Here is a 72,089-nt window from a genome sequence, read left to right on the forward strand (position 1 = left end):
GACGGGAAGGTCCCTCATACAAAATAGGCGATTATGTATGGCTATCAACCAAGAACATCAGGTTTAAAAGATACAGTATCTTTAACCCCCGCTACATTGGCCCATATAGAGTAACGAAGCTAATCAATCCTGTGGTAGTGAGGCTAAGTCTGCCCTCTTCCCTACGTATACATCCGGCTTTTCACATTTCCCTACTTAAACCAGCTAAATCAGGGGCGCGTAAAATCCCAGCCCCCGTTCTGGTGGATGGGGAGGTTGAGCATGAAGTGCGAGGCATACTAGATTCAAAGATCCACCGCACCCGGTTGTGGTATCTGGTCGCTTGGAAAGGCTATGGTGAAGAAGAAAATTCATGGGAACCTGCTAGGGCCGTCCACGCTCCTAGATATGTGCGGATGTTTCACAATCGTTTCCCTCACAAACCTTGCCTCTGTCAGTGTTCTTCAGGAGAGGGATGTACTGTCAGGAGCCACGTCGGAAGACACTGAAGAGGCGCCACAGGAGGTTCCCGTTCCGACCGGCCTCAGGACTACAATTCCCATGAGCCCCGGCCGAGGCGCGTCGATGACGTCAGCGCGACGCGCAAGGAAGGTATTTCCGGGGCTGAACACTCCATGCCGGTGCCGGTTACTCCAGACGCTGAGGAGCACTCGCTGCCAACGGTCCGGTAAGGGTGCAGATGCACCAAATCTTGAGGTCTCTCGTGTTCTAGTGTGGCAGTGCTTCGCAGTGGAAGCGGCAAAAGTCTTGGTGACGCTTACGCTCCCGTTGGCGGAATCCTTGTCCGGATTCTTGCGGGAGGTTGGCTTGTGTGATTACTCCTGGGAAGCCCCGACTGGGGAATCCTTCCCCGGAGCAGATAGTGGACCGCGCAGTGGCATTTGCCCCGTGGGTCACTTACTACCTACCTGTGATTTACTGGAGTGTGTGACATTATCCATTGCCAGTGTGAATAGCGCCCGGAGAGGCGTATGGTGTGACATTATCGTTTACCAGTGTGAATAACGCCCGGAGTGGCGTATTGTGTGACATTATCATTTACCATTGTGAATAACGCCCGGAGTGGCGTATTGTGTGACATTATCATTTACCATTGTGAATAACGCCCGGAGTGGCGTATTGTGTGACATTATCATTTACCATTGTGAATAACGCCCGGAGTGGCCTATGGGGTGATCTAACAGTATCCTGTGAATGTTCCACAATTGAAAACTGGTTCTTCCAACTGCTGACGAAACAAGCAGACGCCCTTTTTTTCCTTTGCAGGTATAATCATATGTCAAGGGTGCCTTCACAGTATAAGGGTAGACAAGATTGTACAAGCCTGATGTTATGTGTGTTCGTTATACCTAAGTGTTTGTACTTTTGGTTTACAGGTCTCCCTCCCCGCTGTCCCCATCCTTTCCTTCCCCCGCTTGACCACTCCATGGAGTCTGTGACTACAAACCAGACCGTGGTGGTGTCGAGAGGTGGACCATAAAAGCAACGTACGATTCCGAGGATTCAAGGCTGCGACACTGCCATGGCAAACCTCCTCCTCCCATCTGCCAAACCACTCGCTGTGTTAAAAATCGCTCCTGGACTGAAGCAATTTGGGAGGCAGTGCTCAGAAAAACATTTCACACTAAAGCTGAAAATTCCTGCAATGATGCATTTTTTCTAGTTCTGATACTTGTGCATGTGTTTTAGGTGGTGTCATGTAACACTTAATGATTTCCTTCCAGGGGCATGCTTATGGAACGCTACAGACATATTGGCCCCATTTTGAATTAGGTGTCACCAGAACTCCAGGTATCCCTTGCTTTTCTTGTAGGGTAACTCAGTGGGTTAAAGTATCAGTAGAACACTGCATTAAACCTACAGGCTATGGTTTGAATACCTTTAGGACAGACGTAGACCATCATCCTCCCAAGAGTGATAAAATGAGTGTACTGTGTGTGTAAAGGTAACAAATGTTGCACTCCAATAGCATTTGGCATAAAGAGCTGCATGTCACACAATGGTCTATGAGAGTGGACTCCTCCTCCATGGTGTTCCATGTGCAGCAAATGTGAGGTTTGCATCCAAAGCTTCATGCTGTCTGCTTTCTTTAGAGCTATGAAACCAAACACTACATGTGGCAAAGCCAGGACCAGGACACTAGACAAGACCTGTGTACATGGCAGGCAACAGCACTACACTGTTTCCTATAGCCTCATAGCCCGCCGTAGCGGGCTATACTGGCTGTCAAAGGCCCGCTGCAGCGTTAAAGGCCCGAGCCGAAGACGAGGGACTTTAACAAAGCAGAGGGACTTTAAAAGCCGGTATAGCCCTGCTACGAAGGGCTATAAGGCTATTAGAACATTCTGCCACTAGAGGGCAGAATGTTCTAACAAAACAAAGCCTTCAGGGAGTGCGAGGGGATTGAAATCCCCTCAGGCTCCCTGAAGTCTTTGTTCACAGCCAGAGCTGTGAACAAAGACACATTGGAATGTTGGCGCTCCGGGCTTATACCAGCCATTATAAGCCCGGAGCACTCCATTGTTTTCAATGGCGCTTCCAACATTCCAATGTTCTAATATAGCTTAGATAAATAAGTGGATGAGGTGAAGCGGACGCAAACCTCTACAGTGCAGTCTCATCCAAACATGGCCAAAACTGGAAAGGCACATTTTAAAGGCAAGGCACATTGTGGGCATTTTTATTATGCTGCCTTTGTTAAGAATAAATTAACAACTATGTCAGTTCTTGGCCATTGTTCATGCTTCTACACGCCAACCACCCTACACGCTTTCATCTTTAAATTCTATCTACTTTCTTCTCCAGCCACCCTCAACTTTTGACTATATGCATGCCTTTTTGTTTACAGTCTTCCATGAATATTCAAAACGTTTGGTCTCTTATCGTGCATCCACACATCTGCTTTTTTGCCCACTCTGAATCCCAGTCCTCCTTGCCATCCAGCATCCAATTTATTTGTTAAATCTCCCCTACATCCTCTATTCAACTATTTTCCTTCCATGTTTTTGTCTTCATATCTCTCATGACCTCCTCGACTCGCCACTAGCACCCTTGAACTGTCAACCCTCATTGCTTTTTGTCCTCCACCTTTTTTTAACTCAATTTTTTCATATGTTTCATATTTGCATTTATTGGGAAATACAGTACTTGTTGATTGGATTTACCAATAATGAAATTGCTGTCAGGTAATCCCAGTGCACATACGTGAATTTGGGTAATTTCTGTTGCTCTCAACATTGTTTTTTCTCTGAGTATATTAACACGAATAAGGTTCTTACGCTGCAGTCGCAGGTAATATTATCTCCCTCAACAAAGCCTATCATCTATCAGTCTACCCTTGACATCTCACACATGGTTAACTATTCTTGCAGACACAGTGACATATGACCTTTAACACTGGCTGTTTCCCCCTAACTGGTTGTTTATAAGTAAACTATTTTATAGGTAACTGACTTAGTCACAACCTTACATGCACCCATCACGCTTCATGCCAAAACACATAGGTAAAAGACATTGTAATTTACAACGCCAATAGCTCTAACTCTTGCAAATGCGAGACCTATTGCATTGCAAATGCTTGTTGATTTTAACTGCAGCTTTCACAAATCCACATGTGAAGCAAGCTAAGCGGAAGTTATGGAATCCAATTGTAACATTAGGTCAATGGAAAATGTTAGATACACATTTTTCTACCTGTAAAGTTACTGTAAAATTTCAAGCCAGCTTGGTGCTTTATGAAGGGATTTTAGATTGTTCTGGTATGAATCAACTGGGCATTGGGCACGAGTGAGGAGACAAGATCAGAGAGAGTACCTGCTTTAGCACTGATGGCGCCTGGGGCAATATTGTTTGTTGGCACCCTCCCCCCCCTCCCCCCATGGTCCGCCCCCCAAAAACCGTTCTCCACAGATTGCCCCCCACTACCACACTGACACTACAACATTGCCCCTTATCTCTCCATATCCCTTCTCTCATGCAATTCTCTTTTATACTGCTGTGTGTTGTGTGTACACTGTAGTTGTAGAATAGGCTAAAGGACCTGCTAAGGCGTTCTATATTTCAAAGTGAAGTAAAGGTGAAGACCGATGGTACGTTAACCTATGCATATCCTGCTGTCACAATCATTACAATACCCAGATTCTAAAAGCCCACAACAATGGTTTTAATGCTTAGATGTTCAAGTCGTTGCATCAGTTTTGTACACGTTTATATTTCGGGTCTGGATGTGTGACTCCTGCTGTGGTCTTTTGAATGGTGAACTAAATGAGTCCACAATATGCATATCTTCTCTTATTCAACCCCTCCCCCCCATGGCATGGGATTTGCCAGCTATAATATCATATCACCATCATCACCAGGCAGGCAATACGTTAATCCTTAAAATTTCTTCTTGAATGCTGCTAGTTTGTGACCTGTTTAGTTGGTTGTTAAATGAAAAAAATCTGTGAGGTACGCAGCATTGTATCCCGAAGTCTGTTATGAAGCGCTGTGGTTATACTGAATAAGCAGCTACCCATGTTATTCTATGATATCTCTTTATTAATGTAATAACTGCACTTTCACAATTACTTTATTAACCTTCTTGCTTTCTCAAATTTGCTTGAAAATGCACCATTTGCCCACTCTTTTTTCAAAATTTTCTCGGGGGGAGAAACCCCCTGGACCCCCCTTAAGTTTTTCGGGCTTGCTCGCTTTGCTCGCTGGCTGCGGTGCATTACAAAACTCATTTTACGCCACCACTTTCTAATGTCACCAGCCGCCACTGCAGGAGGGGCCCCCTCTGCGTAACTTGCAGGGGGGCCCCCTCAAGTTCCACTACGCCACTGGTTCAGCCTCCAGCAGCATTTTTTCTAATCTTTAAGTCAATGGTAATAGTATGTAAAAGTCAGGATTCTTGCTTGCCACTGATAGTGGTTTTGAGGCAGGTTCACCTTCCGATGTTCGCAATGTGGGCATGCCCTCTAAGTTCAAAGATTTCTATGTAGACTAATCTCTTTCTATTTTCAGAATCTCTACTACTGTTGTTTAACTTTGTTTTTTGTGTGAAGAAGAAGGTGTTGTGCTGTGATAATGTAACTTTGTTACCGTTCTCGTGCTCAGCTGTGCGCGTGAGCGGTGTTCTTTGACATTTTCTTCCCTCACTGCCCTCGCGCCTCTGCTTCTTGCGGGCGCCAGAAGAAATTGTGCTTTCTGTACTCTATTATTGTTCAAACATGTATCTGCGCGCGGATGCATGTTTGCAATCAAACGTTGTCAACTTTATTTATACAGCAGCTCCATTAAAGTTTAGTCAGTTTGCCTTTCTTCTGTCTCCTGCTGACATGCTGTTGTGGGCTCCGTTGTTTCAGACTTACTGGATTTAGTGGATTAAATTCTTGAACATCTTACTTGCACGGTCTGCTTATATTTTATTCTGCAAGTGGTACTTTTCCCTGTGATAACCTGTACCACAAAAAATAATTGAATATTTCCCTTCAGCCTGCAGAGCCTCTCTAAAGAGCTGCCATCTTGCTGCTCGGCTAGGCTCCCTTAAAATCTATCCTTTAATACAAAACACGACCTCTCCTACCAGAAATGGGAGATGTCACTGACATTATTTGCACTAATATTAGTGAGCTGCTGTTGCCATGTATCATTATTGAAAACGCAAGTCACTATCCCGGAATGTAAGATGTAAACAAGTCTAGAATTTGGACCAATGTGCCTGTGCATGAAATAGTTGACATTGGTTCATAAATCCAAATTTGTTCATGAAAAGAGGACCCCCAAATATGTTTGGCCCAGAGCCCCGAACCTCCTGAAGATGGCAGGCCAGGCAGACACAAGCAGGGGCAGCACAGCTAGAGTGGGCACAAGAAAGCACACCGAGTGGCCGCATGGCAAGCGGCTTTGTGTAGCGCGAGTAGCACAAGGACTATACAAGAGGCCACATGAGAAAACACAACCCTTGGCATGGTCTTGAGTGCCCAACCAGTGCCTCATAATTACTAGAAGTACACCCAGGCAGTTGGGTGCACAGTCTGACTACCACCCAGGAAAGTCTGTCAACGATTCAGCAGGCGAACCTCGTCGCCAATGATGATGACTGCGATGATTCCTGTGTTCTTTCTCCTGTGTGACCAGAAGCCTTTCTGCCCTTGAGCCAGCAGTCTCCTCCTGGAGAAGGGGGTAGAATCATTACAACCACTTGCCCTCTTTCAGACTTTATGAATATTACTAGGCGGTTCCCCAAAGTCTGAGTAAACGGAGAAAAGTTTAGGGAAGAGCTGTAAACTGTTTATAAGTATTATAGCCCTAATTGGGCTGGGGATAATCAATTGTTGCATTTTATTATGCCCTTAGAATTCAAGACTGGTTGATTAAAAAGGCCAATTATCCTGGAGAAACTGCTATGGACAATACTGCCTTCTGTAGTTCTAAAGACGCTTTGTTAAACGCTATCACAAAAGTGTGCCCTAAAAAACACAGATTAACAATTGTAAACAAAATATTGGGGAGGCTCGTACTGATTTCATGGGATTGATTGGAAGACATATTTGACCGCCACTCAGGTGCTGTGAATACGGTCAAAACACCACAAGAGACAGGGAGGGTAGACTTTATTCAAAGGTTGTTAGAGAAAGTACAAAAGTAATTAACACCAAAATAAGAATTTAACTGAATTGGTATATGTGGGAAATCATTGTGTAGTTTAGGGGTGGGCGGAATTTGCGAAATTAACTTCCGCAAATTATCGCGAAAATGTTTAAAATTATCGCAAACAAGCGGAAATATCGCGAAGATGCGGAAGTTTTTTTCCGGCATGTTCGCGAGATTTTCTGCATGGTTGCGGGTCGCCAACTTACCCATGTGGTTGCTTGCGGGCGCGGCCATCTTGTTTTGAGTTGTCTCGCGGTGCATGATCGCGAGAAGAAAGACATGATCGCGCGACGCATGACGTCACTGCGGGCGCGAACTGTCGCGAGACAGCGCAAATGGCTAAAACAATGCATCTCATGGAGAACGCGACCGGATCAAGAAAACTTGTCGGCGAACGCAGGGATTCAGGTAAGGCGATCGCGCGCGAGAATGTATTAATTTACTGCGCGAGCAAGAAACAAATTATCTCCAAGCTGCGGAAACCAGAAATTTTGACATTTTCGCGCTCTCCGCGGAATGCGAAAATGTCAAATTATCGCAATTTCCGCGAACGGAACGAAATTTTCACCCAGGCCTAGTGTAGTTGTTGAAGTAAGAAAGAAAAAAATACAATGCATCAACATTGATATCTTTACACATGCAATGTTTACAGCATACTGTAAGAGGGAGGTGCAGAGGGGGGCAGGGTGGAAAAGAAGGTGGTAGGGTGGTAGGTGTGAAGGATGAGGATGGAGAGAGTCTCATCCTCGTGGTTCTGAGCCTGTGTGTAAGTGTGGGTCGAAGGTGAGTCTATAACGTTAGTTTCTTTTCGTTTCTCATATATGCTTTAAGCTTCCACCTGAGCACTCAATGAGGTTTTGTTCTCCACTGTAATTCTTTTTTTCATTTTCTAAATGCTGCAGAATGAACAAAGTGAAAAGAAAAAACATCATCCTGATAACATACATAGGAAACAATCCCTTAAGAATTACTTGGGCTTTGTGTTTTTGTCCTGTTGGTCTCCTCTGATGATGTGCTGGTGTTGTCTAATGCAGTTGTGGGTCCATCTGTCTGCTCATTGAACTGTGCAAACAAGTGCTCAGCTCAAAGCCTCTAGAGCCGGTTGCAGTCCTGTTCATCCAGTGTTTGCTGCTGTAGGGAAATCTCATAGAAGGCTAACATGCAGTTAATACAAACAGAGCCAGCAAGCATCAAAACATTCTAAGTGCAGTGTGCCATTTCAATGGACCAGTCCTCCGCCATCTGATGAGTTGGAGCATGTGATGCTAAAATCTACTCACTTCCATACTACATTTATACACGTTTCCTCAATGCTCTATGTGGCAGACAGGACACATGAACAACCTCGACCTTCAGATAGATGCTAGTGAGCAGGTGCCTGGTCCCTCTCGTGGGAAGAATGCAGGGGACAGGACCGCGAGCAAAGTTACAACAACCTGCAGAAAAGGCCGACTTCACTAAATCTCCAGATTCTTGCTTAGTGATGCCAACTTCAGAATGAGGCTTCGTTTACTCAGGCAGCCAGGTGACATGGGCAGTGTTTGAACCAAAAACGGGGGTCACTATTCCAAAGGTGTGGGTGCTAAATAGTCACCCTCACATAGAGAAGAGAAAAAGAGGAAGGAAAAAACGCATTAGGACTGAAAGAGAGGTAGGTTAAGCCTAGGTCTGGGATCCACTGTGGAAGAGGGAGAACACACTTTGTCTCTTGTTGCCCTCACACACCCCGAGAGGTGTCATGCTTCATCATTGGGCGTTTGCTCTTCGTTGGGCCGGCGCTGCAATGCCCAACAGGTCCCCAGAAGGGTCGCTTTGGCAGAGATCTTTTAAGAGAACGGCCATATGATGAATGCGGGTGTGTGGGGGGGGGAATGGATCCTATGTGCACAGTGATTATGTGGCGGATAAAAATGGCTAAAGGATACCAGAAAGGACAACATTTTTAATGTGTTTGTCCCTTTGCCATAATAAAAAACCAGAAGGTTGTGCGTTACGTCTTTGGGCTGTAAGGTGCCCTATGTAACTAAAATGGTCAGGTCGACATGTTTCGCGTCTAGATGGTCAGAATGATCCTTGGCGCTTCCTCAGGACCAGTAAAAAGAAGTGTGTGCAGTGCTAAGTGAGAGTGCAGGGGTAGTATTATCCCCCATATTTAGGGAGCGTGCTCACGCTGTGTAACAACTCCAGCTGAGCCACAACTCAATTGTTGATTCGCCCTTTAGAAAACGACCTAGATAGGGAGAGAAAGGAAAAAGGAAAAAGCAAGACACAATGTGCCAATTATTCATAGGCATATAGAATGTGTATGATTTTGTGAAAGTGTGAAGCGCTATCTGATTACTCTGCAAGTAACATGACAGGTGCTCTCTTACGCAAGGGGTGGATCTCCAGGGGAGGGCAAGTCCGAGTCACCCAAAGGGCAGCTTGCCCATTTGCGACCTGAAAGTGGTGGGCTCATGGGTAGTGCAGGAATGCCCCCTCTGCCCGGGTCGCACCAAAAGCGTGTAGTGAACAGTGTCTGCATAGGTAGCACGACTCCAAACGTGAACAGCCACCCCCACCCAAAGCGGGTAGTGCATTGTGGTGTGCAATCAAGAATCAATGAGGTCGCAACACATCAATGCATCCTGACCCCACCCCAATTGGGTGGCCCCATCCACGCTAACTTCGTACCACCATGTATGACTACCATAGTTGTGCAGAATATATACATGCTATGTGGGTAATAGTCCCGCAGTCTTACCTTGCGTCATATGGAGAGATGCTCCCTGGGCTGGGGTGTCGGTAACCCGTACACTTACGGACTAGTAGGGGAGAGACAAGTAAAATCGTAGTCAAGGGGACAAGTGAGCAAAGTGCTCATCGCAGCCTCCTAGTAACAGCCGCTAAGCGGTCAAAGTCCATGCAAGCATACTCACAGTTTCGCAGCTTAACTGGTGCATCTTAGCACCTACCCGACCTGGCCCCCGCCCAAATGTTGGCAGACGAGGTAGGGGCGGTCTTTTAAATGGATGCTTCTCCTGGCGGAGCGGGCGGTGCCCTGTTCCGGGATTCGGTATAGTAGCTGTAAGTGCGCATGACTCGGGGAATAGCGTAGGAGTCTGCGCCTGGGCAGGAGGTGAAAGGGCTGAGCAAGTGCACTGGAGTAATAACGTGGAAGTCTGCGCATATGTAGGAGGTGGAATGACTGCGCACGCGCACTGGAGAGCTAAACCCACTAAACTACGTCATTATGCCATCTGTCCAGTGTGCCAATCGTTGTCAGTCTGGCAACAAAGGAGAAAAGCATACTGGGCGTTCATGATAATGTATGGTAATGTGGGGTCCCCAATCGCATCACTAGTCCAGAACGGGTTTAATGGGACGAAATGGCAAGTAAAATAGAGAGGATCAATGTCCAATGTTCTTGATGTCATATATAGTGAGGTACACTCGTGCTAGTCTCCGTATCGTATGTACCCTTGACATAGTGTGTGAATCAAGGTGGATGCGTTTAAGGGAGAAGTGGATGAACTGAATTCCGACTGCCCTACAGTGGCCTGTTGGTTTTCATAAGTGTGCTTTCTGCACCTGGGGGTTAGTGTATTACCCATGAGGTGCCGGAAGGAGCAGAGAGTAGCACTACTAAATATACATAGGGATATGTTGATGTTGTTAGCATTAAATCAGGGGGTGTCATTATATGAATACCGAAACAATTGTGTCCGCATGTCATGTGAAAGTAATGCTGATGTCATACTTTGCAAAATGTTTAATAAAAGGTTTATTTAAAAAAAAAAAAAAAATCAGGGGGTGTCATGGGTACTAGACCTCCTATGAGGACCGTTTGGTGGTAGCGGAACATATTAGTGCAGTGTCATAGTTCGACCCATGGTATCTCATCATTGAGACCATGTATGTGGGTCTGGAGCCGATGAACCCAGCGCTGTTTGCGTCTCAGTAGTGCGGTGTTACTCCATACTGGGTTTGCTTCCAGGATGGTCCATTCCATTTCATCACATGAGTGACCTGTTTCAATGAAGTGATTCGTCATTTTGGTTGCTGTGCGGCCACATCGGATCGTACTCCTATGTTCACTGATCCTTGCCTTGATAGGTCTCGTGGTCATGCCGATGTATCTCAGTTGTCATGGGCAGGTGATAATGCATACACAGTTCTTTGTGTTGCAGTTCGTGTGTGAGCATTGCTCCCACAGAAAATCTTTTATCTGGAGTGTTTTTGTGTATTTAGTCGTGGGACAGGAGGTGCAGGAAATGCATGGGTAATGTCCTGACACGGAGGGGGAGATTCCACAGCATCATTTTCTGGGGTCTCTTATGTCGGGGACGTGTCCGAACTAGTTGATCCCATGGTTGGCTGTCCGCCTAAATGCAAATCGGGGTTGCTCGATGTGCATTGAACCAGTATTAAGGATCTTCCAGTTCCATTTTATGATTTGCTTAATCCTGTTAGACGACGGTGTGAATGTGGTGACACTCACTGGTTTGGTGTTGTCTGGTCTCCAGGAGACCTTGCCGGTTGTTCTTCCTGGCACTTTTTTTGTCTTTCTGGATGACCTCAGTTGGGTACTCTCTCTCTAGGAGATTCCTGGTGAGGAATTTGGCTTGTTCCTCAAAGTCACGGATGTCACTGCAGTTCCTCCGGATCCTGAGGAACTGCCCATAGGGAATGTTCTCCCTGAGTGCCTTAGGGTGGTAACTCTTAAAACTCAGAAGACTGTTGCGATCAGTGGCCTTCTTGAACATCTTCGTCTGGAGTCTGCCATTCTCAAGGCTGATCCATAGGTCCAAGAAAGGGATGGTTTTGTTGGATGATGTCATCGTGAAGTGAAGGTGGGGATTAAGGTGATTAATCCACTCACGGAATTTGGTGCAGGTTTCTTCAGTGCCATTCCACAGGATAATAACGTCATCGATGTATCTTTCTAGGTGATAAGATTATCCTGGAACGGGTTTGTGTCCGTAAATATATGATTGGCCTCAAAATGCGCCATGTACTGCCCCGCCAGATTGGGCGCGAAGGTGCTACCCATAGAGGTACCTTGTACCTGGTGGTAGGTAATGGTCCTGTACATGAAAAAGTTGTTTTTAGTGCGTTGGTGATGCACGCCAGGATAAAGTCAACCGGTGTGTCAGTCGGGAGGTCTGCCTCGCTCAGGAGGTTACCTACTACCTCAAGGGTAGCATCCTGCGGTATGTTCGTGTAGAGGGCTTCTACATCGAGGGTGATGAGGAGGTTGATGGCTCTGGTGTTCTCTTCGTTAATTACCTCAATGAGGTTCAGGACCTCACGGGTGTCCTTAAGGTAAGCTGGTGTGGCCTGGACAAGTGGGCGTAAAAAGAAGTCGGTGAACTGGCTCAGTGGTTCGAGGAGTGAGCCGATGCCGGACACGATGGGGTGCCCTGGTGGTGGGACGATGCCCATATGAATTTTGAACAGGAGGTAAAAGTAAGGAGTGATGGGATCCATATTCACCAGGAATGCTGCTTCATGTGGGGAAATCCAGCACTCGTTGGCTGCCTCATTCACCATGCTCCTGATCTCAGACTGGAGGCGGTTCGTGGGGTCAATGTCCAATTTCTTGTAGTACTGAGTACTACTAAGTTGTCTTAGGCATTCTTGTTCGTAGTCCTCGGTGTTCAGGATCACGGTCGCTCCCCCTTTGTCAGCTGGCTTGATTATAATACTTTCATCATCCATGAGGGAGGTGATCGCTCGTCGGAGTTTGTTCGGTAGGTTGTTGAATGTGGATTTTCTTTCCAGTCCGTACCGCTTTTTCAAAGGTAAGGACCTCACTCGGTACCATGCCTGCTGAGGGGGTGAATTTGGAGGGAGGTCTGAGCCCAGAGTCTCCTCGTTCTGGTGTGTCTTTGTCAAGAAAGAAAGATTTCAACCGTATTTTGCAGAAAAGGAGGTGCAGTTCCTCGTTCATGCGGAAGTTGTCCTCTTTTGGAGTGGGGACGAAGCCTAGCCCCATCTCTAAGACCTCCCTTTCGTCTGCATTGAGTTTCTTCTTGGAAAGGTTGACAATCAGAGTCTGGGGTTTGTCATGCTCCTTGTTTTGCGTTGGTTCTCCGTTTCCTGCCACTGGACCTGCTTGTTCCCTCTTCTTCCTCTGCCTCTGCCCCTGCCCTGAAAAGGAGGTGGAGGGTGGTGGAAGATTGGTTGTGGGAAACCTTGGTGTGGGCCAGGGTATATTGGGTACCACATCGGTCCCTGTTGGGGAAAAGGTTGGTTCGTGTATCCGTACATCGTTGGTGGAGGAGGTGGCTGGAGGAGTCCTTGTCTGGGTTGATTTCTACCACAGCTGCTGTTGCTCGAGTTACTATAAGATGAGCTGTTGGAGTTGTTCGAATTTATGGATCCATTATCAGACAGTGCCCCATCATTGTCTGCGGGTTGGAAATCCTCCTTGGTGTAGCCTGTATATATTCTGCACAACTATGATAGTCATACATGGTGGTACGAAGTTAGCGTGGATGGGGCAACCTACTTGGGGCGGGGTCAGGATGCATTGATGTGTTGCAACCTCACTGATTCTCGATCGCACACCACAATGCACTACCCGCTTTGGGTGGGGGTGGCAGTTCATGTTTGGAGTCATGCTACCAATGCAGACACTGTTCACTACACGTTTTTGGTGCGACACCGGCAGAGGGGGCACTCCTGCAATACCCATGAGCCCACCACTTTCAGGTCGCAAGTGGGTGAGCTGTCCTTTGGGTGACTCGGACTTGCCCTTCCCTGGAGATCCACCCCTTACGTAAGAGAGCACCTCTCATGTTACTTGCACAGTAATCAGATAGCGCTTCGCGCTTTCACGAAATCAGACACATGCCATATGCCTATGAATAATTGGCGCATTGTGTTCTTGCTTTTTCCTTTTTCCTTTCTCTCCCTATCTAGGTCGTTTTCTAAGGGGTGAAGCAACGATTGAGTTGTGGCTCAGCTGGAGTTGTTACACAGTGCGAGCAAGCTCCCTAAATACGGGGGATAATTCTACCCCAGCACTCTCGCTTAGCACTGCACACACTTCTTTTCACTGATCCTGAGGAAGCGCTAAGGATCATTCTGACCATCTAGGCGCGAAACATGTCGACCTGACCATTTTAGTTACATAGGGCACCTTACAGCCCAAAGACGTAATGCACAACCTTCTGTTTTTTAGGTCTCGCCTGAGCCAGCGCATGCGCTGCTCTGGGGAGACATTTAGTAAGCGGGTTTTCAAAGTGCTACCCACAGGCTTTTTCCGGCCACCAGCTTGCTGTTACGTGCACAAGCGTGCACGACGTGCACAGCTGCCATCTGGCTTTCTCGGGTGAATCCCCTCCCCTCCCTTCTCCCACTCCCTCCTCGTCAGCTTCATGCGCTGCTGCAGCCTCTCACCGTCCGAGGCGCCGTCTGGTTTTTACTTCCAGGTTTCGCGCGAGGCAATGTTTTAGTTTCTGTTGACTTTGTTCCCAGGCACGTAGGCATGTTGTTTTTTTAGTTGTTTAGATGCCGCGTGGTTCAGGAAATATAATGGCACATACTTACTAAAGAGCGTGTGCGACGCTGCATCTGCTTTAACTTTTGCACAGCTTTTTCCATATTGCCGCCCCCTCCAAACGTGCATGTGCTCTCCTCGACCCAAATCCACCAGCAGGTCTGTTGCTTTCCCATCCATGTCCACTCAAACGCCCTAATCCTTATGTTTGATTAGCTTGACAGCTCCGCGTGTCACGGTATGGTTTTGCACAATGTTTTAGTTTCTATTGACTTTGTTCCCAGGCACGTAGGCATGTTATTTTTTTAGTTGTTTAGATGCCGCGTGGTTCAGGAAATATAATGGCACATACTTACTAAAGAGCAGGTGCGACGCTGCATCTGCTTTCACTTTTGCACAGCTTTTTCCATATTGCCGCCCCCTCCAAACGTGCATGTGCTCTCCTCGGCCCAAATCCACCAGCAGGTCTGTTGCTTTCCCATCCATGTCCACTCAAACGCCCTAATCCTTATGTTTGATTAGCTTGACAGCTCCGCATGTCACGGTATGGTTTTGCACAAGTAAAATAAATTTAGCGGATGTCGCATGGTTCAGGAAATATAATGGCACATACTTACTAAAGAGTGCCCCCGGTTTGCTAGTGCTAGTTAACTAAACTTTCAAACGTGTATCAGATAAATAACCGTGCAGCTAATGTGTTAATACCAAATTCCACGGGCCTTACTTACACTGGCCTTTAGAATAGCAACATTTTTGTATGGGGGGTTGGAATCATGAGCGTGTACACCCAACGTTCAGACATTTAGTGGTTAGATATCTATCAATCTGCTCAGATGTGCTGCACTTTGCAGACAAACTCTGCTGAATCAGTCAATCCGGTTACTGGGCAGTTCTAAGAGGGTGGTGCTTGGATATCGCATGCTATCGTATACCTGTACGGTGTGCTTTAGGTGAGTGATATTTAATACGCTGCTGTTTTACTTGGGGCGTGAAACCCCAAGGACTGAAACCCCCCCCCAAATTTCACCTCCCAGTCAGTCTTAACTTTTGAGTTTGGTCTACCTTCACCAGATACCAGTGGTTGGTGCTTCTCATTTTTTTGTTTTCACTAGTCGACTCAGAAAATCATTCCTGGTTTCCCTCATCATAATTGTTTCTTTTTTTATTTTTGTTGGTGTTCTATTGTCATTTTGATTGTGTTTTCGACATTGGTACAGAAATGCTTTACTCATGCCTCCCTGGAGTTAAGCCTGACTGCTCTGTGCCACACCTACCCAGGATGGAGCTAAGATTTATAATAAACCACACTGCTTCATTTGAGGCCCCTTATTTGTAGGCAAGGGAGCTGTTATGGAGACAATCAACTTTTTTTTATACTAGGAAATGTTCCACTAGGCTTCCTTCCCATAGGTCAGTCTCTTAGGAAATATGTCCACACCATGGACCATTATTTACTCCTGGCATCATTGGAAGCTTGATCTGAATTGGGATGGCAAGCTGACATCTAAAGGAACTGCAGTGCCTGTGTTAAGCTTTTTTTTCTGGTGGCCCTTGCTCCTGGGATCTTCCATTTCTACGATGTGACTAATGCATGTAAATGTAAATTGATACTTGTATAGCGCACTACTCACCCGCAAGGGTCTCAAAGCGCTTGTACGAATACCGCTGTGGAACCCATCCTGGCTTTCCCTGTGAGGTGTCCACTCCTGGGCACCCCCAAGGTGGAGGCCAGGCATCCTTAGCGTTGTGGGGGCCGTTGTGGAGATTAAGCAAGCTATTGCCCAGAGTTGCAGAGTGGGACTCCATGATTGGAATAGGCATAGAGGCGAGAATTATCAGGTCCGTGGAATTTTGAGCCCAAGACCCGCCGAGGTGGGGAATTGAACCCTGGTCCCGGGCCAGACCTCTGAATCAGGGTCTGCCGCTCTAACCATTGAGCCACACTTCTCCACTAATGCATGCCTATCTGAATCCTGGCAATTTCTCAACCCCACTCAAAAAAAGTTGCTCTATTATACCCTTTGGTCAAGACTAGCCATAAGTATGCAGTTCTTAGATTCGTTGTGGAAGGAACTGCACACTAGTGTTGCTTCGTACCAACTGCTCTGTTTGATATCCTGCTGGACAGAGGAGGTGATGGCTAACTTAGCTGGATAATGCACCTGCACTAAAGATGTAAGATGGTCAAGCGCTTTTTAAGCATGGTAACTGATCTCAAAAACGCAGGGTGTAGATAGAGCAGGTTAGTTATATGCATTTTAAAGTGATTGCTTTTGTGCCACTTAAGGCTACTTGTAGCGCGCTTGGTTCGAGCAGTACAAGTGCGTTTGCTTTCCGGGGTACTCTTAATCTAGGGGTCATGACATTAGCATTTTTGGTCGAATATTGGCCCTTTACGAAGCTCGCTCGGCAAGCTTGAATTGTCTCTTGGTGGCCTCTGACACGCTGCCTGTCTGTCTGCCTTCTCTCCTGAGCTTCTCCAGCGCTGCTCAGCTAGGACCCGCCCCTTCTTGGAATAAAGCATTGGCATAGCCAATAAGTCTCGCTTTTGGGACCTTATAAGTTTTTAGCCATGCAACTGTTGATGTTATTGCACCAAGGATATTGTGCTGCATAACTAAACACTTATAAGGTCCCAAAAGCGAGACCTATTGGCTATGCCAATGCTTGTTTATTATGGCAAAGGGACCAACACATTAAAAATGTTGTCCTTTCTGGTATCCTTTAGCCATTTGTATCCATCACCACACACACTCACTGTGCACATAGGATCCATTCCCCCCACACACCAGCATTCATCATACGGCCGTTCTCTTAAAAGATCTCCACCAAAGCGACCCTTCGGGGGACCTGTTGGGCATTGCAGCACCGGCCCAAAGAGGAGCAAATGCCCAATGATGAAGCATGACACCTCTCGGGGTGTGTGAGGGCAACAAGAGACAAAGTGTGTTCTCCCTCTTCCACAGCGGATCCCACACCTAGGCTTAACCTACCTCTCTTTCAGTCTTAATACGTTTTTTCCTTCCTCTTTTTCTCTTCTCTACGTGAGGGTGACTATTTAGCACCCACACCTTTGGAACAGTGACCCCCGTTTTTGGTTCAACGTACTGATAGTGGAGTACGGGCACTGGACCGCAATACGCTCCTGGTCCCTCCTCTCCTATTTTGATACTACGACATGGGCAGTGTGCAACACAGGACAACAAGATGGCAGCTCATTTAAAATGAATGTTAATGTGCAATACTGCTACGGCTCGGGATATTATAGACAGGTGTAAACAGAAATTCATGTTCTAGACAGCAGGGTATAATATATATATATATATATATATATATATATATATATATATATATATATGCATATATATATATATATGCATATATATATTATCTACTGGCGGTCGCCAGTAGATAGTTATAGTTAGGACCGTGTTTCCATAGGAAATCTGAAAATTCTATTTTGAATACCTTTGGCGCCGGTTGACGAATCTTCGCGAAATTTTCAAAACTAATGGGGCGCTCCGCTCAGCTCCTACCCTGAAAGTCTCGGGGGGATTCGTCAAGCGGGGGCCGAGATAAAAGGGGGGTCCCAAAACGCGTTTTCCCAATGCATTTTCCTATAGGACCTTTAGTCGAAGGTACAGCCCGAACGGCTGAACAGAATTACTTGAAATTTGGCAGAGAGGTAGTCCTCAGGTCAGGGATGTGCCTTTTGCATATATGGAGTCAATCTGTTCAGTAATTCCTGAGAAAATTACAGTTAAAAGCACATACATCTCTATAGCCGCGCACCGTGCGCGCACCCTAACGTGCGCGAGCGTAATTCTGATTGGTTGTTACATGTCAGTCAACGTTCGAATCGGTCGAAATCAGGAAGTGTCGGCCGCCATTTTGTTTGTTTTCAGTGCGAGAGTGGAAAAGGAAGGTGGCGAACGTGAAAAGGGGGCAGGGTAGAGAGTTCCTGACCCCCTAGCCTTGGTCAGGGGGTCCCTGAAGGACCCCGAAGGAAGAAAAAAACATTTAATTTTTTTAAATGTTAATACATAGTTTATTGAAAAATGAATATATATAAAAAAAATTATAATACATACATAACTTAGCATTTTAAAAACCATACAAATTCACTGAAAAAACCATAGGTTTCACACACGTTATAGTTGGGAATTAGCATTTAAAACACCTTGCAAATTCACTTAAAAAACCATAGGTTTCACACATGTTATAGTTAGGTGGATATTTCACTCGTAAAAAACCAATGAAATTCCCCCGTTATAGTTAGTTGAGATAACTATAACTCGTGCGACCGCCACACTATCACAAGGATGATGTCATCAGTGATTTCATGAGTGATGCCACTGACCATGTTATGAGTCATGTAATATCTGACGTCATGAGCAGAGGATTGCGGGCGCGCGAGTTATAGTTATCTCAACATGTGTGAAACCTATGGTTTTTTAAGTGAATATATATATATATATATATATATATATATATATATATATATATATATATTTCTCTCCAGCCAGCTCACTTTCCCAATTGACAGCGCTCTTTGATGGTGCGATATGAAGACGGCCGAGCCATGCCGTAATTAAATTCGCAGCGTTTTTCCTGTTCGGAAATATTTCAAACGCACTCACGGGTGTCCAAATAGTTTGCTTTAATTAATTTTAACAGCAAAAATTCGCCGACAAATAACCCTACGCGTTTCAGGGTAACCCGTGACAAAGGTCTAGGAGAGACTGAAACGCGTAGGGTTATTTGTCGGCGAACTATTTGGACACCCGTGAGTGCGTTTGAAATATTTCCGAACAGGAAAACGCTGCGAATATATATATATATATATATATATATATATATATAATGCTCTCAAATCTAGGTGGTAACATCTCCACAGGAGAGAGACATCTGTCTGCTGACTCCAAAGCCATCAGTGAGTTACCCCATCCAGTTACTGGATCTCAAATGCACACTCTTCTAGGATTGAAAGTTACTACCTATAATAGTTTTTAGGATAACTTTTAGGATCTAGAAAAGAAAGAAAAATCCCTCTGAACCTTTGCCCTTGGCCAGGGTTAGCAGAGCAAACCTGAAAATGCGTGGGAGTGTTGCCGCAGGATCATGGTGACAAAAACCAGCTGATTGCTTGTTCGTCTTGTAGTCTTCATGCTGGGGTGGCTATGCTGCGTCCGTGCCTGTGTGCTGTAGCAGCCGCTGCTCATCTGGTTGAATTGTATGAAAATATGGTATTGGGATCACCCCTCACTGTAGCTGTGACTTATGCTGTGGGTGACTGTTGCTCACAAGCTGAAATGTAACTCTTATCAATGTCATGATTGTTCTCATAAGAGATTGTTGTAGTTTCCACCTTGCATACGACCTTGGTAAGATGCCCTGCTTTAAACCCAGCCTCAGGGCCTCATTTATGAGTTTTTGCCATAGGGCAGTGCTGCCGGCCTTCCTGCTGTGCTGCCCTAAGGCAAAAGAACAGGTCAGGAATGCACCATATCTCCCAGATACGGTGCTTTCCTGTAATTTTCCCCTGCGCCGGCACACAATGGACTGCCGTGCGCTGAGCAGCCACCTTTGCACCAAGGTGCAAGGGTGCCTGCGTTGCGGGTATGAATATTTTTCTGCAGGAAGGAAAACCTCCTGCACAAAAGCAATCACAAGAGGCTTTTTCCTCTTTCTATGTGTGCTGCAGAAGGCAGCACACATAGAAAAATGGGAAACATGGAGAAATAATGATATTTCTCCTCATTGTGCCACCCTTACGCCTCCCCTGGGAAGGCGTAAGATTTTGGCGCTGCCTCAGAGTTACAATTCCCTTTTAATCTGGGGCAGTGTCAAAAAGCCATAGATGTTACCGGGAACGCCCCCAGCAACACCCATTGCATGTTCCTTTAACGCAGAAAACTGTTTTACAGGGAACGATATTTACGAGGCAGCTTTAAGCCAAGAAAAGTGGCTTAGTGCTGCCTGGGACGTAACGTCACAAAAAGTGATGCACCAGCGGCACAAGGGGCTTGTAAATAAGCCTCTCAATGTTTACCACTACAGGTTTGTTCTGCCCAGATTGCTGAACAAATGGCTCTGCCCTGTGCTTGTACTCCAGCAACCCGGAAAAATGTCACTACTCTCACTGACTCCATATATGTGTTTGGTGTTGCCCATAATTTTTGGTCTTTTGTAGTTGCAAATGGACTTCTTCAAGCACTCCATGAAAAACAGATCTTATTTAAAACGTCACTTTCTTTATAAGGGGAGTCGCAATATGCTGACCCACCCTAGAATGGGCACTTCATTCCTGAATGAGATAACAACACCACTTGTAGATCTGATTGTGCCTTTACCCAGCCAACTATTGAAAAACACAAGGGAACCCAATAGGCAATTGGTCTGGGACCTTGGGTAAGCTAACTATTTCTTAAGACAGTGGTCCCTAGACAGTATAGTGGTGCAGTAAGAATTAATATAGACTCAATCAGTGCTATATCTGCTATCCAGCCGGACAGGTATTTAATGTATAATAAATGTATAACACAAAGTAAGGGAAAAATCCAAGTGGGACACAACCTGCGTCCTATTAACATAAACAAACAAACAACATTAAGTCAGAAAGAAAAATCCCTCTGAACCTTTGCCCTTGGCCAGGGTTAGCAGAGCAAACCTGAAAATGCGTGGGAGTGTTGCCGCAGGATCATGGTGACAAAAACCAGCTGATTGCTTGTTCGTCTTGTAGTCTTCATGCTGGGGTGGCTATGCTGCGTCCGTGCCTGTGTGCTGTAGCAGCCGCTGCTCATCTGGTTGAATTGTATGAAAATATGGTATTGGGATCACCCCTCACTGTAGCTGTGACTTATGCTGTGGGTGACTGTTGCTCACAAGCTGAAATGTAACTCTTATCAATGTCATGATTGTTCTCATAAGAGATTGTTGTAGTTTCCACCTTGCATACGACCTTGGTAAGATGCCCTGCTTTAAACCCAGCCTCAGGGCCTCATTTATGAGTTTTTGCCATAGGGCAGTGCTGCCGGCCTTCCTGCTGTGCTGCCCTAAGGCAAAAGAACAGGTCAGGAATGCACCATATCTCCCAGATACGGTGCTTTCCTGTAATTTTCCCCTGCGCCGGCACACAATGGACTGCCGTGCGCTGAGCAGCCACCTTTGCACCAAGGTGCAAGGGTGCCTGCGTTGCGGGTATGAATATTTTTCTGCAGGAAGGAAAACCTCCTGCACAAAAGCAATCACAAGAGGCTTTTTCCTCTTTCTATGTGTGCTGCAGAAGGCAGCACACATAGAAAAATGGGAAACATGGAGAAATAATGATATTTCTCCTCATTGTGCCACCCTTACGCCTCCCCTGGGAAGGCGTAAGATTTTGGCGCTGCCTCAGAGTTACAATTCCCTTTTAATCTGGGGCAGTGTCAAAAAGCCATAGATGTTACCGGGAACGCCCCCAGCAACACCCATTGCATGTTCCTTTAACGCAGAAAACTGTTTTACAGGGAACGATATTTACGAGGCAGCTTTAAGCCAAGAAAAGTGGCTTAGTGCTGCCTGGGACGTAACGTCACAAAAAGTGATGCACCAGCGGCACAAGGGGCTTGTAAATAAGCCTCTCAATGTTTACCACTACAGGTTTGTTCTGCCCAGATTGCTGAACAAATGGCTCTGCCCTGTGCTTGTACTCCAGCAACCCGGAAAAATGTCACTACTCTCACTGACTCCATATATGTGTTTGGTGTTGCCCATAATTTTTGGTCTTTTGTAGTTGCAAATGGACTTCTTCAAGCACTCCATGAAAAACAGATCTTATTTAAAACGTCACTTTCTTTATAAGGGGAGTCGCAATATGCTGACCCACCCTAGAATGGGCACTTCATTCCTGAATGAGATAACAACACCACTTGTAGATCTGATTGTGCCTTTACCCAGCCAACTATTGAAAAACACAAGGGAACCCAATAGGCAATTGGTCTGGGACCTTGGGTAAGCTAACTATTTCTTAAGACAGTGGTCCCTAGACAGTATAGTGGTGCAGTAAGAATTAATATAGACTCAATCAGTGCTATATCTGCTATCCAGCCGGACAGGTATTTAATGTATAATAAATGTATAACACAAAGTAAGGGAAAAATCCAAGTGGGACACAACCTGCGTCCTATTAACATAAACAAACAAACAACATTAAGTCAGGGGTTCAGGCAAAGAGAACGTGTCTGTATACAAATTGGATACAAATGGAACAGACAGAATATCATAGAGACACCATTACATATTGTCACATAGCAGTTGTTATGTATAAGGTGTACATATTGTCGACGGTGTTTCGATCCCCTAGATTATTAGTGGGATCATCTTCAGGACATTAAAATAGCATACCTGTATACAAAACCTGTAATTGCGTAAACCGTGGAAAAATAGGAAGGAAGCAGAAAAAACACGAAATTAAGGATATGAAAAAGGGGTTTCTGACGGTCCATACAATTGTGCTCCAAGGTTGTCTCAATGGGATAACAACTGTGACATGCGCAAAATGTTAACCTCAAAGTGCGGAAGAATTGGCCGTGTTATTAAGAAGGTGACAATAGATGTAACCAGCAAGAACAGAATGGGGCCAAGAACTGGCGAAAGGGGGAGTGGGGGAATCCAAAAAAACGGAAAATGGCCAGGTGACAGAAGTGCAGGAAGTGAGAAGATATTGTATTGAAGAATGTTAAAAATGCTAACCAGTTGGCAGGGGACGTGATGCCAGTGCTGGTTGGCGAAGGATCGCGGTCTTCAATGGAACGGTCGGGAATAGGGTGAATCAGCCGGTGAAGTGGCTGAAATCGGAATATGTGTGTGTGTGTATTTATAATTTTTTATATATTTCTAACATTTTATAATTTATTATACTTATTATTTATTAATTAAGTAGATATATATATATATATATATATATATATATATATTTCATTCTATATATGTATGTTTAATTTATTCTTACATTACATTTATTACTTATAATTGCTAACATTTTCTAATAATTCTAAATATTTTTTTAAGCCTGGAAAGCAAGGCAGATATCACTTTCGGGGGCCTGTTACGGAACCCCAGGATGTTGGGTGGGTGGGGGGTGCACATGGGGGGTACCTAGGGTACCCCCCTGCATTTGCATGCACAAGGTGGCAGGCACCGCGCGGTGCCTTCCACGTTGTTACATTGCGTTGGGTGCTGCTCCAGCACCGCCTGCCGCAATGTAACAAATGCGGGATGCGCCCACCAGTGTGGCGGGCGCATCCTAATTTGAATTGCGGGACCGCCGCACATATGGCGGGCGGTCCCATTTGCCGTTACGGTCCGCCATCGTAATAGACCCCTACATTTAGCTCTCACTCGGTGCATTATTCTCAACAGCAGCCTCGACGATGATAGCAAAACTTTGCATTGCAGCTTCCCCGCTCATCAGAGCTGACACATCGCCTCGATTGCACAATGCATCCCAGACACTCGTCTTCACATCACAATCCCTGCTGAATTGATCCTCGAAGTCGACTCATCAGGGTCTCACATTGCAGCCTTGCCACATCTTGGAAACAGCGGATCGCCTCTGCTGCACGATGCATCCTCGACCCGAACCCACTCAGTGCTCTGAAACCACAGATTAAAGTACTTTTATTCAGCAGGTTCAACTGGGTCCCTATATATCCAGCCTGTGCTCCGTCGCGGTCAACCTTCTTGACTGTGTCTCAGTCCGGTGCGAGCACAATCCCATTTTAGCGCTTTATGCTTCTTAGCACTATTTGTACTTAAAGCCTTTAAAAATGATTAGCGTTCTGGCCTTTTTATTTTATCATGGTTCCTCAAATTATAACCACCCTGGCTGCATCGCAGTGTTCCTGGAGATTTAGGGGCAGATTTACAAGCCCCTTGCGCCACTTTTGCGTCACTTTTCCCATGTTAAACATGACGCAAAAGTGGCGCAAGGGGCTTGTAAATTTGCCCCTTAGTCTGTCTTTCTCTCTCTTTGTTCACTTTACCTTCCCTTACATGTTTTTCCTTAATGGAACCTTCAGTTATGCTCTTGGATTTTAAACATGGTTTAATGGCTCATGTACACAATGTATCAAGGCCCACATAGGCATAAACTTCAGAAATGATTCTTGGTAATTCCTGTTCATGATCTTGAACTGGAACTGCTGAAAGCCTCTGGGGTACGGCCAGACCCAACACTTCTCCCTAAATATTGTTTAAGTTGGAAGTTTCCTCTTAACTTCTTATCTAAGGCTAGAGCCAGTGCAGCCACATGTTCATTCTGTACTTTTAATACTTCAGGGAGAACTGCTAGGAAGGGAGCTGTGCTATAACCTAATTGTTATTGGGTTGGTGCATCTTCCTCATTCCTGTTCTGTCCCTTGCTGCTCAGCCACTAGTGATGTCATTTGGAATGTTGAGTGTGTGGGACTTGAGGAGAGGTCAGTTGGAAGAGATGGGCTGAGCAGCAAGGAGGCTGCTCCTGGTGGGGCATTACATGGACTTTACCACCTTCCAGTTACCTTTATCTGAAACTGTAACTTAATAAACCTACAACTTACTTCTACGTGACCTGTCTACGAGACAATCTTCATTTTAACACTGGCGACGATTTGGAAGAACCTACGCGTGTGCATCTTCAATGGGTTATGGTTTGTGAAGCCTAAAGGACTTTCAAGTAAAAGGAACTTCAAGAGAAATTATAAGCTGCGTATTTTGAGGAAGCTGGCACTCCAGAGCCCCACCAGTGACCACTCCATCGGTCGCCCTAACATGTAAGTGCCAGTTCCTGTTGGACTTTCTTTCTTCTGTACCCTGCTGCATTGAAACAAGAATCTCTTGTTCTCACCACGCTAAAGTGAACCTACACGTTGAGGAAGGATGGCTGCGAATACCCTTTGACCTTCTACCCATTTTCAAACAGTTACTGGGAATCTTTCATTTACAGAGTCTGCCACCTCCCTCTAGAGTCTGTCGTCTGAGGGAAAAGATAGTTTACATGCACAGCATCAGCTGAGAGTCATGCGTTATTTAAACTGTTCGCCACTAGATGGTGTATTTACTCTATGTAATTGCCCATCGAGAGCAAAGATCGGACCCTGTTCTCATTGAACGCTGTTCAGCAGTGATGAGTGATATGTTATGAGTGGGCAAAGAACGAGCCTGGTGTTATTCTATGGTGTTTCACACGCATGATTTACACCTTGAAATGTGTTAATCTGCACAGAAGCGTTATTTCAGTTTGAAGAGTCAACCACTCTAGAGATTCATGCTTTTGAGTTTGGTGATCTGGGGCAAGTGTCGAGCCCCGGTGTAATGTTTGGAATGATAACTCTCTACTTTGTGAAGTTATGGCAGAGATTGGGCCTCAGCGTTAACTGGTGATTAACTGTGTGGTTAAAAAGAAAACTGCCAAGCAGCCATTCAACAATTCAAACTGGACACACACTCCTCACCTCTTCAAGCGGAACAGCTGGAGAGTCTTATGTAATGTCTCCCATCGTTGCTAGGCAGATCTCATCGCTGCCTTTGGAAGTCTGGTAACATAAGCGCGCCTGGAGCCACCCGGCAAGCGTAAGAGCAACGTGCCGCCATTTTGTTATTTCAGCACTAAGTTTACTAGTCTTTAGCTGATTTGCCCAGGAAAAGTTCTTGGCACTCATCCTTGTTCTGTGCTGTGCTGTTACCTTGTGGTAAACATATCTTTGTGCACTATTCTTTATAGAGTTAGAACATGTGATGTCATTTTCAATGTCTCATCACTTTAGAATTGTTTTATATAATGTGGAACTTGCTGAGGTATGAGCTTGGGTTTGAATGTCAGAGAAGTGGTTGGAGCTGACCTGACAGGACGCCTGAGCTTGTGCACCAGTGGGTCCTTCTTTGGCACTGGAATAAAAGAGTACTGTTGGGAACGAGTTAAGCTGACATGAGCAGTCACGAGCAGAGTTCTGTGTCTCAGCTCGTGACTGACTCGTGTTGTGGAAAGAATGTTTAGCTTTGAAATAGTGGAAGGCTGGGCATGAGCTCTGGGGGGTTGGAACGGGTATTGAAGACTTGAACTGGTGATCTGCGGACGTGTTATTAAACAGAAAAACATTACTCAGTTATAGAGAGGGAGCTGTTAGCTTGTGTTTGGGGAGCTGAACATTTTAGAACCTTCTTGTGGGGTACTAAATTTACCATTAAAACTGATCATAAACCTCTTGTTTATTTAATGGCACCAGGCGGGGGACGAACCATGTCCGCACGTCTTGCAAGACTTGTTTCTAGATTACAGTCCTTTCAATTTCAGATTGAATATGTTCAAGGTAAAGCTAATGTACATGCTGACTGCATGTCCAGATTGATTTCTCCTATGGCGTGTCCAGACAAAATTAAAGATGATGATTGTGAAGTAGCTTTTACCATGGGTGATATTAATTTAGTGTTTGGTAAACAATCTGGTTTGCAAGAAAATGTTTGGTTTCTAGAAATGGAGAAGGGTTCAGAGTTACTTAATGTCAAGAAGTTTTTGCTTCAAGGTTGGCCTGAACAGAGGAAGTTATCGGGAGACATGATGAGTTTCTTTAAGGTTCAAGAAGAACTTGCTGTTGAAAACGGTTTGGTTTTGAGGGGTGACAAAATTATTCCTCCTTTTTCTCTTAGGAACACTATCCTCGAAATTGCTCATGAGGGGCATTTAGGGATGTCATTCACCAGGAGACGGGTCAAGGAATCTTTCTGGTGGCCAAGCATTGATGTTTCGGTTGATCGTTTTGCACATTCATGTGTTCATTGTTCCAATAGTGACAAGTCAGCTGTTGCTCTACGTCCTGAACCTCATCCTGTAGAATTTCCGGTTGGTCCTTGGTGTAAACTGGGTCTAGATATCATTGGCCCGTTCAACATTTTACCTAGACATGAAGCATTTGGAATAGTACTTATTGACTACTACTCCAAATGGCCTGAAGTTAAGATGGTCAAGGAAGTTACTTCTCATAGTGTTATTGAGTTCTTGGATGAAGTCTTTTGCAGGGAAGGCATTCCTCAAGAAATTGTAACTGACAATGGAGCACAATTTATTAGCAAGGAAATGGAAGATTTTCTTGTTAAATGTGGAATTACTCACAATAGAATTGCTGTTTTTCATCCAGAGGCAAATGGTCAAGTGGAGAGATTCAACCGTGTGATTAAAGAGGCTGTCCAATTGTCTGTTAAGGGTGGGTTGAATTGGCGGAATGCTTTGCAATCCATGTTATTAGCATATAGGACTTCTCCAAATTCTGTCACCTTGGTTAGCCCTTTTGAACTTTTAAGAGGGCGTAAGCCTAGCACTAACTTGACTCCTTGGTGGATGAAGAAAAACATAAATGGGTTTAATGATTTTTTAAAGTGGATTATGAAGCAGTACAACGGAGAGTAGAATCTTACAAAGATAAAATGAAAGGTACTATGAAAAAGAAATTGGGTTCACCTACTAAACAGGTGATCAAGGTGGGAGATTTAGTTCGCATAAAAAAAAAAAGAAGGTGTAAGTAAGGGTTTGTCTACTTGGTCATGTCCAAGAAAAGTAATTGAAACATTTAAGAACGCTGTCAGAGTTGATGGTGGTTCTGTCTGGAATCTAAACAGAGTTTCTTTGTTTAAAGGTGGTACTAGCTATCAAGAAGATCACACCAGTAATGTATTTTTGGATTTGGGGCATGACAATGACTATGAGGATTTCTCTCCCCCCAATTGTGTTTCTGATAATTCTAGGATTGGGCGCACTCATCGCCTTCCTGCAAGGTACAAGGATTTTGTCATGAATTAATCTTGTAAGTTGTTCTAAGGTTTTATTTAAGGTATTATGTTTACTTACTATTGTTTATATTGTTTTTTTTCTTTTTCAAGGGGGGGAAGGTGTGTTGGGAACGAGTTAAGCCGACATGAGCAGTCACGAGCGGAGTTCTGTGTCTCAGCTCGTGACTGACTCGTGTTGTGGAAAGAATGTTTAGCTTTGAAATAGTGGAAGGCTGGGCATGAGCTCTGGGGGGTTGGAACGGGTATTGAAGACTTGAACTGGTGATGTGCGGACGTGTTATTAAACTCCACGTCTTACCTCATTTTCCTGGTCCGTGTTTTTCTTCCTAATGGATACCTGCACTTCCAACAAGTACTTTTCTACCTACGAGTCCTCCCTCTTCTTTACAATGGCGACGAGTTGAAGTTGTGCTGACCCGCTGTGCTGAGTTTTGAATGCTGTCTAATTTCTGATGAAGATATAACCCTGCACTTACTTGGATACTCCTGCTACTGCTACGTGAATATTTCCGATTTATTGAGAGTTACTGCAACGCTGTCTTTGTCCTGGAAACTTGAGGTGCTGTTTAATTTCTGATTAATACGGAGAGCCGCTCTCGCTTGTGACTTTGCTCGTGCTTGATTACACGCTCAGAGCTCTTCACGCGAGAAGGTTTGTGACGTGTTCCTGACGATTGTTGCTAGGTGAGCAGATAACAATCGCTCTAGTAATGATCACACGTCATTAGCGGCCATATTGAAAGGACGCTTTTTACGTGCACACGCAACATGGTGGCCATTTTGGGTGCAATTTTCAACATCTTACGGGAAAACAGCTGATTTAAGAGCTGTTTAAGTACTGCATATTGAAACGTTCGTTTCCTTTTGATGTCATTGGCAAATTCGCGAATTCAGTGATTCGCCACTTTCTCCTACTATAAACGAGGAAGGGAATTTATATTTTAAACATCATTTTATTACTACCTTTCACATCGTGTTTATTGGGTCCTACTTTAAAAGTGGTATTTACAACAAAACAAAAAAATCCACAACAGTGATATGCACACTATTCTAGTTTAAAGGTGCATATCTTCAAAAGATCTCTTCAACAGTGATATGCACACTGCTCTAATTTAAAGGTGCATATTTACAAATTATCTCTACAACAGTGATATGCACACTTGTCTACTTACCTAATACTTACCTTCATTTTTTTTACTTTGTTCATTATTTATTTATTTACTGAACTTTATTTTTTTTCTTTCTTTACTTCAAAGTTTGATATGGCATCTAATCAAATTTGTAACCAACCCACAATATTTTTAGAAATACCAGGAAAACCTAAATTGCGATGGAAGAAGTGGTTTGAAACTTTTGAAAATTACATAGTGGCCATTGATGGCACAAAATTTTCAGCTGAAAGAAAGAATGCCATTCTCTTTAGTTATCTTGGCACTGCTGCTATTGAAATTTTTAAAAACCTTATACCCATAGCGCCACCAAGTGACGGAGGAGATGGTTGGAATGTTTTTAAGGAAGCTGTGGCAAGACTTGAGAAACAATTTGAAGATGAATCTAATGTGATGATTGAGAGACATGCCTTTCATAAACGGAAACAACTGGCTGATGAGACTGTTGAAGAATATGTTGCAGCCTTGAGGGTTTTAGCGGCAAATTGTGAATTTGGGGCAAATGTGGACTTCTCCATTAGAGATCAATTTGTATTTAATTGTGAATCAAAAACAATACAAGAAAGGCTTCTTGCATGTCGTAATCCTACTTTGGCTGAAGTTATAGATTTAGCCAAAGGCATTGAAAGATCTATTGAATCTTCAAAAATTATTTCAGCTGAAGAAATGAAAAGTACTAACAATGCTTCTATTTGTACTGTTCAATGTCATCATAAGAGTTATGTAAAAACAAGTAGAGATTACAATTTGAGCTGTTATAGATGTGGATCCAAGTCACAATTGGAAAACGCTCATGATGGTCCTGCCCTTAAAGGAAAATGTACTAAATGCGGTAAAATTGGGCATTTTTCTTCAGTATGCAAAGCACCTAAGAGAAATTCTAGTACTAGTGTGAATAATACTTCGAATGTTGACCAGGATATGCAAAATTTTCTTCTTACCATTTATGATGATTCTTTGAAGATACCTTGGAATTTGAAAGCCGCAAAATATTGACTAAGATTATGTGGCTATTGATGGTAAAAACATTGTTGGGTGGTATGATTTAGGTAAGTTGGGTGTAATTATTCTATGTCCAGGGTCTGATCGTCCTATCCAGCAGAGGGATATCTCCATTAATGATATTTCTTTAGAGAAGTCTTTTGTGGATACTCTTCTTAATAAGTACAAAAGTGTGTTTTTGGATGTGGTTGGTCAAGTGAAAGGTTACACACACAAAATAAAACTAAAAAAAGGAGCTCTACCCATTCAACATAAAGTGCGCATGGTACCCTTAGGTGTCAGAGATAAACTTAAATCGCATCTAGACTCTTTGTGTGCTGAGGGCATTATTGAGTCCACTGACAGTTCTGAGTGGGTTTCTGCAATCGTTATTGTTCTTAGATCAAGATCTCAGGTTATGTGTGGACCTTAGGTCACTCAACAAAAACATTGTTGTTGATACATATCCTTTACCAAGGATTCAAGAAATGTTATCAGCTGTAAATGGTGCAAAATATTTTTCGATAATAGATTTGAAATCTGCTTATCATCAGGTAGTCCTTGATGAATCCTCAAAAGATCTTACGGCTTTTATTACTCCATTTGGTCTTTATAGATTTTTGAGAATGCCCTGTGGGCTGGCCTCAGAGGCCAGCGTTTTCCAGAAACTTATTGAAAGTTTATTTCAAGGTTTAAAAGGAATGCAGTCTTTTCAAGACGATATTTTAATTTTTGCTAAGACTGGTGAACAGCACAATTCCATTTTAGAGAAAGTTTTGCAAATCTTAGATAGCAAAGGTATGACTGTGAGCAGGGACAAATGTAAATTTCTGGTTGATGAAATCAATTATTTGGGTCACAGAATTACCCCTGATGGTATTTTTCCTAAAGATGATCTCATCAATACTTTGGAGAAAGCAAGTAAACCACAAGATAAAGATTCTTTACATTCTTTTCTTGGGTTGAGTGAGTACAATGCCAAGTTTGTAAAGGGTTATGCTCTGGTTGTTGAGCCCCTTAGACAACTCCTCAAAAAAGGTTCAAATTTCATTTGGACAGATATCCACGATGAAGCTTTTAGAAATGTAATTAAGCTTATTAACACTTTTGATCCTCAAGGTAAATCTTATATTACTGTTGATGCTAGTGCTATAGGATTAGGTGCTGTGTCACACAGATCGTTGATGGTAAAGAAGACTCATTTCATTTATTTCAAGAAGTATAAGGGGTGCATAAGTACATTATAGCACTATCGAAAAGGAGGCTCTAGCCTGTGTGTGGGCTGTAGAGAAGTTAAAAGAATTTCTTTGGGGAAGACCTTTTGTTCTTGTCACGGACCATAAACCACTTGTTTATATGATGGATGGTGTCAGGAGTGGAAAAGCTTCACCCAGGTTGGTTAGGCTAATTGCTAGATTGTAGGAGTTTAATTTTGAAATCCAACATATTCCTGGTGGAAACAACTTTACAGCTGACTGTTTATGTAGACTTCCACCGGTTATTGAATCAGGAGATGAGATTATTGATCAGCATGAATGCGTTGTTGCATTAGTAGATGCTGTTGATTCATGTCATCTAGCTGTTTCTGAAAAGGAGAGGAATGAATATGCAGCCATGGATACCATTTTGTCTAAAGTTAAGCATTTTATGATGAATGGGTGGCCATCGTGCAAGAACTTAGAAATTCCTCTCAGGAGCTATGCACAAGTTGCTAGTGAACTGAGCATTGAGAATGAAATGTTAGAGGCAGGATTTCTTTGTACCACTGGTTGGTGTTAGGAATAAACGTATTCAATTAGCCCATTCTGGACATCCTGGGATATCTGGAACCAAGAAATTGCTTAAAATACACTACTGGTGGCCCGGCATGGATGCATGTGTTAAAATTTTGGGGACAAATGTTCTATTTGTGTCAAATCAGATAAACACTGGAAAGTTTCTACAGAACCTTTGTCAATCCGAGATGCTCCCATGGGTCCCTGGGAAAAACTCTCTATTGATTTTTCGGGGCCGTATGAATGTTTAGGTAAAGAAAAAAGATTTTTAATTGTACTTATTGATGATTTTTCAAAGTGGCTATACCACACCTTTGTGGAACATTCTGTAACTGATGAGGTTAAATCTTTTATGGAACATGTTTTCAGGATTGAAGGAGCACCTGTCTCTATTTTGTCTGATAATGGCCTGTAATTCGTTTCAAATAAGATGCAAAAAAAATTGAGGCAGTTTAATGAACGTGCTGAAAGAACACCACTTTACAGTCCTCGTTCAAATGGCCAAATTGAGAGGGCTAACAGATTTATGAAAGAAGGTATCCAAGCTGCTTTGGAAAGAAATCTTGATGTATTTGAGTTCCTTAAAGAAAAAATTTGGAGTTATCATATAACTCCTAATTCAGTTTCACCGTATTTTTTAATGAGAGGCAGACTAGCAAGATCTTTGATAATGCCTTTCTTTAAAAAGAATATTCAGTGTGATACTTTTGAGTCTTCTATCATTAAAGCTAGAGACAACATTACGGATTCTCGAATCTATGGGAAATCTTATCATGACAATTATCATAATTCTAGAAGCAAAAATGTAAAGGTGGGTGATTGGGTGCACATCATTAAACCTACTTTGACACGTAAGGGATCATCTAAATTTACGGTTCCTGTTAAGGTTGAAAAAGTCACTGATTCCACTGTCTTGTTGAAGGACAAAGGGTGGTGGAGCAAAAGTTCCATTGTTGTTCTCAAACCAAGTCAAGAATCTTTTTTTGGAAAAATGGGGGATGGTGATGGTGGTAATGTTTGGTTTGATGAATTTTGCTCTGAAGAATCTGTTCCTTCAGGTAATTCTTGTGATCCTGATTCTCTTCATTCGGATGTTAATGTTAATAGTGATTCTTCCCCTCATCATGACTCTGTTGTGCAGAAGGGGCGTACCAGACTTCCCAAGAAATTATGTGATTATATTCTGGAGTAACATTTGTTTATTTTGTTGTGAAAAGATACATGTAGTAAACATATCTTTGTGCACTATTCCTTATAGAGTTAGAACGTGTGATGTCATTTTCATTGTCTCATCACTTTAGAATTGTTTTATGTAATGTGGAACTTGCTGAGGTGTGAGCTTGGGTTTGAATGTCAGAGAAGCGGTTGGAGCTGACCTGACAGGACGCCTGAGCTTGTGCACCAGTGGGTCCTTCTTTGGCACTGCAATAAAAGAGTACTTTTCTACCTACGACTCCTCTCTCTTCTTTACATACCTCTCGACTCTGAAGAAGTGTTGGAGTTGGGAAGAGGTATGGCTCATAAGGTGTGCACAAACGGCTGGCAGTTGAAGGAGGCAGAGTTCTACCACAGGGACGCTGTGAAGACTGGAATCACTGAGGTTCAGAGTGGTGAGTCTAAGTTTAACAAGCATGTGGTTCACTCGTTTTGCCAACCACGTTTTTCACGCTTTGCCAGCCGTCTTCTATGTCATTTGGATATGTTGTAGTTTTGAAGCAACCAAATATTACAAGTACTGGTCAAACTCTGCAATCTTCTATTAATGGGATCACCATTGTGACATTCTGTGCAACATATGAAGAATTTAAACAGCGCTACTTAAGGCATTCGGTGCAAGATAAGAAGAATTAAAAAATATATATATATCGACAGGTGTGTTTGAGAAAAAGGACTTTATTAACTCTTATTTTCGACAGGTGGACACTCTGGTATGTGGTTAGAATACCAGAGCTACTTTTTCAATTAATAGTCCTGCATTTGCGTATAAATGCTTTAAATATATTGCCTGCCTGGATTTGAATTAGTGTTTCTTTTAAATTGAAAGTTTTCTGGTGCTGAGTCATTAAGGTGTTCAGTGTTTCTTTTGGGAGGTGTTTCCCCAATAGGGAGGGTCTTTTTCCCTATTACAATGTAATGTTCGGTGTGTCATTGGGAGGTGTATTCCCCTATAGGGAGGTGTTTTTCCCCTATTACAGTGTTTTGAGTTTCAGAGTTTCATAGGGAGGTGTGTTTTTCCCTATGATAATGTTCAGTGTCATTGGGAGGTGTGTTCCCCAATAGGGAGGTGTGATTCCCCTATTACGTTGATTTAGATTCAAAGGGAGGTGTATTCCCCTATAGGGAGGTATGTTTCCCCTATTACCGTGTTTTGAGTTTCAGAGTTTCATAGGGAGCTGTGTTTCCCCCATTACAATGTACGGTGACATTGGGAGGTGTATTCCCCAATAGGGAGGTGTGATTCCCCTATTACGTTGTTTTAGTTTCAAAGGGAGGTGTATTCCCCAATAGGGAGGTGTGTTTCCCCTATTACTGTTAGTTCGTTGGTGGTGAGCACCCGACTAATGATTTGCTCTAAGGGAGGGGGATGGGGCTCATTCATTCATTTGCTTAAGATATTTTCTTGCAATCTTTTGCTTACTTATTTTCATGCTTTTGCTTATGGTATTTTTCATGCATTCATTTATTTAATGTATTTTCTGGATTCAAGTATTGTCTGATTGCCTTATGTACATTCAATTGCTTAATGTATTTTCTTACTAATTCTTTCAAGATGTTTATTCTCGTTTATGTAAGCAATGCAATTTTGTTCTATCTTCCTTAATGCATTTATATCTCTTTGCTATTTCCTGGCATTATTCTTGTTTAGTTTTCCTAAGGAAGGGAGCTGTGCTATAACCTAATTGTTGTTGGGTTGGTGCATCTTCCTTATTCCTGTTCTGTCCCTTGCTGCTCAGCCACTAGTGATGTCATTTGGAATGTTGAGTGTGTGGGACTTGAGGAGATGTCCGTTGGAAGAGATGGGCTGAGCCGCAAGGAGGCTGCTCCTGGTGGGGCATTACATGGACTTTACCACCTTCCAGTTACCTTTATCTGAAACTGTAATTTAATTAATAAACCTACAACTTACTTCTATGTGACCTGTCTACGAGACAATCTTCATTTTAACAGTCTGCCATGAGTGTTTGTGTATATGCATGCAAATATACTAGTGCTTAATTTGTGTCAGTGGTTTCCAGTGCTTGGCACCAGCAATTAATTGTCAACATTGGCGCCTGTGATAGTCTGCCACAAGGAGATGCTGTCTGGTTAATTTAGAGATGACCACAACAATAGTCAATTACTAATTCAATATACATAAAAAATGAGTATTACCTGCTGCCCAAGTCAATCTTATACCTCTGGGGGTCTGTAATAGTCGGAATTGTCACACTTGTAGGAGTGTGATGGTTAGTAGATGGTTAGTAGCTGTGTTGTTACTACCATTGACAACATGGCAGGGGCAAAGTGTGGTAAAAGCTGCAGAGGCCTCCTAATGAGAGACCTGGCACTGTCCTATGAGGGTAAACCGCTTCCAACCGGTAGATCTTGTCCAGAAGGTAATTCCATTACACAAAGTGGCCATCTTCCCCTTACAGCATTTATTGTCTGTGGACGATTACTTGTACGGTAAGCTGCCCCTGCACGACTGGTCAGCCAGAGTTGGCCTAGTGGTCATGGTTCGTAGCACATATTGTATACTTTTCCTGTATAAAGAAACTGTGTAATTTAAGAGGTGTAGGGTTGTGGGCTCAAAGGCTGGGGGCATTTGGTGCCCACCTCTTTGTTCACACCCTGTGAGCAGGGCAGAGCCCCTTGTGTTTCCCCACCTTCCCCATTGCGATGGCCTCACTCAACTCTTTCACTACAGCTGAAGGTAACTGCAGGCTTGTGAAGGAGGCGTTCCCTCCCCTCATGTATTCACAATGGAACATTCCTATTCCGAGGAAGACTGACGGATTTTCGGGACATCAAGGCCTTCGTGCATGCGCTGAGAAACAGTGAGTTTCAGACAGGAACAGGATGCAGAAAGTGGGCACATGCATCTGCACTGTAAGCGATTTTAAAGAGCATTTTTGTCTATGGCAGGAAAGCAGGGGAATTCCATTGCACATGGAAAAATATTCTGATTACTTAAAGGATATATGCCTAATTGAAGGTCTTTGTAGGGGTGAGTGCGTGCCAGTAAGCTCCGCTTCGGCGGAGTTTTTTCTGGTAAACTTCTCTCTCTAAGCGGAACACGGAGTGCAAAAACTCCACCAATTCTGCCAGCGGAGCAGAGTTCACTGCCCATGCTTAAACAGAGATGCTTGGTATCAGCATCTTTTATTAGAAAGCCCATACTGATTCCAGTGTTGGATTTTTTTATTCTCAGGCACCCAGAGGTCACCTTAGAGGTGCCCCCTGAAAACCTACCAACTATTGGAGTGCCAGTTGACTGGTCTTAGCCAGCCTGCAACCAGAGACAAGTTTCTGAACCCCAGGGCCTTTGTTCTCAGGGGGTCAAGAAGAAAGCCTACATGGGCAGAGGGTATTTACACCCCATCCCACAGGATGACCTGCATATTAGCATTCAAAAGCAGGAAGCTTTTAAGAGCCCACCATCTTTGGCATTCACATCTAGCTTCCCCTCACAGGAGATGATGCTTCCAGGCAGAACAATTAGTAGTCAGAAAGGCATGCACACCATCGAGCTAATACCACCCCTAAAGTGGGTTACCTAAAATGGATGAGGCTTTTCAGAATTTGCCATCTTTGTGATGGCAAACGTAGACATTCTGGGAAATAGTGACCCCAAGGGTCAGAAGCCCATTGGCTAGTACCCTAAACTCTCCTAGTACCTCTACATTTTGTATTTAGGGGAGCCCCTGGCAAGAGGAAATCAGGTCCTACTGACCTGAAAGAAGAAAAATGTGAAGAGTTGCAAACAGCAAGTACAGAAGATCAGCAACTGACCTGGTGCCAGCCCTGCTAGCCTGTCTGCTGTCCTCGACAACTGCACCAAAAATGACTTGTCCTGCAGCTGCTGTGTCTTCAAAAGCCTCAGAGAACTGCCAGCACCAGGAAGTCCCATGTAGTTGCAGAACTTGCTCCCCTGCACCCTGCAGGCATCCAGAGAGAGCTGAGAGGACTCCGGAATGCAAAAACCTGACATTGGAAAGCACCACTACTCCCTTATGGCCTAGCCCGAGCTGAAGTGAGCCAATGGTGGCAGCGTGGTCCCCCACCCCTCCAGAGACAAAGTCCACCTTCGGCTTGCCCACTATGGACTTCCAGACGCTGCCAGCGGCCTCTGTGTGCAGGCCCTCCCTACTGCGAGTGATCCCGGTGATGAAAACTCATGGCCACAAGACGCCTCTGCACCAGTCGCCCCAGGCCCATGGACAAGAGTACCAAAGGTGCCCACGTCCCTGAACATCGTGAGAGCTGAGCTTCCTTCTTGATTCAGCTTGACTGTTTTCTTAGTCCAAGCTGGCAGCCTCTTTTTTTACCAGACGGATTCCCATTGACTAACATTGGGCCCCTGAGGCTGGAAAGCACATCTGTACCCAGCCGCCCCAATGTCGCCCGAGGTGACCTGTTTGTGCTGCCTTGGACCTTGCACCATACGGACCTTAAGTCCAGGAGATTGGACCTGTAAGTCGCTGTGAAGTGCCAGAATGCAGTCTGTGTTTCCCCCCCATAAGATAACCTTGGGCACCTGATGCTGAAAAGCCCCTCTGCACCCAGCCACACCAGTGCTGCCGGAGGTGACCTGTTGGTGCTGCCTTGGACCGCACCTCATGCTTACCCAAATCCAGGAGATTTGTCCTGCAAGTCGTTGTGCAGTGTATCTGTATGCAGTGTTTGTCTTTCCTCCATTGGGGTAAAATTACCGCTTCAGAATTTGCAGTGTGTTGATTTTTCAATCCTTTAAAAATTCAGAACTCGAAACGTACTTAACTGATTTTAATGATCTTGGTGGCAAAAGTTATATAAAGATAAGAGTTGTTTTTGAAAGGTGACGTGGATCTCCTGCTTGAGTTATGTGCATCATGTATTGACTTTGTGTGTATTTTGCAGATGTCTAACACTCCTCTTTAATAAGCCTACGGCTGCTCGACCACACTACTCCCTAGAAGAGCACCTCGGGATTGCAAGAGCAAGCTCCTGTCCACCTATAAGGGATACCTGGACTCTTTGCAGAGTATACCTATTTTGGATATACTATATAAAGCTTCCAACAAAAGGGATTTATAAGTTCTGGAATGGCCTAAATTGTGCAGGCAGGACTGCCAATGTATATGTATGGAACTGTCCTGAGGTAGCGTCTACAGCCTCAAATGCCACCCATGAGTAAAAAATTTCAAAGGCATATGCTGTGTGTGCAGATATTTCAAATGTAACTACCCGCCCCCCCGGCACTGGGGACACCTCTGTTCTTGAGATTTTATGTAAATGCCTCTCTGCAATTTACTCCCACCATTTTAATTAAACAGATTCAATAAAATATGAGATTCAAAAGCAAAGAAAACCACTGATGGAGAATAACCTTTTAAGAGTCAAGCCTATCAAACCTACAGTTTATTTTCAGTGCTACCTTATTCTGTGCAGGAGGTAGCCATCATTACTAAGGAAGTATCTGTGTATTTGTAACGATGGTTCTCTTGTGTGTGCATGTTCAAAGACTACTCAAAGGTCCCCAAAAATCTGAATGCCGACGTTGGGCCCCATGTTGCATGAACTAGAGCTCTTGCCTCATTCTACAAGGTTTAGATTCCTCACCCACAGGTGCCTGAACATAGTTCAGCGCACCAAAGCTCGAGTAAGAAAGTCTAGGTTATTGTAGCCCCACACAATTCCACTTGACATACCTGTCGGAAAGGTGTCTGTGCTTTCTGGCTTACTAACAGTCCTGTGAAGGGGTCAGTGATGGAGTTGAATTCAAACCCAATTTCTGTCTTTAGAATAGCACACATAAGCACTACACTGTTTATTTCAACAGTCTCATTCTATTACAGAGTAATAACCGCACAGAATATCATTAGAACAGCGCTAATGCATGTCACCAACAGTAAGAATAATATGGACTTTTCTAACATGGTCCGAATGTTCATTGTAGCCAAACACCCTAAAAACTACTTCTATGTGCTATACGATGAGAGCATGAAGTAGCTAACTTCCCTCTAGAGTTTCTTGGGATTCAGTGCACTTAATGCCTATATACAGCGGATACGATGTGGTTATCAGACTTCTGCCAGGAGAGAGTGTTCCCTCAGAAGGAAAACAAACATCAGCTACTCGCCTCTCTGCATTGGCTCTCAATATAGGAATGAATGGACCTTGCGATAACCCGGGGTGGAGACCTCTGTGCCTCAGTAGTCAATTAATGTTTTTTTTAATAGGGATGACCAATGACTTTCACCCTACATTTGGGCCCCTTCCACATAGCCTAATATATATCTAGTATGAACCAGTAAATGAAAATACGTCGATTCGGACTGCATGTTTATTTTGCACATACACTGTCAGATTTTGAAACGCAGATATTAGGATCTTGTAGCAGAATTGTGTCACCATAGGTGTTAGCAAAGTTGTTGTTTGGATTAATTGATACTTTCACAAGTTCTGTGAAAGATAATGACATGCGACATAAGGGCGAAAAGCAGACGGGCTAACTTAACATGCTCAAAATGGAGTCTGGCTTTGGGGGTCTTTACGACACAGCAAGCAAGGAGGGATATATGATCCAGAGTGGAAACGATCTCAAAGTAACTCATAACAAGGAACACACAAATTACTGTAAGACACCTACCATGTGTTCAAAATGCAGAAGGGGATTTACTCAGCAGGATCTTCTAAAAGAACCAAAAGAGGGTTCTAAATGACACTGTTCTGCATTGCATCTTCCATGGCTGTGGAATTCCCCATTGAAACCTCTTCACAGACAACAACAAAATACCAAGACTTAGGGCCATATTATCAAGAACGGCGATAACATTATTGCCATTTTAGCGGCAGGAGACTGCAGCTAAAGCAGCAATAAGGGGCTTGATAATATGCCCTAGAGAATTCCAATAGAAGCGAAGGTTCTGGTGTAAAGGACATCAAACCTGGGCTTCTATTGAAATTCTCTAGGGCATATTATCAAGCCCCTTATCGCCGCTTTAGCTGCAGTTTCCTGCCGCTAAAACGGTGATAATGTTATCGCCGTTCTTGATAATATGGCCCTTAGTCTCCAGATATTTCTAACCAGTGGCAAAGGGGAATGCCCTACGGATGGACTGTCCAGGGATGTTTCGCCATGCTTTCCCTCCAGTTCCACTGAAACCAGCAGTCATCATCAAGCTGCCATACTCGTGGGCCAGGATGATCCAACTAGCACTGGAATAACCCAGGCCATGTTGGCTCATTGACATCTTCATCTGTTGGAGTCCCCATGCAGAAGTTTGTCCCCACGCTATGAGACCCTCACAGGTGAGTAGTTGCGCTTCACCAACCCCTGATTGATTGATAAAAACTGGGGGCCTTATTTATGAAACGTGTCGCATCGCTGGGGTGATGCAGCACTCCTTGCAACACCATGAATGTGCCGTATTTACTGTACGGCGCTCCACGTCGCAAGGATTTACAGATACACCCGGAATCCCAACGTATTTTCAGCACAAAAATGGTGCATTGCTGGAGTGTGACTGGAAACAGATTCAACTCCAGCAATGTGTCATTTCACATGGGGCAATCCCATGTGAAAAGGCCTGCGTCACCCTTTACTCCTGCTTCAAGCAAGGATTTAATGCAGTGACGTTGTAGAAGTGGCACAGTGAAATCTCATTGATTTCACTGCAACACTTCTACGAGCCTTTTCTGTGCTGGAACGCCCACCCCGCATACATTATACCTGACACACGTATAATGTAGAGCAGGGGTTTATAAAGTGGTGCATCTGCCTAGATGCGTCACTTCTGGCGCAGTGTGGCACATTTGTCACGCCGCCGCAGCGTCGCAAACAGTGAGGCCCTGGATCTCCTTCACAGATTTAGGGACTAAATTCTGCCTCCCAGTCTACTGATTGTTACATTTTGCATCTGGGCTCCTGAACTAATTCAATAAAGACACTTAAATCTTCCTCGAGAGAGTATGAACATTCTGAAAGGGGGTGAATGTCCATTCACAAGAGGTTTTTATGCCTTCAAATTGAAGAAATGTGTCATTTGGAGTCAGCCGGGGCTGCTGCAGGTAAGAGTGGTGGGGCCAGCTGGGGGGGATAACGAGAGACGACCACGAGGGAAATTATTTATTTATTTAATTTTCCCTTGTGGTCGTCTCTTGAAATCCCCCCCACAGCCGGCTTACGAGAAGCAAGGCTGGCAGTAACTGCGCCTCTTTTACTGCCAGCGTTGCTTCTCGTAAGCAAAGACTATAAGTGCAAAGTGTGTGTTTACGCACAGCTTACAGGTTTTCAAAACACATAAATGAAAGGCACTGTCATTTACAATGGCAATAGCTCAAACTCTCACAAAGGCGAGACCTATTGCATTGCAAATGCTTGTTCTACTTACTTCTACCTCAAGACGATAGGACAAACCACACTACTCAATGTCTGTTCTAATCAGTTTCGCCCTACAAATCCCCTACTAATCACCAAGCAAAACAACGCCTATTAACTCATACCTTTAACCACAGCAACCAAACATCCCCTATATGACCTACATGTGCCTTTGCCATCTCTCAAACCTCAAGTGCAAACTTATTCAGAGCGCCATCTCACTCGACTGGACCCTCCTCAATTCAACAGTAACCACGCTCCTCGCCTATACAATTTGTTTTCACCAGAATCCTTTGCCTCAATCAATGTATGCTCTAAAAACCATAAACAAGATAGAAGTGCTACTGAGCTCTGAACAATACAAATAGCAAAGGGATGAAAATACTAGCAACAATCGCACTTCCGACTGCCAAGCATAGATATAGTGAGTAAAATGAAATACAGCAGTGCATGTTCCAATCTTGGCACCACGCCCCCCAATATCTATACTGGCAGCATCATTACTATTGTTAAGGGCAGTTGGAGCTATTTATATGAAGAGCATCCAGTCAACAATTCCCTGGGTGAAGCATAGACATAAGGGCTATGCTGATGTAAACATGGTCATCTCTATAGCAGGTTCCCCACCATCCCCACTGTGACCCTCTACTATGCATTACTCAGGGTAGCAAAACCAGAACATGAAGGGCAGACAGTAGTACAATAACATCAAAAAGAAAGTAGGAATTGAGTATGAAACAAATGTGAATAAAATAAACACACATATACTCTTCTAGGCCTTTTCCTTCAGCAGAAAAAAGCCATCCATTCAACGTGTTACTCAGGCTCGCAATTGGAACACATAAGACACTGCCAGAAGTCACAAATGAAGGCAATTACACAAACTAGTATTTGGTGAGTCTTCCTCACCCAGACTAGACCATTCTAAAAAGTATACAACCAAGATATTCACAAATGGTGTACGGCTGAACAAGTGATTATTGCAGCTCCCTCCGGACGCCCACGAAGGCCTTCCCTTAGAGCACAGCACAAAGGGTAGAAATTAAAAAACACGACAGGGCAAAACTTCAGTGCCTAGCAAGAACACGCCATGTCAGCAATATATAACCAAACACTAAAATAGTGGCATCAAATAGGAACAGGCTTATGCAAAAATGCTCTTCTCTGCAACCCACAATTTCTTAAGAAGGTCTATAATGCTACATACTTCTTAGGCTACCAATGCCAACACATGTAACCCTTGGTAACAGCCCCATTTGTCAAATTACAGGCAGGTGCATGTCAACTTAAATTCTTTTACCACCCTGACCCCTTGACCCAAACATACCCACATAAATGCATTGCCTTCCACACATTACTCTTAGTAACAAAGGCAGGTAATGACAGCACCAGTGAGCGCGGAATAGATTGTACATTTGTGTACTTATGAACACACAGATCATTCCTGTGCTACCAAGTCGCCTCTCACCTGACATAGCCACATGAAGGCTTCTCTGCTACACACTGCCCAAGATATCTAGCTACTTGTGGCACACTATGAAAACATTGACAATTGCCTAGGCCAGGAAACTCAAATTAGACTGATTTTGAATAGTACATGGAGCGATATTGGCAGGCCCTGCGACACCTCAGGCCTCTCTCCGCAAAGGACCTTGGGGCATATTAACAAGCAGGCGTTAAAAAATGATCGCCGCTTTTGCGTCCAATTTCTGACGAAAAGCGGCAATAATTTTATCACCTTATCTGCAAGGTCACGCTATCGCGTGAAACCTTGCCTTATCTCCATTTCCCTTAACGACCATCTTTGCATCTCTAATGAGATGCAAAGTGGGCGTTCCTCCCCAGGATAACGGGAGAAATGTTGCTAAGTTACATTTCTCCTATTATCAATCCTCACGCAAAGCAGCATAGCATCAAGAAAAGTAGCGATAACCTCTGTTATCGCTACTGTCCTTACGCCTACTTTGAAACTGACTTAGCCATGATATCCTATGGAAGGTGGATATCATGGCTAAGTATGTGAGGCCCTATCAGCAAGCTATCGCCAAACTTCAGCGATAATCACACGTTTGGCAGTTTGCGCTAGGAATTTTATCGTTTTTGAGATAAGCGTTGCTAATAGCACGCTATCTCAGCGATAAAAATCCACACTAGCCGGCGCTAATTATCCTAGCGCTAAGTGCGCTTAGCGATAATTATCACCGGTTGTTGCTGATATGCCCCCTTATTCGCCCCCACACTACCCGGTCGCAGTCCAGAGCAGCAGCGAGGGAAATCCAAAAAATGTTTGACAGGAGGAGAATGAAGTTTGCCGGCGCGCCCCCCTGCTCACCTTAGAGAAGCCGGCCAGAGTAGTGACCCGGGTGTAGAGAGCATGCAGGTCCAGCTCCCTGCCCGCCAGACTTGGGCATTTTATTGTGAAGGTGGTGACACCTGTTATGATGCTAGGCCTCACGCTGCACTATGGGGGCCTAAGGTGCGGGCAGACCCCTCGATCCGGACCTCGCACTCGCAGCGCGCAATAAACACACAGACGCGGTGTTCGCGTCGGGCACGAACTGCCGAGTTCGCCCGCCCATTTATTTTTATATCACGCGCCCACGTCGACGGACGTGAGCGCAATGCGCGCAATGTCTCTCGCGCTCTAGCCTCCGGCTAGAGCGCTAACTGTAACATCCCTCTCCAACTTGGTCTTTGACAACAGTTCAAACTTTAATTATTGGCGTCACTTACTTGGCACGCAAAGTCTTACAATCGGCTGCTGGGCCTGGGGTTTTCTCTCAGCACATACCTCAAGGTCCCCCGAGGGGCCGGGGTTTGGATGGTTGGTGTGGCCCTCTGCCCTGGCTCACTGACCGGGCATCCGGTGCTGTTCGGATCTACTTCTGGGTTGCTCTTGGGGCCTGGGATGGGCAGGTTTGCTGGGAGGGCCCCTGGGTCAAGTTCTTCATCGACCTCCGTGGCTTCCTGGTTCTCAGCCGGGCTCCTCACTACTTTGAACCACGATATGTTCCGGGTGACCAGCTCGCCACCTCGTCGCGCCGTCACCATGGTCCCCTGCCGGTTGACCACCATCCAGTGGCCCTTCTCGTATTTTGTCTTGAATTTTTCCCCGGGCCGTCACTCTCTTAGCACCACTATATCTCCTGCATGGATCTCTCTGGGCACAGCTCTTCGCGTCTTGCTGACTTTGTCATTGCGCTCTTGGCGCCTTCGGAACGCCCTCTCCTCATCGAAGGGCGGGGCCGTCCAGCCGGGGGCGACTGGTAGCCCGTCTCTGCGAGCTCCATTAAACATCAGGGCCCATGGCGCTTGACGGGTCGAACAGTGAGGGGTGCTTCGGTATTCTCCTAAGAACCGCTGCAGTTCTTGCTCAGGGTCTGACTGTTCGGACACGGCAATGCGCAGGATTTTATTGATGGTGCGCATGAGCCGCTCTACCTCCCCATTGGCTTTGGGCCACTGCGGGGTGATGCGCCGATGGCGGATGCCATGTGACCTTAGGAACTTCTCGAATTCATGTCCTTGGAACGGGGGCCCATTGTCACTCCGCAGCTCCTCGGGGCATCCGAACATCCCAAACACCTTTTCCAGGGCTGGGCCCACGTGCGTGAAAGCGGTGGATGGCAACGGGCAGGCTCCCGAAGTCCACGCTGATTTTCTCCCATGGGCTCCGCCCATGCTCCTCGGTTATGATGGGAGCTGGTGGCTGGGCTCCGCTGGTTATCTGGCAAGACTGGCAGCTGCGGACTGCGTCATCTACATATTCGTCCATGCTTGGAAACCAGACTTTCTCCCTCATTCGAGCTTTCATCCTCTCCGTCCCTTGATGCCCTTTGTGTGCCAGCTGCGTGGCTCTCGTTCGCAGGGCGGCAGGGACAACAATTGTGGATCCTCGTATGACGAGTCCCCCTCTGGTCACTCTCAGTTCGTGACGTACCCTCCACATGTGTTGGAGGTCGTCTCTCTCTTTGTTAGTCCAGGAGTTCGCTGTTTGTAGGAAGTGCTGCCAGGTTCCTTTGAGGATGGTGTTCTTGACCTTGACCATCACCGGGTCTTGTGCAGCTTCCCCCAAAATCTCCTCTACCGTCAATGCGCGGGGACACGCTAGAGCCGCTACCAGGTCTACGTGATTCTCGGCCTCTTCCTCCTCATCCATCGGCGTAGGCTCGCCACTGGTCTCAGGGTGTCGGGATAGGAAGTCTGCCGGGTTTTTGGATCCTGGCCTGTATATCACGCTGAGGTGATACTGTTGGTGGTTGATGACCCATCGCTCTATCCAGGGAGGCGGGTGTGGCGCTGTTCCTCGGAAGAGTGGCACTAGCGGCTGATGGTCTGTCACCACGGTGAACGGGTGTCCACACACGTACAGGTGGAAATGGCGGCTGCTCCACCGGATCGCCAGGGCTTCACGCTTAATTTTGGAGTATCGTTTCTCCGTTTCTGTGAGGGCCTTGCTGGCATATGCGAGAGCTGCCCACTGTCCCGGTCCTTGCTCTTGTGTCAGGACCGCCTCCAGTGCTACGGGACTAGCATCCACTAGGATCTCGGTCTTCTTGCTTGGGTCGAAGTAGACCAGCGTAGTCTGGTCTAGTAGCGCTTCCTTGATCGCCTCGAAGGCTGTCTCCTCCGTGGCTGTCCACTGCCACATCACATCTGTTTTAGTGAGGTGTCTGAGAGGTTCGGCCAGGGTGGCTAGATTCGGGATGAACCGCCCACAGTAAGTGGCCATCCCCAGGAAACTGCGGACCTCTGCCACTGACGCTGGGGCTGCGGCCACCTTGATGGCGTGTGACTTCCGGGGGTCCACTTGGATACCTTCCTTGGTGAAGACTTAGCCAAAGAATTTGATTGTCTGTTAAAATAGCTGGCACTTCTCTCGGTGTAGGGTGACACCGTGCTCCTGCAGACGTGCTAGTGTGGCTCGGACGTGTCTGTAATGTTCCTCCACCGTCTTGGAATATATGAGGATATCGTCGCTCACGTTTAGGACACCAGGCAGGCCGATCAGAATGTCTTTAATGGTGTTTTGGAAGATTTCAGCTGCCGACGAGATCCCGAAATTTAAGCGTTTGTATCGCCTCAGTCCCAGATGCGTGCTAAATGTGGTAATGTACCGGCTCTCCTTCGCCAAGGTGAGCTGGTGGTACCCTGCGTTCAAGTCTAGTTTTGAGAACCATCAGGCGCCATTCAGATCAGACACGATATCATCCATGGTTGGTGTGATATGCCTCTCTCGTTTGATGGCTTTGTTTGGGAGGCGCATGTCGATGCACAGCCGTATCTTCCCAGGCTGGCGCGGTTTCTCGGCAATCACCATTGGCGATACCCACGGTGTGGGTCCCGTGACTTTCTCGATTACTCCTTGTTCCTCCAGTCTCTGGAGTTTCTCTTCTACCAGCGGGCGTAGGTGGAACGGTATCCGCCTGTGTCTGAGGACTGTTGGGGTTACCGCGGGGTCGATGTGGAGGCGTATCGGCGGCCTTTTTATCTTCCCAAGTCCAGCTAATAGGTCTTTGAACGTTTCCAGCAGGTCTTCGACTTGCTTGTCCTGGACCTTCCGGAGGAATGCAATCAGCCCTAGATCTTCCGCTGCGTGGCCGCTGAGTAGTGTGTCCACTTCTTGGTCAATTACGTGGATGTCAATGACAATTTCTGACTTTTCCGAGCACACGGCTACCGTAATTTTGCCTTTCAGTGGTAGCGGCGTGTCACTCCCGTAGGCGTAGATTTTGGCCTTGGATTGTCGGAGTTCAGGTCTTGGCCTGAGCCGATGGTATTGCTGTATGCCCATCACTGTTACGGACGCACCCGTGTCGATCACGGCGTTCACTTCTGACCCAGCTATGAGTTTGTCACACCGTGGCTATGGGCTTCTAGTGCTCTTTAGGGCTTTGGTGAATGATATGTGGTATGTTTCTCCCTCGTCCTCTGACTCGGTGCTCTATTCCTGGTAGTCCCTGGTCTTCTCATTTCTCGGCTTATGCTGTGACGACAGCGACGTGTGTGATAGCTGCCTCACCAGCTTCCTCAGCGGCCTGTCCCGTCTGCTCCCGCCTATCTGCGACCTCCTCCGGCAAACCGACGCGAAGTGGTTTTCGATGCCGCAGTTGGTGCACGTCTTCCCCTTCGCTCGGCATGTTTTGAGAGGGTGATCTTCATACCCGCAGTACCCACACTGCCGGGTTTGGGCTGTTGGTCGCCGGTCACGGGGCCTCTGTGGTCTTTCTCTCTCCCGCACTGCATCCATCTTTTCTATTTTCACCTCCACACTTTTGTCCGTTCCTTTTACCAGGGCCTGGTCCATCTCCTCTGCTCGCGCCGCCGACAGATCATGTGTCCTGGCTAGGACCAGGATGTCATTCATCGGGATGTTGGGTTGCCGAAGTATTAACCCTCGAAGCGTCTTGCTCCGCAACCCCAGTATCAGTTGCGCCCTGATTTCTTCTTTGGCCCTGTCACCCACGAGGTGTGTGTCGGCGAGGGCCCTTAGCCTTGTGTGGAACGCATCAACCGATTCGCCTTCGCTCTGCTTCGCTTGGCGGAGTTTAAAATGATCATAGTCTGGATTGACTTGGGGGTCGAAGTGCGCGTTCAGCGCCGCCACCGCTGCCGTATAGTCATCTGGGGTCCCCGTGTTCGGCAGGTTTTTGAACAGGAGGTACATTTCTTCCCATGCGTAATGTAAGAGGAGTGACCTTTTGACAGCCCCATCCGTTTCCCTTGACCCGATGAAATAGTTTTCCAGTCTGCCGAGCCAGGTCTGCCATCGCGGTGCAGCTGTCGTGGGGTCAGTAGCTTCGCTGAACGGGGGCAGTACCCCTGAAGGGGGGTGATGGGGCAGCGCCCTTGCGTGGCCTGGCTGATCATCATCGCTCATCGTGGCGCGGAAACCACGTGCTAGCTGCGTCTGCAAGATGCTCTGCGACCCACTTGCCTTTAGTGTCCTCACTCAGGCAGCGCCGCCTTGTCCCACCGCCGGGTGGAGCACCCTTCCGGCCTTCCGGGTGTGCTTGTTGCACCGTGGCTGGCGGTGTGGTCCTGTGGTCCCCAGGGAGATTGTGTGTGCCTCCTGGATGCAGCGCTGGTGGAAGTGCCAATTGTCATTTCCTTCAAAGCCAAAGTGGGGCCGGTGCCCACCCGCGTCGCCAGTGTTATGATGCTAGGCCTCACGCTGCACTATGGGGGCCTAGGGTGGGGACAGACCACTCGATCCGGACCTCGCGCTCAATAAACACACAGACGCGGTGTTAGCGTCGGGCGCGAACTGCCGAGTTCGCCCGCCCATTTATTTTTATATCACGCGCCCACATCGACGGACGTGAGCGCAATGCGCGCAATGTCTCGCGCTCTAGCCGGAGCGCTAACTGTAACAACACCCAGCTGTGGCTCCCGGCCACTTAAGCTCTCATGTACCCTAGTGCTTTTGACATGCTGCTCACACCCTAACCAAGAGCTAATCTAGTGGATACAAAACATACTAAAGTGGGTTCATTCTTTACCCAGACAGCGATGTACCTCCAGACTGCTGAGTGTCTGAAGGCAAACAGATGAACTTTGACCTGCGACCTGTACAGCCCGGATAGTGCTTTGAGTGCAGTGCTATTCTTTCTTTTCAGAGGTGTGAGGGCTTAAGAGGGGGATACTATCAATCTTGCACAAAGTTCCCGTTCGCGTGTCAAGCAAGACACCCACGTTGGAAGTGCAACACTAGCGCGTCAGAGGGCGCGAGTTACCAGACGCCAGCATTGCCCAGTGTCAGCAATGCCCAGTGCCAGATTTGCACAGTGTCACCATTGCCCATTGTCAGCATTGGCCAGCATCTGTCTGCGCTCATGCCTCCATGCTCGAGAATGTACCCAAGTCGAGTTGCAGTCAAAACCACAGAAAATTAGACGAAACCGCACAAAAAGAAATTGAGGTAACTTGGAACTGTATCAGGGTTATAAACGTTATGCAACGAACCGGGAACCGAGGGTTAAGTCAATGCGCTGCGATAGAACAGGCTGCCGCCCACCTTTCAGAGAACACCAGACAGTGCAAAGCAAAACACGTGCAGGCGACGCCAAAATAAAGGGCAAGCACGGGAAAGGCGAAAACAGGCAGAGGGAACAACCGCTTATAATCGGAGCAACATGCTCGCTAATGGCAGGCACTAGTAGCTCCGATAATTAATTGCTGCAGTACCAGAGGGCCCCGTTTCTAAATTAATCTTTAGAAAATCACTTCTAATAATTGCTACGTCAAGTGTGGATATTATCCAATGTACTAAAGTGACGCGCTCCCAAGAGTCGTAGACTATATTTTCATGATGTGTGTGTTGCATGACTTACATGCTAAACATTTTCATGGCTGATCTCATGTACCGGCTCTTCAAGCCAACCCGCTGGCTCCGCTCTAGCTATTAATTTGCCGGGTCGCCCACCTCTAGTCCCTGGAGCCAGACGCCAGCTCATTACTGTTCCTATGGTGAAGCGCTCTGACACCTTCGGGTAAAGTCCGCGCTTATATAAAAACGCATAAAATAAAATAAAATAAATGAAATAAAACGCCAGGACTGACTGCACTGAGTTGCAGTGCCACACGTCATCACTAGAGGTCCACAGCACCGTACACTATCACTGACTGCAGTACAGCAGGCCGTCGCTAGAGGTTCCTGGAACCGGATGCTATCACTGACTGCAGTACAGCAGGCCGTCGCTAGAGGTCCCTGGAACCGGATGCTATCACTGACTGCAGTACAGCAGGCCGTCGCTAGAGGTCCCTGGAACCGGATGCTATCACTGACTGCAGTACAGCAGGCCGTCGCTAGAGGTCCCTGGAGCTGGATACTATCACTGACGGCAGTACAGCAGGTCAGTCACTAGAGTTCTCATTGCCAGACACCAGCATTGGCTGCAATAGATTCTATTTTTTTATTTTATTTTTTTATTGTATGCGTTTTTATATAGCACGGACTTTACGCGAAGGTGTCAGAGCGCTTCACAATAGGAACAGTAATGATACATGAGGAGAAAATTACAAGTGAGCATGTTACAAAAGCAAACGTTACATTACTTGAGGCAAAAGTGACAATTGTGCATGTATCAAGAGCAAACAAAATACAAGAGGTAGCAAACTGTTAGACGGACCGGGAGGGTCGGCCGAGGACAAGGGGAGAGCCGTCTCCAGCGATCGTACAGACGAGTAACTTCCCCCCCACAGATGTACACCACACAAAGATAAGGTTTAACGTTCTTTATAGGCGATCTCTTAGGTACGATAGGATGGTACAAGGAGGTCTGGACTCAGGGGTCCCCTCGATTCTAGTCTCTTGGTTGGGAAAGGGGGTAGCGGGACAGTCTGGTTACCAATCTGGTAGATGCGATGATGGGTAGCTCACAATCCTCGAGCTCGGTTTTCTAGCTGGACGGGCCGCGGCAGCGCCAGCAGGTCCCGGTGAAAGGTGGACGTTACACGGTCCGCGGCAGCGCCAGCAGGTCCCGGAAAAGATGGTAGTTCCAACGGGCCGCGGCAGCGCCAGCAGGTCCCGACAAAGGTGGTAGTTGCAACGGTCCGCGGCAGCGCCAGCAGGTCCCGACGAGGATGGAGGATGTAGAAGGCCGCGGCAGCGCCAGCAGGCAGGACGACAGTTCACAAGGCAGGGCTACGGCAGCGCCGGTAGTCCGTCAAGGATGAGTTCTTCTCGGTGTCTCTCGACTCCAGGATACAACTGCCCTCCTGCTCTGGAGCTGCCCCAGTTATAGGTCTGGTGCCCTTTGATGTCCGGACCCTCGCACTTGGAGGTCGGGAGGTCCGGAATGAGGGAGTCCAGACACCCAGCAGGGGGGGTGGAGCCAGCGCCCGGGGAAGCTGGGGGCGATCGGCACCTGGCGGGGGAGAGCCATCGACACTTCTTTCTCCCATTGACCTGCCAAGCGGTCCGCTCACCTCCTGGGTGGATGGTGGTGCCGGGATGTCGGGGCCTGGCCAGGCCCAGGGTTAGGGTCGAGCTGAGGCCACGCGGCCTCGTGGTGCAGTGTCCAAGATGGCGGCCGGGCCGGGCGAGGGAGCCGGTAGTGGTCTGGCCCCATGATACGGAGATGTCCGGGGGCAGGCGTCCCGTCGGGAGACGGGGTGCGGGTTGTTTCTGTGGGTAACACCGGTAGGCCCGGGGCTTGGGCCCTGTCATGCGGGGAGGGAGCAAGCCCTTCATGTGGCCTGTCCAACATGCGTCCCCCCCAGCTGAAGGCGGGGAGAGTCACCCATCCTCTTGGGGACTCTCCTCGTCGAGGCGGAAAAAGCGTGACAGGCCATCTGCGTTGGCGTGGTCTTGGCCCGGTCGATGTTCCACAGTGAAGTCCATCCCCTGCAGGGAGATGGACCAGCGCAACAGTTTGGGGTTTTCCCCCCGCATCTGCATTAGCCATTGCAGGGGTCGATGATCTGTTTGCACCCGGAAGTGGGTACCGAAGAGATAGGGCCGGAGCTTTTTGAGGGCCCACACCACTGTGAAGGCCTCCCTCACGATGGTGCTCCAGCGCCGTTCTCGGGCCAGGAGGCGTCTGCTGATGAAGGCCACCGGTTGGTCAAGTCCCTCGGGGTTCAGCTGGGAGAGGACCGCCCCGATGCCATGGTCGGAGGCATCTGTTTGCACAATGAATTCCCGACTGTAGTCGGGGGCCTGGAGCACCGGGGCAGTGCACATGGCGGCTTTCAGCTTCTCGAAGGCCGCCTGACAGTCGGGGGTCCAGTTGATCTTCTACGGGTGGTTCTTGGAGGTGAGCCCCGTGAGGGGCCCCACAATGCTGCCATAGTCCCTCACGAACCGCCGGTAGTAGCCGGTGAGCCCCAAGAAGGCTCGGACCTCGGTCTGTGTGACTGGGGGCTGCCAGGACTGGATGGCAGCGATTTTGAGTTGCAGAGGGGCCACCAGACCGCTTCCCACCTGGTGTCCGAGGTAGGTCACGGATCCCTGACCAATTTGGCACTTGCCGGCCTTGATTGTGAGGCCGGCCCGCTGGAGGGCCTGCAGGACCTCTCGGAGGTGGTGGAGGTGGTCGGACCAGTGGCGGCTGTACACAGCGATATCGTCCAGGTAGGCGGCGCTGAACTCCTCGAGCCCCGCCAAGACCTGGTTCACTAGTCGCTGAAAAGTAGCTGGGGCATTCTTCATGCCGAAGGGCATGACTTTGAAGCGGTAGTGGCCATCGGGGGTAGAAAAGGTGGACCGTTCTCGGGCCCGGGGTGTGAGACCGATCTGCCAGTAGCCCGCTGTCAGGTCGAAGATGCTGAGGTAGCGGGCAGCCCCCATGCGGTCGATCAATTCATCCGCTCGGGGGATGGGATGAGCGTCGGTTCTGGTGACAGCATTCAAGCCCCGATAGTCGACGCAGAATCGGAGCTCCGGAGTGGTGCCGGGGGCAGCAGCTTTGGGGACCAGCACGACCGGGCTGGCCCAGGGGCTGTCCGAGGGCTCGATGACCCCGAGCGTGAGCATCTTTGACACCTCCTCTTGGATGAAGGCCCGTACCCGATCTGGTACGCGGTATGCCCGGTGTCTGATAGGGGGACTGTCCCCAGTGTCCACGTCGTGCAAGCACCAGGGGGTGACCCCTGGGGTGAGGGAAAACAAGGTAGCAAACTGCAGCAGGAGGTCCCGGCAGCCTTGGCGCTGTTCCGGGGTGAGGGCATCGGAGAGCCGGACCCCGTCCACGGAACCATCTTTCTCCCGAGTCTTCAGGAGATCAGGGAGAGGCTCGGAGTCTTCTTCTGTTCCACTGTCCGTAGCCATCAGGAGGCTGAGTTCCGAGCGCACAAAGTGGGGTTTGAGTCTGTTGGTGTGGAGGACCCGGAGGGGGTTCCGGGGAGACTCCATATCGATGAGATAGGTGACGGGGCTCTTGCGTTCGACCACCCTGAAGGGCCCCGTCCACCTGTCCTGCAAGGCACAGGGTTCGGTGGGGGACATCACCCATACTTGTTGGCCAGGTTCGAATTCGATGGAGGAGGCATTTTGATCGTACCATTTTTTCATGTCCTCCTGACTGGCCTCAAGATTCGCTTTTGACACTTCTCGGAATCGCCGGGTCTGATTGCGTAGGGTCAGGAGGTACTTGAAGACGTCTGGAGGGGTCTTTAGGGGGGCCATCTCCCAACCTTCTTTGACTAGGCTGAGGGGCCCTCGCACAGGGTGCCCGTACAAGAGTTCAAAAGGGCTAAAGCCGAGGGACTTCTGGGGAACTTCTCGATAGGCGAAGAGGAGGCACGGAAGTAGTACATCCCACTGGCGACGGAGGGGCTCTTCCAATCCCCCAATCATTCCCTTGAGCGTGCGGTTGAATCGCTCGACTAGTCCATTTCCTTGAGGGTGATAGGGGGTCGTGAATCGGTAGGTGACCCCGCACTGTTGCCAGAGGGACTTTATATACTTCGAAATAAAGTTTGTGCCTCTGTCGCTGACGACTTCTCGGGGGAAGCCCACCCGGGAGAAGATCCCCATTAAGGCCCGGCCGACCACCGGGGCTGTTACAGTTCGCAGGGGCACAGCCTCGGGGTAGCGGGTGGCGTGGTCCACCAGTACCAGGATGAACCGATGTCCTTGTGCTGTACTGGGGTCCAGGGGCCCCACAATGTCTATTCCCACCCTATCGAACGGGGTGGTGACCACTGGGAAGGGTTGCAGAGGTGCTTTGAGTTTGCGGCCGCTCTTCCCGCTGGCCTGGCACGTGGGGCAGGACCGGCAGTGGTTGAGGACGTCGTTCCTCATCTTTGGCCAGAAAAAGTGGGTCACCAGGCGACTGTAGGTTTTGTCCTGGCCCAGGTGTCCAGCCAGGGGGACATCGTGGGCCAAATTTAACAGGAAGTCTCTAAAACGGAGGGGCACCACCAGCACTCGACTGGCCCCTAACTCCGCGATTCTCTGTTCGCTGTATAATAGGTCGTTGTCCCAATAGATCCAATGGGCTCCGGTGGTGTCCCCTGCGCTTTGGGCGAGGGCTTGCTGGCGGAGTCCCTCGAGGGAGGGACAGGTCTTTTGTTCTTGACGGAACTGTTCCTGGGTGGGCCCCCCTTCTTGACGCCACTGAGCCAGGTCGGGAAGGTCCTGGGGCTGAGCAACCCCTTCGGGGGTTTGCTCTGGGGGGTCGGTATTGTCGGTGTCTTCTACGGGAGCGATCGGGGGAGGAGGTGCTGGCCATTCTGGTTCTTCTGGTCGGGGGATGGCACGGGCGGCCATGGACCGGGTGGTTACGCAGGCGCAGTCCGGGAGGCCCAACATCCCCAGGTGCTCTCTTCTTTCCACGGCGGCCCACAAGGAACTCTCAAGATCATTCCCCAGGAGACAGTCCACGGGGGCATCATCCCGGACCGTCACCTTCAACATGCCGGAGACTCCTCCCCATTCGAAGGGGACGCAGGCCATCCGACATAGACTCTCTGAATTGTCAGTTGAGCGGACGGGGCAGAGAATGTTCGGCAGGATCTGCTCTGGTTTTACCAAGTGACAGCGGACGGCCGTCACACTGGCCCCCGTGTCACGTAGGGCTTCGGCCCGGCGTCCATTAATGTTCACCCATTGGCTATATTTTCTGGTGTTGGCGGGCAGGGGAACCCGCGGGACCATGTCTCTTCCCCCTAGGCACGCTAGGACCATGGCGGCCGGTTCCCACTCTTGCTGTGCTTGTTCATATCCTTCCGGTTCTTCGGACATTTGTTCTCCCCCCAGGGCGGCGGCAGCTACCTGGCGGGGTCTCGGAGTTTGGTTCTGTGGACAGTTCGGGTCATTGGCGTAGTGGCCGACTCGCTGGCATCGGTGACACGTGACGTTGGCTCGGAACCCCGGGCGCATCGGGGGGTTGCCCCGGCTGGCCGGGGGCGGGGTGCTGGCAGCGGGAGCGGCCGGGACGGTGTCTCTCCCTCGTCCCTGGCCTCCTCCACCTCCTCGGGGACGGTGCTGACCTTGGTTGTTCCGGTTCTGTTCGTGTGGCCCTCTCCGGCCCACTCGGGTGCTTTCCCACCGGTCAGCTTCGGCGGCGAGTTGCCGTGGGTCAGTCAATTTACTGTCGAGGAGGTGCTGCCTGAGCTCAACGAAGCAGTTGTTAGAGAGGTGCTCCCACACCATGAGATTAAAAAGTTGCTCGTAGGTCGTTACGTGGCTTCCCTTGATCCAACCCTCGAAGGCTCGGCTGAAATAGTTGACATATTCCACCCAAGTTGTACCCGGGATCCGGGTGCAGTCTCGAAACCTCTGGCGGTACATTTCGGGTGTGAGCCCATAACGGGTGAGGAGGGCAGCCTTCATGTGGTCATAGGATGACATCTGATGGTCTGGGAGCTGTAGCAGGGCATCGCGGCCTTCGTTAACGAACCTCCCCCATAGACCGGCTCCCCAGTCACTTCGATCGATCCGGTGGGAGGTCATGGCGATCTCGTAGGCCTTGAACCATTGTTGTATGTCGTCCTCCCGGATGTACTCTCGAACGACATCCTTGGGGATGTGGACTTTCTTCTCTGTCGCTCCCGGGGTGCGCGGTCGCTCGGGCCCCTCCGGTTCTTTGTTCTGCTTCCGTAGGTCTATCTCTGCCAGTTTGCGCTCGTATTCGTATGCTAATCTCTTTTCTTCGAGCTCTCTCTGCCTCTGTTTTTCTTCCCGTTCTTCTCGGAGCCGCAGATGTTCTAGGTTCAGTTTTTGCTCGGCTAATTTCAGTTCACCGTCCATTTTGAGCCGTGCCATTTCTAACTCATGTAGCCTGTTTTTTTCTCTCTCTTGGATCTCTTCCTGCGAGAGGCCCGATCCTCGCTCCTCGGGAGCCGTGGTGTTCCTCTCTGCTGCAATGTTTTGGCCCGGGGATCTGGCGGCCCCGGTTTCTGCCCACGACTCAATGGCGTGCTTGAAATCGTCTTTGGTACTCAGGCCGGTGGTAGCAATGCCTAGTTCTATGCAGAATTGTTTTAATTCACGATGGCTGTACTCTTCCAATTTCTCCATCTGGAATTTCTCGGTGGATCCGCTCTCTTTGGTTGACATTGCGGTTTTGTCGTGGGGTGAGCTACCCTCTGTACGATTACGCGTTGATTCGGATCGCGCCGCTGGCCACCAATGTTAGACGGACCGGGAGGGTCGGCCGAGGACAAGGGGAGAGGTCTCCGGGGAGAGCCGTCTCCAGCGATCGTACAGACGAGTAACTTCCCCCCCACAGATGTACACCACACAAAGATAAGGTTTAACGTTCTTTATAGGCGATCTCTTAGGTACGATAGGATGGTACAAGGAGGTCTGGACTCAGGGGTCCCCTCGATTCTAGTCTCTTGGTTGGGAAAGGGGGTAGCGGGACAGTCTGGTTACCAATCTGGTAGATGCGATGATGGGTAGCTCACAATCCTCGAGCTCGGTGTTCTAGCTGGACGGGCCGCGGCAGCGCCAGCAGGTCCCGGTGAAAGGTGGACGTTACACGGTCCGCGGCAGCGCCAGCAGGTCCCGGAAAAGATGGTAGTTCCAACGGGCCGCGGCAGCGCCAGCAGGTCCCGACAAAGGTGGTAGTTGCAACGGTCCGCGGCAGCGCCAGCAGGTCCCGACGAGGATGGAGGATGTAGAAGGCCGCGGCAGCGCCAGCAGGCAGGACGACAGTTCACAAGGCAGGGCTACGGCAGCGCCGGTAGTCCGTCAAGGATGAGTTCTTCTCGGTGTCTCTCGACTCCAGGATACAACTGCCCTCCTGCTCTGGAGCTGCCCCAGTTATAGGTCTGGTGCCCTTTGATGTCCGGACCCTCGCACTTGGAGGTCGGGAGGTCCGGAATGAGGGAGTCCAGACACCCAGCAGGGGGGGTGGAGCCAGCGCCCGGGGAAGCTGGGGGCGATCGGCACCTGGCGGGGGAGAGCCATCGACACTTCTTTCTCCCATTGACCTGCCAAGCGGTCCGCTCACCTCCTGGGTGGATGGTGGTGCCGGGATGTCGGGGCCTGGCCAGGCCCAGGGTTAGGGTCGAGCTGAGGCCACGCGGCCTCGTGGTGCAGTGTCCAAGATGGCGGCCGGGCCGGGCGAGGGAGCCGGTAGTGGTCTGGCCCCATGATACGGAGATGTCCGGGGGCAGGCGTCCCGTCGGGAGACGGGGTGCGGGTTGTTTCTGTGGGTAACACCGGTAGGCCCGGGGCTTGGGCCCTGTCATGCGGGGAGGGAGCAAGCCCTTCATGTGGCCTGTCCAACACAAACGATACGTTACAAGAGAAAAAAGTGACGTGTTTGCATGTTACAAAAGCGTACAAAGTACAAGAAGAGGTATAATACTGCAATAAATGGCAAGACACTCAAAACACAAGAACAAACATTACGTTACATGAGGCAATGGTGGCAATTGTGCATGTATCAAAAGCAAACAAAATACAAGAGGTAGAAAATGATACGTTATAAGAGGAAAGAAAAGGTGACGATACGTTATAAGAAGAAAGGAAAAGTGAGGTGTGCATGTTACAAAAGAGTACAAAATACAAGTAGAAGGATAATACTGCAATAAATGGCAGACACTCAAACCACAAGAACACACTGGGAAGACACTTCAATAGTCATGTAGAACCGAATTTCCTATAATGGTAGGACTTCCTTCAGATAATAGAGAGGGCATGAATTACATTTGGAAGTGTCTTTGAAGGAGGAGAACTTTGAGGTCAGTTTTGAAGGCCTGGGAAGAGGTGGTGAAGAGGAGCTGAGGCGGAAGTGAGTTCCAGATTCTCACCGTGCTGCCTGAAAACAACAACAGGCCGCTCCAAGAGGTCCCTGAAGCCAGTCGCTAGTACTGCCTTTTAACTATTGCTGTGCCGCAAGTCAATCAATCTTTAGAAGCCACACAAAAAAGCCATTTGCTTTGCTAATGGCATTGTATAGCAAAGCAAATGGCTTTAACTTAATCAAAGGCGAGACCTATTGCATTTTCAATGCTTGTATTTTTAAGCTGGAAGTGACTGACATTTTTTGGGCCATACCCTCATTTACCCTCATTATTAGTAAAAAAAGGAACCAGTTTCCACATTACACCCTCTAAACTCTTCATGACGTACAATGCCCAGTGCATGGTGTGCCAGGGCGCCCCTGTCACAAGGTCAGCACTGGCATATTGACGTATTGGGAGCTGTGCTGAAAGGGGACAATTTAGAGTGGCCTGGACCATGTTTTTGAATCTTTTCTGCACTGCTTCATAACTAACCCGGCGACGTTCAGACTTGCCCCTCCCGAAGTCCATGTTTGCCCCAACATATCCCCGACGATGCTTTAAAGGGTGTTAGGGTGACTGAGCATATTCTAGCGACCAAGAGATCACGGGAGGCTACGGGGAGAGTTCTGAAGGCCTTGATTGACAAAATTAAACGAATTATGTAACCCAAAAGCAAAAAAATGACGGTGTGTGCCGTGATGTATGAGACTTTCACCCTGTGAGTGAGACGGTTACCCAAGGTGTGAGACTCTCACGTCGCACCCAATGAGTGACTGTGTTCCCAGACGAGATATTCAAACCTAATTAAAGACATTGTGGCATATTATCAAGACAGGCAATAAAATTATCGCTGCTTTAGCGGCAGAAAACTGCCGCTAAAACGGCGATAATGGGCTTGATAATATGCTCTATGGAATTCCAATTGAAGCCCATATTAGATGTGAAGGACATCTAACCTGAGCTTCAATTGGAATTCCATAGAGCATATTATCAAGCCCATTATCGCCGTTTTAGCGGCAGTTTTCTGCCGCTAAAGCGGCAATAATTAATATGCCCCATTATGACCTGAGGTGAGACCCTCTTATCCCATGATTGACTGCGCTCCAAGGAGGTGTGTGGTGTGTGTGTTGTGGGTGGGGGGGGAGGGGGTCTGATTCAAATAAACATGCTCCAGGGTAGGACTGTTACACCCCATGAATGGGACCTCTCCTAGGGTGTGAGACCTAAGGTGGCTGTTAAGAGCCATCCGAAGTCATGCACTTGCAAAAATGATGCCTTGTTTTGGGTGAAACAGTAACAGCATTAGCAACACTGTCCACTCGAAGACATCAGCATGTTCCAATAAATGGATGCGCTAGGTAGGGGACGACCTTTAAAGTTTCTACTTGATTTTTCCCAATGCACAATGTTTACTCCCACACTCCCATGTCACATTCAGGTAAATTGTGATGGGGGCATTATGGCTTGAGAGAGGAGGGCATAATCTCTTGTGGGGGCGCACCTCGCACATACGGGGTGAGGTTCTGGCCCACAGGCCTTCAATAACAGGAGGGGCCGGTGCCCACAAGGCACACTCCGCTGAACAGCTGTCCAGAAGCAGGGCACGCGCCTGCGGTGCAAATCACTGCACACAGCCATGTCCTGGCCATCCATGAAGGCTTAGGAAACAAAACACGAATATTAGGCATGGGCTGAGGGGGGGGGGGGATAAAAGGAGGAGGAGGCGCAGGGCGCTCGCGTGCCTCATACGAAGAAGCCCCCCCTGGTCCCCTTCAGAAGCGTGCGCCTGGCAGAGACCTCCAGCTCTGGAACAGATTGCAGGGGGTAGGCTGCCCTCGCCCCTCGCTTGCCCGGGCCCCCACCCCAGGCCAGTGGCAGGTGGACAGTGCTGCTGCCGGGCAGAGAAAGGCCTATTGTCTGAGGGCTGCCTCACGCCAGGCACAGCCCCGGCCATTGTGTGCCCCCTCTATAGAGATGCAAAGCAGCGGCTGTAGCGTGTGCCAGCCACCCAGCCCACTGCCCTCCTGGCACAAGCCGCACTAGCATCTTGCCAGAAGGGTCCGCGCCGCCCCTGCCCGGCCGCCACATGCTGCAGACTTGTTTCATTGCTCAGTAACTTTTTAATGTGCAAAATGTCCGTGCCGTAGTCTTGCAGGCACGGACTGTTCTGCACCATGCTGGACGGTGGCACTGGGGGTGCAGGTGCCGCCTCTGGGTTCGTCTCTCACAGTACCTTCTGCCTCCTGTGAGCAGTGCTCTTGCTGTGCGGTATCTGTCGCAGAGGTGCCCGGGCTGGCGCGTGCTCCTTCTAACGGGCTACCGAGATAAGTGCTTCAAGCCACAAAGAAGTATGAAGCACTATATGGTACACACGCGGTGGGGAGACATTATGTGCTAGTTATATGTAAGGTTCCATTCTGTGTGACTTTCTACGTTCATAGCACCCCCTGATCTGCTGCTGGTGGAGCCAGCCACACTGTAAGGCTCATGCTTGCACCGCTGCCATGCACGTGGACTAGGCATGCCCCCTCGCCTGTTGCTGCATGTGCCCCTCTTACAAACACCACAATTCAAAGGCAAGTGCAGTGGCACCGGGGATAGAGCTACCCGGGCCTAGTGCACCCTAATCATGACTGTATTTTCGTGCCCAGCAGGGAGAGGGATGTGTCATATATCATGTGTGCATCATGACCCCTGGTGCCCTTATGTCGGCGCAGAAAAGAGCATCCCGCAACGCACCTACGCATGTTATGCAAGAAAAAACGCACCCTTCTCTCCCCTGTAAAGCATACATGTACGCAGTAGGGGCATTTCGATCATCTGTTGAGCTACACACAAACAGCACACTAGTTTAAAGGGCAATGTGCGTGTGTGTGTGGGAGGGGAGGTCATTCCACTCAGTGCAGAGTTGAGCAACTTCGAGAAGCGCCTCGCACATCGCACCGGTGCCAGGGGCTTTCACGACGCAAGAAAGGCAGACGAGCCCGTCCAAATGGGACGGCTCAAAAAGCCGAACAAAAACGGCACGAACACCTCTTTTCCAATGGCTGGCCACCGTTTAGCATAAACGGTGACGCCGGCCAATGGAAAAGAGGGGCGGGGCTTAATGCCCTTTACAGAAAATGCCTCAAAACGTTAAATCTCGCCAGCAAGACTGCGCATGTGCGCAGCCTACGCTAGCCGAGACCTAAAAAACGACAGTGCACCATCTATTAAAGACAGCAGACTTCCATGTCGCTGTCACATGCACGGTCCTTGTATACTCATGATTCATACATGGTGTTCCACAAGATCAAAGTGATTATTTGGATACACTTGAAATTTCTCTCCAAAGTAGTTTCTGTTTTCCATTTTCGCTCAGAATGTGGCCACTCAGGCCTAATGATCTCTTTGTACATTTAGTGTCAAGAGAGTACTTAAATTATACTTACACTAGAGCAATGAAGTAAGGAAAACCTAACATTTAATTGTCAATTATAGTAAGGGCTCCTGGTTTTATGGTATTTATTTTTTTATATGACCACCTGCAGAAGATAAATGAATGCACTTATATGACAATAGGCACATTTCAGTATCAGTCTTGTTCATTTCTACTGCTGTTTAAGCTTTACTAAAATTCCTTATTTTTTTTAACCTCCTTACCTATCAATCCACACAGTTATTGGTCTGGCAGTCATGGCAAAGTGTATTGAGAATCTCTCAAAAATCACCCAATTTCTGTTTTTATCCACATTTAAAAATAAATACAGACAAGAAAATAAAAAAAATTCTGTCTGTATCTGTAAAAGATCATTAAAAACGGAAAACAGGGAGCCTTAATTATAGTCCCTTACACTCATCTTTACTTCAAAACAGTATCTTTAGGCAGGTGGTGTCTAGCCTCTTATTATCTTATGAACAGGTTAATAAGACTTTACCTGGCAGATCAAAGCTCACTCTACTAGAGGTACAGTCTGAAATACTGCACTGCACTATTGAGGAATGTCCCTGTTGTGGAAATTTGTAAAGCAGCTACATGGAGATCTGTACATACATTTACAAGAGTATTAAAGAAAACCTCTTAACACACTAATTAACGTCTGAATGGGTGAGTAGTCTCCGAATCACAGATTCAGCAAGCCAGAGTGTCCCATGCAAATTAAATTTGGGTGAACTTGATTGGCAAAGGTAAGGCTTTATGCAAAAGGGTCTGCAATGGTGAAAATGAGATGAGCAAAGCAAGCATATAGGTGTCAATATTCAAAAATTATGAGAAAATAAGAAGACAGACTAACAAAAATTCTCTAACAAGAATGTAATAAAACAACCTAATAAACACTTTGTTTCAGGATCCACAAGATGAAGAAAGAGAGACCGGTGCTACCTTTGATCATTTGTTAGCACAAACAGAAAACGTCTGAAAAAGGTTACAATTACTCTAACGAAAACTTGTTTCACATGTCAATCCTGTCTTTACCCGGGTTCTAGGGCAGATACTCAAGCAGGGCAGATCTCTCCGAGAGACCCATTTGCCTGGATCATCGCTTCTTTCCTTTTCTCTCCACCACTCTTAGCGGAGATCGGCTCTCTGTTCTGTGCTTGTGAGTATCAATGGAGCTCTCCTGAAGGAAAATAATAGTCAATTACCTGTAGTCCTAGTTCTTCTCCAGGGGAATCTGCATTGAAAGAGGACTCTGAGGACACTTGTAGCAGTGGCTTGACTCTGTTAAAAAAAACAGAGCAATTGCCATTCACAGAGAGCTTTGGGATTTGGGAGGATTGAGACGCTTTAAGCTGCAGTGACGGTTTTCCAGCCATATATGGCTGCAGCTTATCTGGCTACAACGCTCTACCCTTTTGCTCCATTTACCTTAATAAAAGGTTTGTGAAGGAGTCTATAGTCACCTGGTATGTTTGGTGACTTTTTCCTTCCTGACCTAGAGAGGGGTGACTGACGCACATAAAGTGGTCCATTGCGGACTGTAGATATAGGGGTCCAGACTGAGAACATGTCACATTAGTAGGGCCAGGCTCCACAGGGGCTGAAGCGAGACATGGGAGCTCTAGTGCTGAGCACTCATGGAATCCTATCGCCTCAGTTCCAGTTGAAGCGCAGACATATAACTAACGAGGGCAGAGATTGCAGTAATGTCTTTAGGAGGTTGAATGCAGACACACAGCCTCTTCCTGGGATGCACACCTCCCTCCTTCCAGGGTACAACGGACATGAACTCCAATCTTGAACTTTCTTGTGATCATGAAATGCATTCTGGGTGTTGTAGTTCTGCTTCCATTGAACAAATTAAACTAATACACCAAAAAACAATGATTTGTTGGTGAAAATTTCTAGATTGGCGACATTATCTGTAATGAGTTGGTCACACTACCTCTGCTGGGGCGGACTGCATGTATATAACCTCTGGTTGGGGTGATTGTAGGGATTTTTGTGCTAGTGAAAACCAAGCAGTCTTCAATAGTAACTGCTTTGCACTGTTTTTTAGTCCTGGCAGGGCTAATGAGCCAATAAAAAATCCTTTTTTCACTAGCACTAGCCAGTTTTAGATCACATCCACATATCTTTCTAATTTTTTTGCGCTGCGCCCTCACATCACATAAGTGCTCGTCTTTGGGATCTGAGTATCCTAATTCTCCATAAAAAACATCCCTGAGCTCCCACCTCTCAGTGCGGTGGTTGTAGCCCTCAGTGGGACTAGGTTTTCCCACTGAGAGGAGAAAGCCCAAATGATGAAGCATGTCACCTTCTGGTGAGTGAGGGCATTGATCCTGAAAGGGATTCTTTTCCTTATTAGGGCACCGTCATTCTAGACACAGCTTGATTACAATATTCTCCTTTTCATGCTCATGTTTTAAAGTTGCTCAGACCCGAGAGGTTATTTGTGTGTTGTATGATTACTTATTGGGGTAAAACTTCTTGCAGGTCTTAAAACTTGTTCCCTTGGACCCCCTTCTAATTTTTTCGTGTGTTATCCGATATATGACCTCTACCTGGGGTGATTGCAAAATATATGACCTCTAAGTGGAGTGATTGTAGATATATGACCTCTACCTGGGGTGATTGCATGTATATAACCTCTAGATAGAGTGAATGCATATATATGACCTCTACCTAGGATGATTGACTGTACATAACCTCAGCGTGAGGTGATTGCAGGCTTACCAATATTTCATGAGCCGACCACAGACAGACACTATTTGAGGGAGGCAGCTTCAGGTAAATAGCATTCACTGGGACAGTTAGTAGACGTATATCTTATTTTAAGGTGGATGTATGACGTTACAACGCATACTTTTACAACGCATGCACTTACAACGCAATTTTTACAACGCAACATCCACTACAACGCATTCCATTACATCGCATGACACTACAACACATTTTTAAAAACTACCTTTACAACGCATTCCATTACATCGCATACTACCTTTACAACGCATACCATTACAACGCATAATATTACATTGCATTTAAGGTAAGTATTGGATAGTATAGGGGTAAAAATTACTATTCTAACTCCAGGGGGTGCAACAGTAGGGTAAGTGTTGGATAGTATAGGGGTAAAAATTACTATTCTAACTCCAGGGGGTGCAATAGTAGGGTAAGTGTTGGATAGTATAGGGGTAAAAATTACTATTCTAACTCCAGGGGGTGCAACAGTAGGGTAAGTGTTGGATAGTATAGGGGTAAAAATTACTATTCTAACTCCAGGGGGTGCAACAGTAGAGTAAGTGTTGGATAGTATAGGGGTAAAAATTACTATTCTAACTCCAGGGGGTGCAACAGTAGGGTAAGTGTTGGATAGTATAGGGGTAAAAATTACTATTCTAACTCCAGGGGGTGCAACAGTAGGGTAAGTGTTGGATAGTATAGGGGTAAAAATTACTATTCTAACTCCAGGGGGTGCAACAGTTGGGTAAGTGTTGGATAGTATAGGGGTAAAAATTACTATTCTTACTCCAGGGGGTGCAACAGTAGGGTAAGTGTTGGCTAGTATAGGGGTAAAAATTACTATTCTAACTCCAGGGGGTGCAACAGTAGAGTAAGTGTTGGATAGTATAGGGGTAAAAATTACTATTCTAACTCCAGGGGGTGCAACAGTAGGGTAAGTGTTGGATAGTATAGGGGTAAACATTACTATTCTAACTCCAGGGGGTGCAACAGTAGGGTAAGTGTTGGGTAGTATAGGGGTAAAAATTACTATTCTAACTCCAGGGGGTGCAACAGTAGGGTAAGTGTTGGATAGTATAGGGGTAAAAATTACTATTCTAACTCCAGGGGGTGCAACAGTAGGGTAAGTGTTGGATAGTGTAGTGTAATATTATGCGTTGTAATGGTATGCGTTGTAAAGGTAGTATGCGATGTAATGGAATGCGTTGCAAAGGTAGTTTTTAAAAATGCGTTGTAGTGTCATGCGATGTAATGGAATGCGTTGTAGTGGATGTTGCGTTGTAAAAATTGCGTTGTAAGTGTAGTGCGTTGCAAAAGTTGCGTTGTAAAGGTTGTTCCCCTAAGAAAGTAACCTCGGCTGCCTGCACATAACCTGCGCTGTTACCAAGTGTTGCCACACAACATATCTAGGCCTGATTGTACACACAATAATGAGATTTTATCTAGTGAGTAATATTACTGTTTTAGTGTTTTTGTCACAGAAAATGCAAAATCCATTCAAGATCAGAAAAAAAGGTGCTTGCAAATTCTGGCCAAGCATTGTAGACCCTTTCATGTCTATGCTGTTGCTTCAGCACAGCCCACTGCAAAAACTATTAGCATTTTGTGGCTGCAGAGTGTGTGATCTCAGTCCAAGTTCACTAGTTATAATGGGCGTCTACTGGCCCAGTTGCAGCAACTGGCTTATTGGACCACAAAGATCCTCCTGCATAAAACCAGGGATCTACTGGTTAAATACAATTTCCAGCTGGAAGAAATTGACATCATTGGATCACAAGAACCAGTTAACAGATGCAACTGGAATTTTCTCCATAGCAGTTCAGTAGATGTCCGAAGTCCAAGCGCTAGTAACTGGATCTATTTGTAACCTGTCAACTGGAATTTGCACAATGGTGGGCACTTGCTCATCCCTCCCACCCCCAAGGTAACAACCATTTCTGTTAAAGGGAATGTGTGCCAGAACCCCTAAGGCCACCATCACAGTTGTGAGCGACTGATGCACCCGTGGCAGTGCCCAGAGAGAGCCCAAGGGCTAGATAGAGCCAACCTCTTTCCCTGTACCACTGATGATCTTTTGTAGGACAAGTCTTGGCAGGGGTGCTATGCCACTGCATGGCCAAAGTCTGATCAATGTGTATATGCAGAGATCTGCAATCCCTACTGAACCTCCGCTACCCCATTTTATAAGCACAAAATCACAAGAAATGCTAATATCAAAATGTTACTATGCTCAGATGTCAATATCTGATGCAGAAACGAACAGAACAACTTTAGGAAACACCCACAATTTAAACCTGACCTGCTATTATTATTTGAGTCATTACATTTCCCAAATTAGGTATCCACAGGCCTGATTTATAGAAGCATCTCTTGTGACATAAGTACATCTATTCACATGCACACTTTTAGCAAACCTAATATAAATTAAACAATGCTGTCAAGGCCCTCAAAAACTCCATCTTGCAGCCAGCCCTGACGAACAGGTCTCCTTGCCATCAGTGGTAGTGAACAGCCCTGACCCCTTCTTCCCTCTGCACAACTTATATAATATGGGACTGGTAACTCTCTGGTGTCATGGTAAAGCCAGTGTGGCTCCTGGTAGCCTCTGGCCCTTGGAAGATTCCTTTGAGGCGCATGGCTGTAGAACAGGAAGTGTTACTCAGCGCATGCTTTGAGGGAGGCGTGAGTATTTCATGAATATCAAAATCAAACTTTGGGTATTCCTTCTGGACATGGGGATGGAAGGTGGCCATTGCTTCTCCCCTGCTCCATGTTAAGACCGTAAGTGGGCGATCCTTGCCTTCCCCAGTTTTGATGGTGGGGTACAGCAGGCTGGTGACTGCAACCTTCTAACTGCACAAGGGCAGTGTCACAACAAGTCCTTCCCATTCCTGCCAGAATCTACTTTTGAAGATTCATCATCATTCTCTTGCTTTGATTCTCTTGCAATGCATTTGTTGCATAAGACCCTATGGCCATGAACAATTGCTTATATCATTCTCTTTGTGGTGGTCCTTGGTTTGCATCCATAAAAGGGCTAGACACTACATGCCTCCAGATGCTGGTCTTGGCTAGACACGCAGCATTGTCATCTCTTCTGCCCTATCCCTGACCCTGGTCTCTGGTGTGGCTGTTTCCCTACTACCTAGATTCTCACTTCACTCACCTCTTCTTGAGGGTCTTCATTCAAACACAGGGTCAACCCATTGAAGAATGGTCACTCTGAGATTATTGGACCATCTTCTTGGAGCCTCTCTGTGAGCTGGGCAAGTGTAATCATGGATTGCACACTCTCTGGAATCCTGGCAAAATCCCTTGTTTCTTCCTGTGTACACCATTTTCTTCAAGAAGCTTGCCAAATATTTTTCTACGGGCTCTGTGCTTCCCTCTTGGCACTGCTGCAGGTGCACATCATGTTTGTCCTCTCTATAGCCTGTTCTCTTGGGGTTCTCTGATGTACTAGCTTCTTTTTACAGATGGCCCCAACCTGAGAGCCAGGCTCTGTTTCAGGATCTAGGAGGGCCTTGAAGGAGCATGGCTGGGCCATGAAAAAGAATGCAGGAATGGGCAAAATACACATTTGTGACCTTTTGTCTCGGTATGTCGGGTGCTCAGTTCCCCAAGTTGTGAAGATTCTTCAATTCTCTCCATGTTGGCCATATTGGAAGCATGCCTCCTCACTCACTCATGCCATGATCTTCCTCCAAATGTGTCAAGCCAGTTGCGACTATTTAGTCACGCCCGTGGTGCCACAGGCTGCTGAGAGGCTTGCTGTTGAGAAATCAAATTTGTAAAGGATCAAATGAACTAGGTGGGTGCCATGTCGCCCATCTGCTTTTGGTCTCAGAAGTGACTTGTGGCCAGGTCTCATTTTGCCATTAGTTTTTACAATTTATTTTTGTGAAAAGCTTAACCAAGGAACCCCTTTCTACCGGCCAGTTGAGCTCTACCATGATTAGTGTAGAACCTACCCATTCTTTGCACTGGCCATATTGGGTGTATTCTTCAACAGGCATTGTGCCAGCAGCGACGTGTGCAGGTAAGAACAGTGGGGCGGTAGGACCGGGTAGGGGGGATTTCGACAGACAACGATGAGGGCAAATTAATTATTTTTTTCATTTTCACTTGTGGTCATCTGTCTAATACCCCCCCAACTCTTACTTGTAGGGGCCGCACCTGCATTGTGCCATGCTCCAGCCCTCGATGTGGTTAAATCAGAAGTGATTCTTTAGTTTTGGCTGTGGTGCCACATTCTGTTGAGACACCTGACTGATGTGAAACCAAATTGGTAAAGGAGCAGACAAATTAGGCAGATGATGATTCCAACACCTGTTTGGGGTCCCGAAAGTGGTGCGCTGGTAGCTCTCATTTTAACAATCTTTCTTAATATTTAGTTATGTGAAATGCTCAATCAGAGCAAACTCTTTTTACCTTGTTTCTCTAAGCTTTGCAGAATCTTACAATTCTGTCCCACCCACCTCCCGATATGCCGACAGTGCTGTTGTAGGGGTTCTGCAGAGTCACAGAACTATGCTTGGGGTTGTGGAACCTTAATTGGCAGGGACCATGAGCCCAAGACCGACTGGCTATAGTGTCTCACTTGCCCTCCTGCTCATTCACAGAGGAACAAGTGATTAGACACCCCAGAACACAACACTCCCAGCCCTCTCAGGAATTGCGGTCGCAGGACACACCCTTTCGCTCTCACACTCGTACTAGTCCAAAATAAGTATTTACAGAGACATGAGGAAAGTTTAGAATGTTTATTTTAACTATCATTCTCTATTATGCAGTGTCTGTGTCACAACAAGTAGGAAAATGCCTACGACAAATACGATCAGCATAGCAAGTAGTCCGTAAATCATCAACAGAGCTGTCGTTGTATACAAGAGTGTAGCCTAACCCCCTCCCCTCCTACAGAGGCAAAATTATTGTATATCAGAAGATCTCTGGGTGTGAGCAGCAGACCCCATACTTTAGCATACACAGATGAAAGTTCTACTTTTCAGCGGCTGTCACGATCTTTTTCCTGGAAAGGTCCCTCTCCAAGTGTGTGTTTTACCTGTCTGTGCATACCTATATGACAAAAGTATGTGTTCCCAAACAACAGCTGCATTTGCGTGTTTTGTCTAGGTGCTGGGCTGACTAGAACACAATAACAAGGGGCATTATTGTTCGACCTTGTCTACATGTTCAGACTAAATCCCAGGAAAGAACAGAACGCAAAAACAACATCGCGTTCTGTGTGAAAGTACAGTGTGGCAGTTTGTGTAGTAAAGTGTGCGAAACCGAGGACAGTCTGCAACGTGCTCATGCTAAGAAACAGAAAACGACAATGGCCTGGACGAGATATATGACAATGTGACCAAGTTTTACCAGGGATCAGGAACCGTGATGGTGATGTAGCTTCCCTCTTATCTATGGCACCAATGAATTACACGTGTTTTCCTTATGTTATATTATTTCCTATGCTACCAAAAGTTCTCGAAAATCCAAAAAATCATACCAGTGCTTCTCTGTGCAAAGTCTCATCCTACTGAACACCTAATTCAATTCTTCCTCTACATCTTCTATGTCCTCTTCTGCACAAAAGGTGAGGGCCATGTTTTGTAATGTGAGATCAGCAGTGATACATCACATTCAGATTGCTCATCTCTGTAAATCTCATAATCTTGATCTCTGTTGTCTAGCTTAGACCTGGGTACAGAGAAATTCAGATTACACACTGCATGAACTATTACCAGCTAAGTGCAAGATCTTGCGAGTTGCTGAACTAATAAAACCATATGAAGGATTTACATTATTTTAAAGAAGAACAGAAATTAAAGAAGGTACAGGACGTTTTACCATCAATTCTCGGTCCATTGTTTTGGAAGACTTCAGGGATCAACTACAAAGACCGGTTGGGGACGTCTAATGCATATTAAAAGAGCTCAGGATTTTCAATCTTATACTAATGAATGGGAACCCACTCATCTTGCAAGACATCTAGGTCCAATGCTTGCCTCTTCTGACCTGCAGTGCACCATGGACCCTTGTATATTGTTACGACAGCCGGATCATCACAGAGTCCTTTTCACTCTGAAAACCTCCAAAACCATAAAAATCAGCAGAAGGAAGACCATAACAGAGAGAGGTTGGAGATACTTCTCTATCCATGGAACAAGGGAAGTAATCACATCCATCTTTGCCACCAAGCCCATTATGGTCAATCCAAATGACCTGAATTGTGCTGTAGCCGCTTTTAAGCAGAATCTTACAAAGTACTGTGACAAGACATTACCCATTGAGTGCCGCACATGCAATAATAATCTTTCTCACAACAACTACTCTTGGTTTATACCTAAAATAAGCACTTAAAGTCAGGAGAGCATAAAGGAAATGGCAGTCAAATTACACCGATTGTAATAGCATTTATATAGCGCTTACTACACATGACGAGGCTACAAAGTGCTTTTTTGGCAAGTACCGAAAAAGGATTAGTGGGGAATTAGGATAGGGAGGAGATAATAAATTCATTTCAGCGGTGGACATGTGAGTTTGTTATTTGGATTGAAAAATGGTAGTGGAGAGGAAGAAGAGGGAAAGGTTTTCATTTTTATATAGCTTGCTACCCCTGATGAGTTGTTAAAGTGCTTTTCGGCAGGTAGCATGCTACTCGGAACCTAAACAGGATTAGTGGGGAATTAGTATAGGGAAATATGAAATTAATTTGAGCGGTTGACATGTTGGTCTGTTAGTTGGATTGAAATGGAAAGTGAAGGCATACAAGAGTAAAGGGTCTAGAAGGTGTTTTTCTGTTTTTTGTGGAGCTCATAGCAGTAGGAGGAGATTTGGGATGAGTAAAGGGAAGTTGGAGGGGGGAAAGTCAGAGGAAATTGTTTAGAAGGCTTGTTTGCGAGATCTGAATAGTAAAAGAGGTATGAGATCATGCAAGGAGGGGTAGAGGAGGGAAGAGTCTAGAAAGGGTTATTTTGTGGTTCATAGTAGTGGTGGGGGATGAATGAGATAGTGGAGGTAGATGATATATTGAGAGAGGTATAGGGTAACTGTTACGAGGCACTCACCTGTTCTCCAGATTGTTTCACCTTGATGACGATGTGAGGACAGGTCCCCAATCCCTCTAGAAACTAGCAGCGTGTAACCAAGATATAACTTAGGATCAGTCCGGTAGTCTCAGGGGGGAAAAGGGGTTGGGATGACAAGAGAAGAGAAACAAGAAGATTCCAGGGGTCTTCTTTTAGGGGGACCAGGGCTTCAGGGGGCTTGAGTATTCACAGGATACAATAAACAGGAATGTAACTGGATAATGGCTTGAGTTTTCTACTAGACTCCTAAGTACAAAACACAGAAGATAAACAATGTGTATATCTGTGAGGCAGTATCTTCTTACAGTTATCATAAACTTGTAACCAAAAGTCTCCAATAATTCTTACCTACAGACTACGTAGGTTTCAACAGAATTTTGGGTTGATCTAACAATCTACTTGTCGATTTATGCAATCTGCAATAAACAATACAATCATTAACATACTGTCAAATAAGTTTAACAATCATGATAGCATTTAGTTATGTTCATCAGCATAGGTACCTGAATCCTTATATGCCCAGCTTAGGATCAGATGCCTTAAGTGCACAGAAGTTCAAATGCTGCCAAAACAACCTTCTGCCATAAAGGAACAAAATACTGCATACAAAATAATAGTAGTCAAAACCACATCTGTGCTGTTGTGATTCTTAAGGCTAACTTTGCTTTGCGATAACTATTTTCACACTTTTAAAAAGGCACAATCTTCTTTGTTTTATAAATGTCAATAGTTTC

This window comes from Triturus cristatus, chromosome 5_1, assembly GCF_964204655.1.
Source record: "Triturus cristatus chromosome 5_1, aTriCri1.1, whole genome shotgun sequence".
Taxonomy (NCBI): Eukaryota; Metazoa; Chordata; class Amphibia; order Caudata; family Salamandridae; genus Triturus; species Triturus cristatus.